The sequence below is a fragment of the Helianthus annuus genome, chromosome 5, assembly GCF_002127325.2.
Source record: "Helianthus annuus cultivar XRQ/B chromosome 5, HanXRQr2.0-SUNRISE, whole genome shotgun sequence".
Taxonomy (NCBI): domain Eukaryota; kingdom Viridiplantae; phylum Streptophyta; class Magnoliopsida; order Asterales; family Asteraceae; genus Helianthus; species Helianthus annuus.
This window is the reverse complement of record NC_035437.2, coordinates 154,540,893-154,601,840: the sequence shown is the minus strand read 5'-3', so window position 1 is coordinate 154,601,840 and position 60,948 is coordinate 154,540,893. Positions and strand designations below refer to the sequence as shown.

At 40.4% G+C, this 60,948-nt stretch overlaps 2 protein-coding genes across 7 annotated transcripts; both read left to right on the top strand.

Moving 5' to 3' along the window:
• The first annotated feature begins 637 nt into the window (after positions 1-637).
• Positions 638-11,752, top strand: LOC110941920 (shikimate O-hydroxycinnamoyltransferase). 6 transcript variants are annotated; one of them, XM_035990292.1, is made up of 4 exons: positions 696-858; positions 952-1,046; positions 10,244-10,704; positions 10,776-11,752. In XM_035990292.1, the coding sequence occupies exons 3-4, from the start codon at positions 10,297-10,299 to the stop codon at positions 11,670-11,672; spliced, it is 1,305 nt and encodes a 434-aa protein (XP_035846185.1). In that variant the 5' UTR covers positions 696-858; positions 952-1,046; positions 10,244-10,296; the 3' UTR covers positions 11,673-11,752. The 6 variants fall into 6 exon arrangements, with proteins under 6 accessions (XP_022039303.1, XP_022039304.1, XP_022039302.1 ...); XM_022183611.2 differs by lacking the exon at positions 952-1,046 and having other exon boundaries at positions 638-858; positions 10,256-10,704; XM_022183612.2 differs by lacking the exon at positions 952-1,046 and having other exon boundaries at positions 639-858; positions 10,303-10,704.
• A 4,060-nt stretch (positions 11,753-15,812) lies between these two features.
• On the top strand, positions 15,813-19,326 carry LOC110943979. Its single transcript, XM_035990024.1, has 3 exons — positions 15,813-16,347; positions 19,092-19,148; positions 19,247-19,326. Exons 1-3 carry the CDS (start codon positions 15,813-15,815, stop codon positions 19,324-19,326), a joined length of 672 nt encoding a protein of 223 aa, XP_035845917.1.
• The last annotated feature ends 41,622 nt before the right edge of the window (positions 19,327-60,948 follow it).

Sequence of the window (60,948 nt, the reverse complement as noted above, 5' to 3'; positions counted from 1 at the left end):
GGGTTGAAGGTTGGGTGGTTGGGTGTTGTAAAAGGAGGGGTGTGAAGGTTGTTGGAAAAAAAAACCGGGGGTTGTGAAGTATATCCGAAAGGGGGTTGTGGTTGTGCACTTGCACCGCTCGAACCACCACGAGACGGTTGCGAGCCCTGTCCCTTAGTTTTTTTCTTGGCTTCGCGGGGTTGGTTCTCCATTGCTCGGTTTGGCTTTTGTTGTATTTGATAGATTTTTAGAGTATAAAAGTTTGAGAGTGGTGGGTGTGGTAAAAAATTAGTGAAGTTGGTTATTTATATTAGTTTAAATTAAATTTTTTTTTTTAAATTTGACCGTTGGAAAATAAGACCGTTCCTCGATCCATGTGCAATTCAACGCGATGAACCAACCCCGATTCCCCTCCCCGATTTGGGTCTCCGCGGTGATGGCGGCGGTGTTCCCGATCAGGGACTGGGTCACCGAACAAGTCCCCGCATGGTGCCTCGGATACCCTAAGGTGTATACCCAATCTAAATATTTCAGGTTTCGGGTAAACTCACCGGACACCTTTTTGTGGTCCCTAGTCCCTAGATGCCACGAGGACGTCCCTTAATGAGATTGGGATACATTCAACAGGCCCATGGCCCATATTCTTTCCGGCCCAATCTAGTAACGAAGTATGGAACCATCGAGATGCAGATAGCGACTACCCAAATTATTCCCTTCAGGCCAAAATCAAGCTGCAATTCAAATTCTAATCAACAATCAAGTTCAGATTCCAATCACTGATTTGTATATTTATGGGTTATTGATAAAATCAAATAAGTATCAGTTATCCCCAAATTGCAGTTCCTCAAATCGCATAATCTGCAGCTCACCAAAATTCAGGTATTCTTTTTTCGTATTTGTTTGTTTTCATTATCCTTTTTGTTCATATTGAATTTAAGTTAAGTCTTTAGTTATGTTTTGGATATAAATTAGGGGTGCAAACGAGCTCGAGCTCAATCATCGGTTTACTTATGAAAGCTCGAGAGCTCGTCCGAGCTCTGTTTCTAAAGCTCGAGCTTGGCTTGTAGGTAATTTTTCATCCTCGAGCTCGACTTGTTTGGTATTTCCTAATTATCTATATCAATTACAATTATTATTTTATACATACATTATTTTTTTCATAAATTTATAGATATTAATTATTAGTATTTAAATATATTGATAAAAATATATATGAATAGTAGGGCGTTAAAGCTCGTGAGCCGGCTCGAGCTTGGTAAGCGAAACTCGGGATTGGGCTCGTTTATTAGACGAGTTTGTTTTTTAGGCTCGAGCTCGTTTAAGCTCGGCTCGTTCGAGTTTTTTTTTTAGCTGATCTCCAGTAGCTTGGCTCGTTTGCACCCTAGATATAAATAGAAGCAATTCTTTTTGTATATTTTCTTACTTAATATTAAGTCAGGTATATATATTAGCATCCCATCCATCAAATTATGTGAGTGGTTTTTTATATTATAAAAAGTTAAGTGGTGCGGGTGGAGGAGAGTGAAAACGTGACTGTTCATTTTTATATTTGAGGGGATAGTGAGTGGAGGAGAGAGAAAAGATGATGCTAAAGGTATAAAATAGTATTATTTAATTAAAATGAGAGATAAAATGTATTGTTTTTTAGTGTGATTATAGGTAGATTTGGTGGAAAGGATGTGAATGCTCTGATAAGTCTAAGTTATGTTTTGGATATAAGTAGCAGCCATTCTTTTTGTATATTATTACTCAATATAAGTAACTCAAATACTACTACACATGTAGCATATTAACATTGGTAATACTGTTGCTACAAATCTATATCAAATAATCAATTTTGTAGAACTAAAATAGTAATATTGCTTTTGCTTCTTGCTCAAGGTGTTTAGTGTCATGTAAAATGTGTTTTTTACAAAGTAGTTTGTATGTCACAAATTTTGGAAGTCCGATTATTTATTTATTTTTTTTGCTATGATTTAATGTAAATTTTTTACTTGCCTATTCTAACACGATCATTGAAAAGTTCTGAATTCGTCACCGGTAAATACTGTTGGAAAATAAGTGAAAATAGCATTTTTCACAAATATAGGAAAATGATTTTTTCCTATTTTGGACTAGAAATAAATATAATAAAATGAGCGGGTTTTATGTATTTATTTGTGGGTTTGTGTTCTATGTTGGAAGAGCTTCGCAACGAACTAAACCGCGTCCAAAACCGAGCTAAGATGAATGAGATATCGATGCTCAAAGTTGGGTGTTTGGAACATTCAATGTTGAAACTAAAGGGAAAGTAGCACCTTGTCCCACATAGGAGGAGAGATGGAACTTAAATGGGTATTTAAGGTGGAACTCTCCATCCTTATTGTTTCATGGAAGCACACACTAGTGTCCTCGCGAAGGGTGCGGAGCACCCTAACTCGCACTCGCTCGCGCGCGTGGCGTGGGCGATGAGGCGCAATGTGGCGCTTTGATGGCGCACTTTGCACTTCGCACGCTCGCATCGCCGCGAGCCGCTTGAGAGCCGCCTTTATATTTTTGACCGCGCGCGTGTGGTGAAGCACAAGGGTTGCAAGGACCAAGTGGTAGGTGATGCGGCGCATGACGTGGCAGTCATGCGCGCGCGGGTACACGAGGCGCCCGGTTGGGCGCATGGTGCATGGGTCCTGCTGTGCCGTGCGCGGCGCACCAGAGTGAGCCAATGCGGCGCGACTGTGTGGCGCGCACCTATAGACTCACAGGTGACGTGGCGCACGCCGCACCGCCGCATGGCAGTGAGCCAATATGCCGCACCGCGCATGGGCAGTGAGCCAATATGCCGCACCGCGCATGGGCGCGCGCAGAAGTGTGGCGCACGCGCGCATGGCAGTGAGCCAAGATGCCGCACCGCGCATGGGCGCGCGGCGCGCGCAGAAGCTTCCAGCATTGAATGACTAGGCAGTTTCAGTCCAGCTTCGTAACTGACGAGTTAATAGGCTTTGACTGAGAATTAAATAACGTATTAAATTGCATTGAAGACGTTTAATTCAATTTAAACCTCTCATTTAATTCATTTTGACTGTTTCAACCTAGGAGCTGTATAAATACAGCTCCATACCCACTTCAGAAGGACACCAGCAACAACAGCTATATGCAAACAATCTTCTACACTCTTCTGTTCATCTTCTTCTTACAAGCTTCAAGGTAACCTTCGGGTTGTAGGCGAATTCCGGCAGTACCACTGCTCCGGCTGTTGTACCCTGGGAAACAAAACGAGTACTCCTGGGAGACTCGGAATTTGTTTTAAGGGAAGCGTGTGTTCACGTGCCTCAGCCACTCTGCTTCTACTCCTTTCTTGTATTTTGGTTTATTTCAGTTGTATTGTTCTAGTATTTTATTTTTAGCTTTCCTTGTATTGTAATCAGTAATAAAATATTGTTTATTTTATTTATTTATACGAACGGATCCTACAATCTTAAAACAAATTTTTAAAACCGTTCGTGTAATCAAAACCATTCTGTTTGTGATTCAAACCAGTTTTGATTTCACTCAGTTTGTGTTTTAAAAACAGATTTTTTTTTGTTTTCTTCTTCAAAGGAGCGACTTTGGTTGAAAACAATTTTGCTTACATCAGAATTGTCCTATAAATTTGCTAAAACTTTCTGACTTGGTCTTCAAAGTTGGACTTAGAAGCCAATCAGTAAGTTCTAATTATTAAAATTTTCTGTTTTGGTCTTCAAAGTTGGACTTAGAAGCCTAAACAGTAAATTTGTGGTAAAAAAAAAAATTAAAATTTAATTATTTACTTCTGGTTTTTGCGTAAATCAGAATATTTTGACTAAACTTTTAAAATTTTAATTTTTTCAGAATGTCGACCTCAAACAACAACAATACGAATGTTGTAGTTGGAACCCCTGCCAACACTGTGGGAGCGTCCACAGTGGCAAATCATGCTGAAAGACCTGAGAAGTTCTCGGGTCTACACTTCAAGCGGTGGCAACAGAAGATGTTCTTCTACTTGACCACCATGAACCTTGCGAGGTTCTTGACGGAAACCGCTCCCCAACCTGCGGAAGGGGAGACCGACGCTCAGGCTCTGAGCGCGGTAGATGCGTGGAAGCATTCGGATTTCATATGTCGAGGCTATGTACTCAACGGTCTCTCGGATGCACTGTATAATGTGTACTACAATATCAAGACTTCCAAAGAGTTGTGGGAGTCTTTGGAGAAAAAGTACAAAACGGAGGATGCGGGAACAAAGAAATTTGTTGTCGCCCGTTTCTTGGACTTCAAAATGGTTGATAACAAGCCGGTTATGAACCAAGTCCAAGAGTTGCAAATTATACTAAATGACATCCATGCCGAGGGAATGGTACTTAGCGAGACATTTCAAGTGGCAGCCATGATTGAGAAATTACCTCCTGCTTGGTTGGATTTTAAGAATTATCTTAAACACAAGCGGAAGGAAATGTCGGTGGAGGACCTTGTTCTTCGTCTTCGTATAGAAGAGGAGAATAGGATCGCCCTAAAAAACAGCCTTGTGCAGCCTAGTGCTAGTGCAAACGTGGTTGAGCATGGGCAATCCTCTAAAGGCACAAAGGGCAAGGGGAAAAAGGACAAAGGGAAAGGGAAAGCAAAGGCTAGCAACCTTGGACCGAAGAAAGGGGTTGTGAAAAAGAAACCTCAAACGTTCCAAGGGACTTGTTACAACTGTGACGAGCCGGGGCATCGGGCTAACCAATGCAAGAAACCAAAGCGTGAGCGTGCGCACATGGTGGATGAAGACGGAATGCCTTTGGTGGCAATGATTTCCGACAAAAGCGCAATGATGGATGAGGTCAATACGGTGACCAATACTCCAAAAGGTTGGTGGGTTGATACGGGTGCGACCCGTCACGTTTGTGCAGACAAAAGTCTCTTTACCACCTTCAAGGCGCTTTCTGGAGAAGAGAAGCTGTATATGGGAAATGCAGCCACCGCTGACATCATGGGTGAAGGAACAGTGATCTTGAAGTGGACTTCAGGGAAGGAGCTCACTCTAAGCAACGTGTTGTATGTCCCAGACTTGCGCAAGAATCTAGTCTCGGGATGGTTGCTTAACAAGTTTGGATTTCGTTTAGTTTTTGAGAGCGATCAATTTGTACTAACTAAACGAGGAACGTATGTAGGCAAGGGTTATGCCCAAAATGGAATGTTCAAATTGAATGTAATGGCTGTCAAGAACATGAATAAAATTGCTACTACTTCTACTTATATGCTTGAGTTTTCTGAATCGAATAAATGGCATGGTAGATTAGGTCACGTAAATTTTAATTCAATACGCCGTTTAATCAATTTAAATTGTATACCAACATTCCATATTGATTCACACTATAAATGTGAAACATGCGTTGAATCCAAACTTACAAGAACATCATCAAAATCGGTTGAACGAATAACCGAACCGCTTGATTTAATTCACACTGATATTTGTGATTTAAAAGCGGTACCCACAACAGGTGGAAATAAGTACTTCATCACGTTTATTGACGATAGTACTAAATATTGCTATGTATATTTACTAAAAAGTAAAGATGAAGCAATAAGTAAATTTATCTTGTATAAAAATGAAGTTGAGAATCAACTTCAAAAGAAGATAAAAGCTTTGCGAAGCGATCGAGGAGGCGAATATGTTGCACCTTTTGCCGAGTTATGCGCAAAAAGTGGCATTGTACATGAGTGTACACCTCCTTACTCTCCACAATCAAATGGCGTGGCGGAACGAAAGAACCGCACTTTGAAAGAAATGATAAACGCCATGTTGATAAGTTCTGGGGTGAGCCACGAACTGTGGGGGGGAAGCCATTCTCTCGGCTAATTATCTCTTGAACAGGATACCACTCAAAAAGAGAGACGAAACTCCATATGAGTTATGGAAAAGGAAGAAACCTTCATACAAATACTTGAAAGTGTGGGGGTGCCTAGCAAAGGTGACTGTACCACCTCCTAAGGCTCTTAGGATAGGACCCAAAACTGTTGATTGCATATTTATTGGGTATGCACATCAAAGTAGTGCACATCGCTTTCTTGTACATGAGTCCAAGAATCCTGATGTACACGTAAACACTATTATGGAGGTGAATTCTAACGTTGTGTCTTACTTTGAAAATGTGTTTCCTTTGAGAAGACAAACACATGCAACGTCATCAACACCCAATTTTGAAGTAGGTGAAAGTTCATCTACACCAGTTGATGAGGTGGTTCATGATAAGACACATGAACAACCTGAGGTTGAAGAAACCGATCGTAGGCGAAGTAAAAGGCCAAGGGTTGAAAAATCCTTCGGTCCAGACTTCGTTAGCTATATGGTTGAGGGCGAGCCCAATACATATCGCGAAGCGGTTTCCTCTTCAGAAGGACCTCAATGGAAAGAAGCAATAAGAAATGAAATAGATTCTATATTGCAAAATCATACTTGGGAGTTAGTAGATCTTCCACCTGGTTGCAAACCACTTGGATATCGCTGGATATTCAAAAGGAAGATGAAAACTGATGGAAGTATTGATAAGTACAAGGCTAGGTTGGTGATTAAAGGATTTAGACAAAAGGAAGGTCTAGATTACTTTGATACCTACTCTCCTGTGACGCGCATAACCTCGATTAGATTGGTTCTTGCTATAGCGGCTTTAAGAAATTTGGAAGTTCACCAAATGGACGTTAAAACCGCATTTCTAAATGGCGATTTAGAAGAAGAAATTTACATGGAGCAACCTGAAGGTTTCTCCGCCCCAGGTCAAGAGGGTAAAGTATGTAAACTCGTCAAGTCTTTGTATGGCTTGAAGCAAGCACCAAAACAATGGCACCAAAAGTTTGATCATGTCATGATTGACAATGGTTTCAAAATAAATGAGTGCGACAAATGTGTTTATTTCAAAGACACAAATGAAGGTTATGTCATCTTATGCCTTTATGTAGACGATATGCTTATCATTGGGAGTAATGATAAAATTATCAAAGCTACTAAAAGCATGTTGAAAGCGAGATTTGACATGAAAGACATGGGTTTAGCGGATGTGATTCTTGGAGTAAAGATCATAAGAACCCAAGAAGGTCTTGTGTTAAGTCAATCTCACTATGTGGATAAAATTCTTGAAAAATTCAACTCGGGAGATACGAGTGTCGCTCGAACTCCAGTTGATACCTCCCAACATCTCAAGAAGAATAAAGGAGTTGGAGTTGCTCAGTTAGAGTATTCAAGAATTATAGGCAGTCTAATGTATCTAATGACATGTACTAGACCCGACTTGGCTTACGCGGTGAGTAGGCTAAGTAGATACACCAGCAATCCGTGCGCGGATCATTGGAAGGCTATCACGAGGGTGCTTAGATACATACGATACACAAGAGACTATGGACTGCATTATACCCGACAACCAGCAGTGATCGAAGGATACACTGATGCAAACTGGATATCGGATAATAAAGATTCCAAATCAACAAGTGGTTACGTGTTTACACTTGGAGGAGCTGCTATTGCTTGGAAGTCTTCTAAGCAAACGGTCATAGCGAGATCCACAATGGAATCTGAATTTATCGCCTTGGATAAGTCAGGCGAGGAGGCGGAATGGCTACGTCAATTCGTGGAAGATATTCCAAGATGGCCAAAGCCTTTGCCAGCCATATGTGTACATTGTGATAGCCAATCAGCGATTGGTAGAGCTCAAAGCTTGATGTACAATGGCAGATCAAGGCATATGCGACGTAGACATAACACGATACGACAACTACTCTCAACGGGTGTTATCACAATTGATTATGTGAGATCAGCGGATAACATTGCGGACCCGTTTACAAAAGGCTTAAGCAGAGAGTTAGTAGAAACGTCGTCAAGAGGAATGGGACTAAAGCCCGTGGTTAATGGGAATATGAGGGAAACCTAACTTAGTTGACTGGAGATCCCAAGATCTAAGTTCAATAGGACAACTTAATCATATTACCCTATGTTGTCAAAGACGCAAGGCGCAGGCGAGGCGCATCGGCCTCGCCCGGAGCCTAGGCGCAAGGCGCAAAAAAAGCGTGGGCTTTTTAAGAAAAGCGCACATAGAGAAAAAAAATATAAAAAATATGTTATGCTTTGAAAATAAATAAGATTCCACATATAAAATTAAAAAAACTATTATATATGCCATTTAAGATCATATATAATAGTTTTTGCACGCACTCGGTTTCATTTTTTTCAGTTTTCCTGCTTATCCACTGCGCCTCAGCACCGTTTTTGCGCCTAGGCGCGCGCCTTTTTGCGCCTCAGCAGCATTTTTTTCAAAAAAACCCATTTTTGCGCCTAGGCTACCACCAGGCGCTATAGGTGCGCCTCGCTGCGCCCGGGCGCCTAGGCGCGCGCTTTTTGCGCTTTTGACAACATAGATATTACCAAAACGGAGTCACTGTGGGGGAGTACCCTAAACTAAATAAAAGGGAGTTACATATACTTCCTAGTCCATTCCAATCAGTGACATGAAGTGAGGTTAAGCATATTAAGGTTAATGATTTCGGGAAATCAAATAACCATGATGCTTTTAATGATTCATGGGAATCACCTATGTTAGAGAGAAGTGGGGTCGCTTCAAATGGATTTGTGGGGTGCGCAAATCCTAGAGCTCTCGCAGAACCAGGCCAGTGTTCCAGGACCATAATAGGACACGACAATGAGGAGTTGGCCAAACCAGGGAGAGTATTGTGTGAAGTGTATTGTCGTTTACACAAATGGGGGTATGTTCAAGGACATCGCGTCTACACACCGCTAGTAAGCTAAGTGCGCTTCACAAAAGAAGGTTCAAAGGCTTCAACCTACCTATCTTGCAATACTCAACTGTCGAAGTTTATCGTTGAAAAGTGTAAGGAAAAGATCCATTTCCATACATGTGGGGGATTGTTGGAAATTTGATGAAAATAGCATTTTTCATGTGGGGGATTGTTGGAAAATAAGTGAAAATAGCATTTTTCACAAATATAGGAAAATGATTTTTTCCTATTTTGGACTAGAAATAAATATAATAAAATGAGCGGGTTTTATGTATTTATTTGTGGGTTTGTGTTCTATGTTGGAAGAGCTTCGCAACGAACTAAACCGCGTCCAAAACCGAGCTAAGATGAATGAGATATCGATGCTCAAAGTTGGGTGTTTGGAACATTCAATGTTGAAACTAAAGGGAAAGTAGCACCTTGTCCCACATAGGAGGAGAGATGGAACTTAAATGGGTATTTAAGGTGGAACTCTCCATCCTTATTGTTTCATGGAAGCACACACTAGTGTCCTCGCGAAGGGTGCGGAGCACCCTAACTCGCACTCGCACACGCGCGCGTGGCGTGGGCGATGAGGCGCAATGTGGCGCACTTTGCACTTTGCACTTTGCACTTCGCACCGAGCCGCTTGAGAGCCGCCTTTGTATTTTTGACCGCGCGCGGGTACACGAGGCGCCCGGTTGGGCGCATGGTGCATGGGTCCTGCTGTGCCGTGCGCGGCGCACCAGAGTGAGCCAATGCGGCGCGACTGTGTGGCGCGCACGTATAGACTCACAGGTGACGTGGCGCACGCCGCACCGCCGCATGGCAGTGAGCCAATATGCCGCACCGCGCATGGGCGCGCGCAGAAGTGTGGCGCACGCGCGCATGGCAGTGAGCCAAGATGCCGCACCGCGCATGGGCGCGCGGCGCGCGCAGAAGCTTCCAGCATTGAATGACTAGGCAGTTTCAGTCCAGCTTCGTAACTGACGAGTTAATAGGCTTTGACTGAGAATTAAATAACGTATTAAATTGCATTGAAGACGTTTAATGCAATTTAAACCTCTCATTTAATTCATTTTGACTGTTTCAACCTAGGAGCTGTATAAATACAGCTCCATACCCACTTCAGAAGGACACCAGCAACAACAGCTATATGCAAACAATCTTCTACACTCTTCTGTTCATCTTCTTCTTACAAGCTTCAAGGTAACCTTCGGGTTGTAGGCGAATTCCGGCAGTACCACTGCTCCGGCTGTTGTACCCTGGGAAACAAAACGAGTACTCCTGGGAGACTCGGAATTTGTTTTAAGGGAAGCGTGTGTTCACGTGCCTCAGCCACTCTGCTTCTACTCCTTTCTTGTATTTTGGTTTATTTCAGTTGTATTGTTCTAGTATTTTATTTTTAGCTTTCCTTGTATTGTAATCAGTAATAAAATATTGTTTATTTTATTTATTTATGCGAACGGATCCTACAAATACTGTGTTATTGTAGATAATGATTCATATGTATAAATTGTTTACGAAGAGTGGGTTTTAGAAGCTAGAACATCATCTGGAATTGAAGAAAAAAAAATACAAATGAAGGTGGTGGTAAGAGAATCGACGATGGTGAGACCAGCGGAGGAGACACCGGCGGTAAACCTATGGAACTCTTGCCTTGATCTCACTGCTTTGAACTTTCATACGCTATCGGTGTATTTTTACCGGCCTAATGGTGCCCCCAACTTCTTTGATACGGAAGTGATGAAGGATGCTTTGAGCAGGGTTTTGGTTGCGTTTTACCCAATGGCAGGCCGATTTAAACACGGCCAAGATGGCCGGATTGAGATCGATTGTCGAGGACAAGGGGCGTTGTTTTTGGAAGCTGAGTCCGATGGCGTTATCGATGATTTCGGTGACTTTTCACCCACATTGGAGTACTCGAAACTTGTTCCGGTGGTCGATAATTTGCTGGGATTTGAATCATATCCGCTGCTCGTCTTGCAGGTATGAAACATAATTACATATGTCAAAATTATTTCTACTTATATCTGACATGTATACCGTCTTTTGAGCAGGTAACTTGCTTCAAATGTGGTGGGGTTTCACTAGGACTTGGTTTCGACCATCGTGTCGCGGATGGATGGTCTGCGATGCACTTCATGAACACATGGTCCGATATGGCTCGTGGCCTTGACATCACTCTCCCACCCTTCATAAACCGGACCCTCCTTCGTGCACGGGACCCACCACGACCCGTTTTTGAGCACATCGAATACCACCCAGGTCCAACACCACTCCAAGCCCCCTTAGATAAAACCAAAACCAGCTTCTCAATGTTCAAGTTAACGCGAAACCAACTCGATCTACTCAAAGCAAAATCAAAGGAAGACGGTAACACGATCCGCTACAGCTCTTTTGAAATTCTCTCGGCCCATATTTGGAAGTGCGTGTGTAAAGCCCGTGGTCTGCCAGACGATGTGGAAACTAGGCTCCACTTTTCTGTCGATGGGCGTGCCCGCTTACAACCGCCACTTCCACCCGGCTATTTCGGGAATGTTATCTTCAGAGGTGCTGTTATACTGACAGCGAGCGACATTCATTCGAAACCTACATGGTACGCTGCAAGTAGAATCCATGATGCATTAGCGAGGATGAATAACGATTATCTAAGGTCAGCAATAGATTATCTGGAACAACGCCATTGTCAAAAGCCGGAGGTTAATTATAGCTACACAAATCTTATAATAACTAGTTGGGTTGGGATCCCGATTCACAATGCGGACTTTGGATGGGGCCGGCCTGTATTCATGGGGCGAATAGGGATCCCATCACCAGGTAGGTGTTATGTGTTACCGAGCCCGATAAATGATGGGAGCTTATCGATCATCATTGGGTTGGAAGCTGAACAAATGAAGCTTTTCAGCAAGTTGTTGTATGCAACAGTAAACGATCGCTTTATCAGTAGTTTATAGTTTTCAGCAAGTTGTATGCAACAATATCCATATTATACGTGGTTTTGGGTTTATTTTCCGGGTCTAAATTACTTTCACTACTACTTGGAATATATATAGTTTTATTATAGAAATTTTTGGGTATATACGTTTTCAACCCCCCCCTCCCCGCGTTTTCGAGGGCAAGCTTCGCCTCTGGGTGTGACATTTTTTTCTTATACATGATATGCTTAACTAAGGAAAAAAAATACGATGGTTCCTACCCGGTTCCGGTTCTAAAAAACTGGCTTTGTGCACGTCTACTACTATTTACCCTAACTGTTCACAAAAGCATCATCGTACGATATGAGACATTTTTTCTTATACATGCTTAATTAAGAAAAAAAAAACTACGTTGGTGTAATTGATAATTCAGATGTATAGATTGTTGGACTAATCTTGAAAACCAGGGGTATAAGAAAGAGTTCGAATTGGGTAATAAGTCTTTGTCTCTTTGAGATTGTTAAGACTTTTATTTGGTTAATAATTGTTTAGTTTGAATTTTAAATAAAGGGTTCAATTATTTGGTTTATTTAATTGGTATTTATATAAGATAGGTTTGGTTTATTATAAAAAAATAGGCTCTTTGTAATCACTTATTTGGGGTTGCTTTAGTTTATAATAAAAAAAAGTTAAATGAGTTCCTTCATGTCAACTTAGATACAAAATAAAAACAAAAACATGATAAAAAGGAGAGTAAATTGTTAAAATCGTTCTTAAGGTTTGGACATATTTGTTAGTTTTATTGAAAACAACTTTTTTGTATCGTAATATCCTTCACTTTTGGGATTTTTTGTCATTTTCAACCAAACATCTAATTTGGGTTATTTTTTTGACAGATATTTGGATGAAAACCGCAAAAAATCCCAAACATCAGAGACGATTTTGGCAACAAAAAAAAAAAAAAAAATAGACGTTTGGATGAAAATGACAAATTAGCCCAAAAGTAAAGGGCAATACGATACAAAAAAAAAATTTGTTTTGGATGAAACAGACTAACATGTCCAAACCTCATGAACGATTTTAAGAATTTACTCTAAAAAGGAACTTGTATGACAAAATTACACCATGATATATATATTCACACCCCCCCCACACACACACATATATATATATATATATATATATATATATATATATATATATAGGGGAATGTTCAAATGAAAACCACTAGTTATTGTGAAAACTAGAAAACTAACTAAAACCCACTAAAAAGGAGGGGGGAAGACTTTTAATAAAGGAGGGGTAAAATTGGAACAAAAAATATATAACTTTTCAAACATTTTCCATTTCTCCATACGTTATCATTTTAAAACAAAAATGGCACCATAAGATCACAAATTTTCTTATCTTTCATTCAAGTATATTCGAGCATATTTTTTATGACATAAAAAAAGATTTATGGTGTCGTCTTGTTTTCAATACTATTATTATAGTAGTGCACATGTGCAATATAACATGTACTACAATGTGCATTACATGCTTAAAATTAACTTTTTGAGTTTAGTTTAACTTTTAGGGTTAGTTTTTTTTGGAGGTTTAGGATTAGGATTAGGTTTTTGGGTGTGGGGGGAGGGGGGTTTAGGTTTTTGGGGGGTGGGGGGGGGGGTTAGGTTTTTTTCGGGTTTATGTTTAGGGTTTAGTTTTAGGTTTTCGGGAGGGTGGGGGTGGGGGGTTTAGGTTTTTTTTTTTTTTTTTTTTTTGGGGGGGGGGTTAGGCTTTTGGTGGGAGGGTGAATTTAGGTTTTTTTTTTTGGGGGGGGGGGGGGGGTGGGGGGTTTAGGTTTTTGGGGGGTGTCGGTGGGGGGTGGGTTAAGTGGTTTAGGCTTTCCGTATTAGTGCACATGTGCAGTACAACCAAATTTTTTTTTTTTTGAAATTTTTTTTCCATATATAAAAAGTAGCGATTTTTCTAAAAAAAATTGTAAAAAAAAAAAAATTTTTTTTGTATGTTTTTTAGGCTTTTTTAGTTAGTTTTCGAGTTTTCACAATAAAAGTGGTTTTCATTTGAACCATCCCCTATATATATATATATATATATATATATATATATATATATATAGGGTTGAGTTCATTTCAGAACTCTAAATAACCACAGAACCTTCAGAACTCCTAATAAACAATCATTTTATATATAAGTTTTTGTATTTAGGATCTTCTTATCATCTATTATATATATTTCTATGATTACATACATGTTAAAAGTAGTTTACATATGTTTAATTGCCAAAATTATATATATGTGTCATAACTAATTACATATATGTAAAAAAACTAGTTTACATATGTGTAATTATAAAATTACATATAAAAAATGATAATGTTGCTCTTAACATGTATGTAATCGTAAAAATACACATAATAAATGATAAAATTATCATAAATATAAAAATATATAAATAAAAAGATTGTTTATTCGGAGTTCTGTAAATATTTATGGTTCTGAAATGATCCTGACCCTATATATATAATCTAATCTAATCTAAATATTAATAAAAGACTTCATAAAATGCCACATGCCAGTTTCTCCTACACCCTCAAACATTCCAATTAAAAAATATTTATTTTATTCTATACATTCTTAAAAGGAAATGTCGGTGCATTTCTTTTACCTCCAACTTTGGTAAATCTCTTATTGTTCCATTAAGTAAAGAAGAGATCAAGAGTGCGGTTTTCGAGTGTGGGGCGGATAAAGCTCCAGGTCCAGGTCCAGACGGTTTTAATTTCAAATTCATCAAAAGGTATTGGTCTTTATTCGAAAATGATTTTTCTAACATGTTAGCTTCTTTCTATAGTAAAGGTAATATCTCGGAGGGGTGTGGTTCGTCCTTTATAACTCTTATACCAAAGAACAAGGATCCGTTGGGATTGAAAGACTACAGACCAATTAACCTTATTGGGGTGATTAGTAAGGTTATTTCTAAGATTCTCGCTAATCGGCTCAAAAAGGTTATCGGAAGTATCATCTCAGAAAATCAGACGACTTTTCTTAAAGGAAGGTACATTCTTGACAGTCCCTTAATGTTAAACGAAATTATTGCTTGGTTGAAAAAAGAGAAAAAGAAGGCTTTCCTGCTTAAAATCGATTTTGAAAAGGCGTATGATAATGTTAGTTGGAGGTTTTTGTTGGATATCATGGAGCAAATGGGTTTTCCTAGTCTATGGTGTAAATGGGTGGAAGGGCTTCTTTCCTCGGCTAGGTCCGCGGTGTTGGTCAATGGATCTCCCACCTTTGAGTTTGGTTACTCCAAAGGTATTAGACAAGGCGACCCATTATCTCCGTTCCTTTTCCTAGTGGTTATGGAAGCTCTTTCTAGCAATCTTTTCAAAGCTGGGAGGGATGGGTGGTTTAAAGGTATTAAAACGCCTAATAATGGACCGATTATCTTGCATCTTTTTTATGCGGACGACGCTCTTTTAATGGGGGAATGGGATAAGGATAACGTTTTGGGTGTGGCGAGATGTTTGAGAATTTTTTATCTGTGTTCGGGCCTAAAAATCAATTTACATAAATCTAATTTATACGGGATGGGGGTGGAAGACCTTGGCGGGATGTAATACGGATAACATCCCTCTTTCTTACTTGGGGATTAAGGTAGGGGCTAATATGAATAGAATAAGTAATTGGACATCGATTGTTGAGGTTTTTGATAAAAGGCTGTCGGTTTGGAAAGCGAAATCAATATCGATGGGAGGGAGACTAACCCTGATTAACTCAGTGTTGGAAAGCCTCCCTATCTACTACTTATCGCTGTACAAAATTCCTGTTGGGGTCATTAAGATAATGGAAGCAAAAATGAGAAAATTTCTCTGGGCAGGGTCAAACGATGTTATTAAAATGAATTGGGTAGCTTGGGACTGGGTGACGTGGCCTAAATCTAAAGGAGGGTTGGGTATAAGTCGCATTAAAGAGGTTAATGAGGCTCTTTTAGTCAAATGGGGGTGGAGATACAGGGTGGAAAATCAAAACTTATGGAGGAAAGTGGTCGATGCTTGTCATGGTAATGTGAATCAGAGAAGTTTTCTTCCTTGTAATGGTAAGCTGGGAGGGTGTTGGAAAAATATCGTTAAATCGTTTAACCTTATTAAAATCAAAGGAGGGAGATAGGCCTTTTATGGATAGATGGGGAACAGGGGAATTGGCGGGTTCAATTGGTACTGGTCTAGATTGCCAGAGTCGGACGTGGAGATTAAGGAGTGGCAGGAATGCAGAGAGACCTTAAATAAGGTGATCCTTAACAATTCTAAGGATAGGTGGGTCTGGAATGAAGATAGTCAAGACGGATTTTCGGTGAAGATGGTTAAAACGGCTTTAATCAACGAAAGGGGTAATAGTCAGCTTCCTAATTCTGAATGGTGTAAATGGGTGCCTATTAAATGCAACATTGTGGCGTGGAGAGGTAATTTGGATAGACTTGCTACGAGATTGAATTTAAGAAGAAGAAATGTTGATATCATATCTGTTTTGTGTCCTTTTTGTAACGAGTTTGAGGAAATGGTGGAGCATCTTTTCACAGCATGTTCTATGACGACGGGGGTCTGGGCGGGAATAAGTGAGTGGTGTAAAATTCCACCGATATTTATTTTCGACTTCAAAGACATATTGGATATTCATAACTATTCTCAAGTTGGAAAAAAAGCCAAGAAAATTATTCAAGGTTTGGTTATTATTTGCTGCTGGGTTATTTGGAAAGGTAGGAACGAACTGGTCTTCAAGAAAATCAGCCGTAGACCGCAGGAGTTTGTTAGGGAGATTAAATCGAGAGGTTTTGATTGGTTTAAAAATAGAACGTCTTGTAATAGTATTAGTTGGGGTGAGTGGTGTAAATATCCGATGTATATGTTGTAATTTCCTGCCCTTTGCCCATTTGGGTCGGGGGTGTTTGTTGTGTATTGTCTTTTGCCCGTTTGGGTCGGAGGTGTGTTTTTATTAAAGTTCTCTTTTAAAAAAAAAAATAAAATAAATAAATAACACTTACCCCCTCCATTTTGCAAATGATCACTTTTGCCCCTACTTCATTTTACAATGCCCCTTCCATTTTGTAAATTAGCACTTTTAGCCCTAGATTTGCTACCCCATCCATTTTGCAAGTTAGCACTTTTGGCCCCTACTCCATTTTACAAATTAACCCTTAAGTTATTAATGTTCCAACGTTACCCATGCATTAAATATAATATACATTTTTAATCTATTAAGTTTTTTACTAACTTATTTTTTCTTCAATAACTTTCGTTCGCTAATTTCTTTTTTCAAAAACTAACTTATCACTATGTTTAAAAACTTTGTCCAATATCATTTGACGTCCTCAAGTTTCTAAAGTTTCGAGTTTACCCATTTCGTTCCTTTACTTTAAAAATACTCTTATTTACGTATGCATTTTTATATACGTGTGGGTATAAATTCAAGTTTTTCCACGTTTCGATGTAGACTATTTTTAGGAAACGAGTTAGGTCAAATATAATATGTTTACGTACTTATTTATGTGTGTTTCTAGTTGGTATACATCCAATTAACTTTTGCTCCAAACTGAGTGGAGCCAAGTATAATACGTTTTCATTCGATGCTATAAATCAAAACTACTCTACATTTCGACCCTACCGCATCATGCGACTGGTAAAATTAATATTATATTATATATTACATCTCCTGAGTTTGGTTCTTTCACTTTGCAAAACACTTATGTTTATCCAATGTGTTTTCGTTTGTCATTTTTTGTTTTTTTTCTTTTTAATAGCTCTAATTAATCTATTTTGATTACACATGTCAGTTTTTCCTTTGTACATGTTTTATGTTTTTTTTGTACTTTTCATATGTATGAGTCGGGTCATATATAATACGTTATGATTGTACGGTATAATTTTGATTTACTTTACATTTTGATCAAACTGCAATGCTTATATATGTTGCATTGGGTTAAATCGAATACGTTGAAGCACGTGTTTTATATGGTTAATACACCATATAACATGTAGACTAATTCATTTGATGTTTGCGACAGGCCCGCGGTACATTGTCTACGGGTCATACTACTAGTTTTAGTTTAAAGATTAAAGATAATACCAAACTCAAACCAAATTTCTTCGATACTAGATATTATATTCTAATTTTAAATTCTTTAAATTTCCTAATATTTTTAAGCTTATGAATATAAGATATATTATAAAACCTATATCATTAATATCTGTTAATATTTGAAGTGAATGAATAGTGTTTTAGGTTTGTCATCTCCTGAATGGTCCACGCGCCTTATTGTTGATACACCACGCGTGGACCATTTTCCAGGTGTTCTCTCTCAACTCCTTCTCATTCTCCACTTGCCAAAACGAGAGAGGAGGGAGGGGCTAAGAAAAACGGGATAAAGTGAGAGAGAGAGAGAGAGGGAGAGGGAGAGAGAAAGAGAGATGCCGAAGAAAAGAGAGATCCGCCAGGGTTTGAAGGTTCTAGAGGCGGTTCGGTGGCTGGATCGGAAAGTCGCCACCGTCGACTCAAATCATCAGCGACTAGGGTTCGATTGGTAAGAAACTTAGCCTAAAATTCCTCCCATTCTTGAGTTTAATGAGTTTGAACAGATTAGGGTTTAAGTATTGGTGTTTTATTGGTTGGTAGTCACTATCGGTTAATAACCTGTGAAGTGTTATTGGCTTGCATATCAGAAAGTTTGAGGCTGTAATTAGAGACTATCATCAACATTAGGCTCCTACAACGGTATAATGGTAAGGAACAACAATCTGAACTTGTATATTTTTATTAGTTTTATGACTTTTAAGGAAAATAAAAGTTTTATGTAGATGTAATGGATGAAATAGGTTACAATTAGAATATTTATAGAAGAATCCCTAAACCCAATTAATATCAATTACTATATGTTAATAAGACAATTGAAATGAATAGTGTATTTAACGGTAGGTTAGAGCGTCATAGGAGAAGGGGTTGGACACGTGTAGATAAATTTTTGTTTTAGGTTATGAAGAGACACGTGTTGTGGTGGTATGCCACATTGTCTCAAGATCTTATACCACGTCTGAGAGAGACAAGTGAAAGCAGAGAGAGAAAGTTCCGGAGGCATGGCGGTGCTCCGGCAAAAACCACTTTCCGGAGAAGAATAGCCTGCGACGGAAGCCGGAGGCATGGCGGTGCTCCGGCGACAACCCCTTTCATGTGCGTGAATGGCTCTCTTCTATAAATCGAGAATCAAGGAACGACGGTAGTGGTGCAAGCACAAGACCAACGATGGCTTAGGGTTAGGGTTTCAATATGCAATGATCAATCCGTCATTGACGATGGTGTGTCTCCAAATTCTGACGATAAACCAACAAAAATGAGGTACATAAAGTTTTACAGGCTTATAATCCATGACTGTGATTTGTTTAAATAGAATTATTATGGTTACTGAATCTGAAGGCAATGTCGGTGGTTCTGGTTATAGTTATGATGCTGGTTCTGGTTATAGCGATGGCGGTGATCTCAGAAACGAACTCCGGTGACCTGATTTGGGTTCTAGAGAGATTCCGGCCACTCCTTTTTACATTGTAAGTTTGCTTTTCTTGGGGGTTCAGGGACCGATAAAGATGGTATCGGGCATGAAAGTGATTCCGGGGGCGGTGAAGCTCTTATCAAAGGGTTTGGATTTAGTTGATTTGGGGAAAGACTAGACTAACTAATGATTTAAAAAATGCAATTAGGTACAAAGAAAGAATGATTGAGATGGGTACACGTTTGGTGGCAAATACTGATTCATTTTTTTAAAACAATATATTTGATTATATGTATGTAAGTATAAATTAATGATTCCTGTCTCGAAATAGAGCTACATTATTCAAATAATAAATAACTATCAATATGGTAAATCTAAATCTTTGTACACGTATATAAGATATGAATCTGAAAACATAAATAAGCAGAATGGTGGACATAAAAATTGAGTTTTTCATTTGAAAAACTTCTACCAATAACAAACCTACTATTATACCTTTGTGTAACACCTCGAAAATTCCTGTCCAATAAAATAAAGACACGTGTCATGTGGGACAAACGTGTCAGTAACCCGGATCAAATATAAAGATGTATGGTAGGATTTTTAAGAGGGCGTCATGTTATTAAAAATACCTCTGAATGACCCAAGGGCGACATGTTATTAAAACACCTCTGAATGACCCAAATTTATAAATCCCAAGATCCTTAAATCATTTGATAAACATCTGATATATTAACTGGTTGTTTCTAAATAAATAAAATTCCATCCTTTATATGGAAATTAGATTATTAAGAATGTTACTGCAAGAAGAATCCTGAATTAAATCCTTGTAAAAGGAGTTGGAAATAATCTAAATAAGCAAGATCATAAATTGTGAGAATCCAAGACTTGTTCTTGGTATTTCCGTCAATTCCATCTTCGTACAAGAATCCAAGTGAAGTGAAAACATGTAAGGGATATACAAGCATGCAATGGCTGAACAAGAAGGTCCCACAACTGAAAAAGATGGCATGGATTCGGACTTGTATGATAGCATGGTCAAGGCTTGAAAGTTTGCAAAATTTTGTCCTTTGACCGTCGGTTACGGACCGTAAGGGTCATGACTTACGGTCCGTAAGGTGCATACCTGGGCGATTTCAGCAAAGGTCGGTTACGGACCGTAACTGTTTCAGCATACGGTCCGCAAGAGGAGCATACGGACCGCAAGAGCTTAGGCTTACGGTCCGTAAGGCTGTCGCTGGCAGCAGGTTTTGGACAGCTGCCTGTTCAGCCTGTTACACTGACTTAAATGGATGGTTTTCGAAACCAGGGTCTTGCTAGGCAGTATTTAGCCACATAGGGGCACCTGGAACCATCTCACATCAATTGTAGAGTTGCATGTCATGATCTTGGACCATATGGTTCACTATAAAAGGACTTGAGTTGTGATCATATGGACTTGCTCACTTGCATTTTTGTTCAAGCACCTTGGAGCTTCTCTGGACAGCAACCAAGACTCCCTTAAGTCTCTAATCCTATTTAGGACCATCGTAAGTGATCCTAATCATCCTTAATCCATTTTAGCTTAGTTAATTAGCTAAAAGTCAAACTATCGTAATTAAGGTTTGACTTCGAGATTAGTCCATAATTACTCAGTCAAATCTCGAATTAAAAATACCTATAAGTAGGTAATTATGTGGGTAACAAACCCTTAAAAGGGTATTTCCAGATTCCCACTCTAACTATGTTAATTGTCGAGTCAAAGCATACTTTAAAAAGTCAACAGAATGCTTAAATCCAAATTAACTTATAATTAGCAATGTAGGATACATGCAACCTGTTTGATCATTAATATAACTTGGTAACTAATGTAAGAACATGTCCCAACATGTTCAACTCGACAATTTTCTGTTTAGACCCGGTTTGGAACCGAAAGTCGCATAGTTTGACTTTCGCTTTGACTTTCAGTTCTGACTCGTTTTATTCAAGGTTAGGATTGCCTTAGAGCTTCTTTTGGACCTAGTAACATGTTAGTATAACCCTCTGTGATTATACGGCTTGGTTCACTAGTTGTCTAATTATTATACAAGTATTCCGTTAAATGCCATATGTTGACCATTATGCTCAAATATCCATAAAATGTGATTTTTGAAAATATGAAAGGGTAAATATCTTAGTTACTAAATTATAAACTTGTAACCGAAATTTGACATCAGTTTGAGGTCTAGATTAAGAGTTATGCTCATTAGCGTAATTAGAAGCTTTCTTAATAATTAATTAGCATAATTTGCATATAGCCTATCTAAACCCAAATTTTTATACAAAACTTTATACCCACTTATATATAATAATATTTTGGGATTTTTAGAGATTTTTATTTATTTTTAGGCTGAGTATAACTTAGAGTTTTAAGCTTATTTCGGTAATTACCGGTTTTGCCCTTTTGGGCCATAAAATGAGTTTTATAGATCCTTTTGACCCCAAACCTTTTTCTACTGATCCATTATGGTAAATATATTATTTTGAGCCTTCTGGAATTATAAAAATATCAGCTTTCCTTTGAAAACCCGGAAATGGCTTCAAATCGCCTTTTTAGGCATTTTTACGACATAGTATGTAATAAAACTAGTTTATATATATATAAGGGTCAATACCTACTGATATATTTAGTAAATTTTTATGTAATAACAGTAAACTAAAGTTTCAAACTCAGGTTTCCAATTTTGACCTTCTAGGCTTATGTGAAATTACCAAAATGCCCTTTCGGTGCATAAGATGGTTTTAATTAATAAAATTCACATATGTTTGATACTATACTGTTATAACATAGTAAACTAAGTATATTTACTGATTTACTCAGATATGTAACTCAGATTACTAGTTTAACTCTATTATACCCTTTAACATGACCAAAACGCCCTTTTGAGGCATAATTTGAGTTTAAACTTATTATGGGCATAATTGGACATATCTTACTGATATCACAACATATTTAGTGCATATAATCTCAGGGAACTTGTATATGATTTATATGGGTACCCGTTACGCACTTTCGCGTTCGGATCGGCTTATGTAACTAGTTTATGCATGTTAGCCGAAACGGGTCAAACCATATCATCTTTGTCTCAAAATCCAGAATGTGTTTAGTTTACCCATATTATACAAGTCTCCAAACTTGTTGGGTCTAAATCACATTCCTTCCCGGTTTTCGCCTTTCATGCGATTAAACCGCATTTATTTATGAAACTAACCGATCTAAGCTTAGGCTAAGTAAAAGACCCGTTAGGATTCTAATAGGTTATTATAAACCTTCGTTCTAGAATAGGAGACCCGGTAAAAGATACTTGCACTTGCTTGTTGTGGTTATTACTTGCTCAGGTAAATACTTTTAACTTATTTTCCCTTATACGGGCTTGGGGTACGGTATATAAAATACCGCTTGGTCGGGCATTTGACCATAATCGATTAGTGGTTAAGTATTATCAAGATGACCCGTTTGAAAATTGGTTTTGTTTGTTTTACGCCTTTGGGAGTTTAATGACCATGTCCCGGATATCCTTGGCATCATTCATGAAATGGCCACGACCTTGACATGCGGGTGTAGGCGTACACCCGACAATGTGTCCATATTTATTAACGTATAACCGTTGGTTTCCCGCCGCGGATTTATACTATGTGGTGTGTCTATTAATCTTAAACCCGGCACGAACCGGGCGACTGAACGCATAACAAACATGTAATTCTTTTACAAGTTTAGATTTGATTAATTATCCCAAGTTATAAAAAGTTTTGTGCCATGTGCATTCAAATCAATTTTTAAAACCTTTTTAAAATGAGTCAGTTAAATTGTATTTACCAGTGTAAACTGACGTATTTTCCCCAAAAAGATTAAGTGCAGGTTCTACACGTAATAAAGCTGGCTACTCCTTAGCATCGTTAGAGTCTCGCAAGCTTGGATGCCATTTATCTGTTGAACAGTTCTCCTTTTTATTTTGATCCGCCTGTGGATCTATTTCAGCTACATTGTGATACTTGGATATTACAGTATGTTTGGTTGAAATAAATCTATCTTTTTGCTTCCGCTGTGCATTATAATTTGTGTTGTTTGACTATGATGATATCAACTACGTCACGATACTCCCCCACCGGGCCCACCGGTGACACGTGGAAATTTGGGGTGTGACAGGTTGGTATCAGAGCCAACACTGAGTGAATTAAACACTAGCCTTTTGTGTTTAATCTCAGTGCACAAATTGCACATTCCTCGAGTTCCGAGTCTAGACAACGAACATAGGACAAACTCTGTTTTGTTTTTGATTTGTTCGGTCTTTTATTTTTATATATATTGGTCGTTATCTTAACCATGTTTGCAGGTTAAATATGCCGCCGAGATTTTTAAGAGGCAGAGGCAAAGGCCCAGTTACGGGTCATGATCACGAGGCCGGACCATCGCACCGGAGAACGCCGTCAATTACCATGAGTACTAGCCCGCATGAGCCATGGAGGCTCTACGTCGAACCCGGGAGGCGGTCGGTCTCCCTCAGTTCCTCACCTTCGTATCTGCATTCTTTTGGGCCCACTCGGAGAATGAGCCCAACAAACAACCACCTTCTTTTATACCTTGACAAAGATCGAACTCACACCATTCCTTTGGTGACCCTTCACCTATCTTCCAGAGCCGGTTCAACCCGGCTAATATCATTCAAGAACCCGTGGGTTTTAACCCACTAGGACCCGAGGATCACTTCTCAGGGGATCACGCGGACGACATGGACGAAGACACGGATCCCGTGGAGCCTGCGACCGGAACACCAAACCACCCCATCGAAATCTCCGATGGGTCATCTTTCCACGGATCGCCTTATCGCGGTCCTGACAGTTACCAGGCGAGGTTTAACTAGTGGGACTGGTATTTCACGCCCTCCGAACACTCGTCCCCATACCAGCAGCAGCAGCAACAGCAGCAGGATCCCTTCGAGGATCACCGATTTATGGCAGTCACTCCGCCACCACCACCACCAGTGGAACAACAGCCGCCTCCGGAGCCACCGAGGCGGAGAAGGTCAAACGCACGGATGTCCGTGCGAGGGGGTGTCCGCATCAGAACACCCCAACCATCGAGTGGCAGTCACTATCCGCCACTCCAGGAAGAAGAAGAACCACAGATAGGGGGTCCATCAAACCCCGTTCAAGAGATCAACTCTGCGCCTATGGCGCCACCAGTGGGTTTTGATAACCCAATCCCTGCCTACGCCGGTTCAGCGGCGTACAACCCTTTTGAGCAGCCGACTCATACCCATTATGACTACGCCAATGTGGACCCATACCAGGAGCATGGGACTACAATGTCCATCATCCAGAGGGACCTTATGGAGGCCTTTGGATGACTGGTTACCCAACTTATGGGTACCAGCGTCCGCCACCTCCTCAACCTCTGTATCAGCCGCCGCAGCCGCAGCTGATCCCGCCGGAGCGCCAGCAAGAGGTCCTCGATAGATTGGACCACTGTGAAGAGGAAATCCGAACGGTACGGGAGAGCAACCGAGGCTTCTTCAAGGGTCCGTCGGACCTACTCAAAGGGAAGTCTAAGAGAAGGGGTCATTGAAGACCTTTGGTTATTTTATTTTTATGTAATCAAGTCCCTGCGTGGACTTTTGCTTCAGTACCCAGCCCCTGCGTGGGCTTGTCATTTTATATTCTGCCCATGTGTGGGCATGTCTTTTAGTTGACCCCTGCGTGGGTTTGTTTTGTTTTTCCGCCCCTGCGTGGGCATTTATTTTCGTAGAAGTCCCGTTTAGGGCAACTGATGTACTGGTTCAAACAATTTATGGGATGTTCTAGTTTAAATTTTCATTTTATTTTAATATTAATTATGTGCTTAAAACATGAAATAAATGAAAATAATGAAAAGATCTGCCATTATATTAAAATGGTAAAATCTAACAAGAACAGAGACCTAGCCATATGTTATCATAAAACAAGGCCAAGATGGTAGTTCCATAATTAGATTAAGATCCATATTAACATCTCAAATTAGGATTGCTCTGCGTTAATTATTAACAGAATCTTGGGGGTAAAACCTAGCCACGTGTCATTATAGACATGGCCAAGACGGTAGAACCTGTCCAACGGATTTCAAATTTTGTTAACATCACTAAGTATGTTAACACTCTTGGCAAACTGTGAATCAGTAAAGTCACACAGGCCATCTTTTAAAAGGGGTTAATTTAAATTCCCTTAATTATATAACCGCCTCTTAAGGGGCGAAGTGCCTGTGGGCAATAATTAAACGTCCTCTGGGACTAAAAACAGTGGTAGCTTATGACTCCCTGTAATAAACGGTGATGAACTATGGCTCAAACCTAAATACCTGGGTACTGTAAATTCCTGGTTTATAATTAAAATAAATTGTCCTTTGTTGGTGCACTTGTGTCTGTACTTTGTCTGTATTTTGTAATGTTATAAAACGATGTCTTTTGTTAGTCTTGTTTACGTCTTGTGTTGTTAATATGTGTTTTGATGTAAGTTTGACCAAGTAAACCATCCTCCTGGTTTGACTTGGCCAAACAGTTAACACATGATTTGTAAGTTGTTGTGTCGAAGGATGAGTCATCGAAGGATTGTTTATATCCTTCGATGAGCTCGAAAGATAACCTTCGATGGATGTAGATGGACCTCGAAGGATATACCATCCTTCGAGGTATATGTGGATCCTTTGATAGGTGTCTGGTCGATAGATGATCTTTCGATCAGACAATTTGATCCTTCGACCAGATGGTCTGTTATAGATATATATAGTCATGTATGGGTTCACTTCCCAGTTAGACAGTTTTAGACAGAAAGATAGAAAGTGTGTGTGAGTGAACTAAGTCTTGTAGAGAGCATTTTTAGTTTGGTCAAGGGCTGTAACCGTGTCCACTGAAATACAAGAGAAAACTTTGATATCTCGTGTGTCTACCTTTCTCTTTGTAGCTTGTGTTCTCATATAAACTACCGGTTTGCATTCTAGCTTGGATTCCGCACTTGCTAGTGTGTTAAACATAACAAGGATAAGGTTTAACCTCAACCTCCGAGGGACCTACAAGTGGTATCAGAGCCGTGGCTCTTTTCCTTGTTAAAAACCGAGTTTATACAAGACTTTGGAGTGTTTGGACAAAACTCACATGGTTTAGCACCCATTTTTAGTGTTTTCCCGCATTTCTAGACGTAAAAACGTGTTCTAAACTAACCGGGTGTGTTAAAGGATGGGTTGGGTAACTTAAAAATTTGTTTTTAAGAAGTTTGGTCATTTCCGGCCAAAATTCCGGCTTACTCCGGTGACCGGTTTTTCTGGATAAGAACCTTCTATTTTAGGCAATATTTTATTGGTCAAATCTGAGTTGGTAGAAAGCATGGTCTGAACATACCTTTCTGCCGAAAGTTGTCTACCAACCAATCACCTTTTCACCAACCTGTCACTATTTGTCTGTTGTGTCAGTTCAGATCGAAGGATATCCTTCGAAGTCGAAAGATCATCTTTCGATCAAAGGAGGTTCGACAGATATTCATCCTTCGAACATCCTTCGAAGTCTGTGACTTATCTTTCGATCCAAGGAATCTTTTCGAAGGATATATCTTTCTAGCTACAGTTTCTTATTCGAAAGATAAGGATCCTTCGTTTGGAGAATCTTTCGAAAACATTGTTCGAAATTCAACAGTGATCTTTCGAACACTGTTGATCCTTCGAACAAGTAGTATCTTTCGATCCCAGTCTGTTTAAGTTTAACAAGTTTGTGTTTTTCAGGTCTTTCGATCAAGGATCTTTCGGCTGTCTGTTCTCATTCAAGATATTAACATAGTTTGTGAAAATTATATTTTTTTTTAAAAAAAAAAAGAGGAAGAACTTGTTTTTCAAATTTTAAATCAACTTTCACTTAATATATTAATTGTTGTAAAATGGGAACAAATGGTCAGTGGGATCCAACTGCGTGGACTCAAACAACTTTGACTCCACAATCATCAGCTATGCAATCATCAGCCACGCAATCTGCGTCAGATTTCAACAAAACTGCATGGATGTAGGCTATTGCCCCACCTCAAGCTGCAATGATAACTGCAAATCAATGGGCATTGGTCACAAATCAAAGCAGCAGCATTCAAGCAATGATGCAGAACGACAGTGAAGCTGGTACAAGCATAAAACCGCCAAAGCTAAATCACATCAATGATTGGGGATGGTGGAAAGAAAGGCTGAGAACTTATGTTCAGGGGCAAGGTCAAGATCTATGGATGTGCTTTTTCACCGCATTTGACAATGAGTTGGAAGTTGCAGGATCTAATCCAGAAACTTACAGCACTATGTCTGATGATGATAAGAAGAAATTTGAGTTAGAAAAGAAAGCATTCATGATTCTCACACAAGCTCTTCACAGAGACATTTACCACCAGTTTGTTTACTGCACGACTACTAAAAGCTTGTGGGATATGCTCACGTTACGATGTGAAGGAAATGCTCAATCTAGAAAGATCAAGCAAGAATTACTGAAGAACGAGTTTGAAGGATTCACGTGTATGGAGAATGAGACTTTGGCAGAGTTATCTACAAGGTTCCATCACTTGTTGAGCGAGATGTTTGCTTTTAGAGTCACTGCCACTCCACAAGAAATGGTGAAGAGATTTGCTGATAGCCTACCAGCAAAGTGGAGCAGTTTTCTTGAAATTCTCAAAGAAAATGGTGTTCTAGACACAATCACCGTTTATGAGTTAATTCAAAAATTGGAGAACAAGGATGTAGAAGAAAAGCTTAAGGCAAAAAGAACACTAACTCCTCAAAATCCAGAGATGTACTATGGGATTACAGGAGGTATCAGTGGAGAAAAACCAGCCTCTCAACATGCGAAACTTCAAACAGCTTTCATCTCAAACACCGGACCTTCCACAACAAATCAGTTTGATCCTTCAGCATACACGATGATGTATTCAAGACCAGATTCTTCTTCTCAACAACAGTATGTGCAACCGACAGCTCAGCAATTCACACCACCGCCTTTCTTAGACCCAAACAGAGCTCAGCAGCAACAACCGCAACAGCAAGGGTTTTATGGAAGCTCTTCAAACTTTCAAGCCACTTCCAATCCGAACACAGTCAGATTAGACACTTCCAACTTTTCCAAAGTCATTGTTGAAATAGCCAAGGAGCATATGGAGATGTTGAATACCTTGGTTAGTGCTTATTGTGGATTAGTCGCAGGTCAGATTGGGAATATCAATCTAACCAATGAAGATTATCAGCAAGTGGATAAAGAAGAGTTTGAAATGATGGATATCAAATGGGCTCTTGCTAGTGCAATTCGAAGAGCAAAGGAGTTTATGGAAAGGACGGGGAGAACCAACTTGGAAAGCAACAACAACACCAAGTATGGTTTTGATAAGAATGCTGTCACCTGCTTTAATTGTGGTGAAAAGGGTCACTTCAAGCGGGAGTGTCAGAAGCCACCTAAGCAAGGAAATCAGAATCCCTTCAGGAATCAAGGACAGCCACAACAGCAACAGAACAACAATTCTGTCAGATCAATAGTTCCTGTTGGAGGAAATGCATCTGGATCCACAAACACTAATCCCCACAGAGGATTGGTTGTTCAAGCTGATGAAATCTGCAACTGGAACCTTCAGCTTGGAGAAGGAGGAAATGGTGGAACAGCATGTTATGCTAAAGTGATTGAGAAGGTAATAGAACCCGTGTCTGCTGGTGAATCTTCAGAAGATGAAGATAGTTCGGGTTATAGTGGGAGCATGGATGGAGAATCACTTGATGCTGGTGATTTATCAAGTGATGCTTTAGATTTGGAAGTTGATGAGCTTTTGGCTGAAGCTGAAGCATTATGCAAGAGGAGATCTATTCTCTGCCAGAAATCTGCTGGAACTTCCGAGAAGCTTGCTCAGTTTTTCTCTGAAGATGGATCTTTTTCTTTTCATACAGCCTTTATGGCTCACGTAGAAGGTCAGACTTCTCAGGTATGTGATACTAATTCTGACTCTATTTCTGTTGCTATTGAATGTGCAAAGTGCTTAAAATATGCAGAAAAGGAAAGTCAATTTGAAATCACACACAAACACAATCAAGAATTGATTGTAGATCTTTCTAAAGCAACCGAAGCTAACTTGTTTTTAACCAGAAATGAAAAGGAATTTAAAGCAACAATTGCGTCATTAAGACATGATGTTTCAGAATTACAAAAGGCTGTTTTGAGAAAACAACATGCTAACAATAATCTTATTGACACAATTGAAAAGCAAATGGTAGAGTTAGCAACAGCTCGATGTGAATGTGAGACAATTAAGCAGAAATTGGAAAGCTATTCCAATTCCCGCTATGTATTGGATCACATCATTGATGTTCAAAAGAAAAAGGGGGATACAAAATGTATTGGATTCAAATCATGCCCTCCCCCAATGAATCACAATTACTCCAAATTGCCTGATGACGAGGATATGCCCCGTTTTGAACCTACTGTGCCACTTGGTCTAGATGACTTTGCAGCAGGCCTCGGGTTCACAACTGGTACATCATCCTCGGGTCAATCAGAATCTGAGAATGTGACAGATTCATCGTGTGTTAAGGAACAGAGTTCTCCCATTATTGAGGATGCTGATTCTTCGGACGATGAATCTGAAGAAATTGTGAAACAACAGTCTAACTCGGTTACAACAGATATTCCTATCGAGAATCACATTCTGTGTGATCCACCAGTGAAACCGAGTAAGACTGAAATGTCAAAAGCAATGGAGTCCCTTATAGTTAGCCCTGAAGGGAATAACTTGTTGTATACGCTCAAAGGAGATAGCAAAATCTACTCTAACAAAGATTTTCCAATTAAAAATGTAAATCAAGATTTAATTGAGCAAATTTTTGAAGGATGTACTGATAAGTTTTTAGGGAACAAAAGTGGCAAAGTTACCGTCACTCAATGTGATCCAATTCCATGTGAACAAATTAGAAAACAATACAGAAACCAAAAACTACCAATTGAGCGAAAACAACAAGTCAACTCCGGAAAGGGTAAGGTACAGGGAAAGAAGGCTCAGAACAAGAATGTTCAAGCACCTAAAGTTCAGCAGCCTAAGACTGAACAACCAAAGGTTCAACAACCTAAAGTTGAACAGTCTAAGGCTACTCAAACTAAGGCTGCACAACCTAAAATTCAACAATCAAAGGTTGAGCAACCTAAGGTTCAACAACAAAAGGTGCAAAACAAAAGAGCTCCTGTTAAGAAACAAAAGAGCTCCACGGGTTCAGACAAACTTGAAACATTTCAGGATAAATCTAACGTTGATTTTGTAAAACAAGTTAGAATTTTAAAAAGAAATGATCAGAATAATTACACCCAACACACCAACGGATGTGATTTAGGTCCAAGCACGTCTAGATCACAAAGTTCATTGTCTGGTTCTCCGTCTGGTCATCAACATGTTTCTCCGAGGTTTGTAGAGCGGAGAACATGCTTTGAATGTGGCACAGTTGGGCATATTGTAAGATATTGCCCATACGTGCAAAAGCTGAAGTCAAAAACGAGTGCTCCCCAAGAAATCAATTACCAAAAACGACCAGTTTCCCCGAAACAGGACCCACGTGTCTTGAAAGAAAGGGAAAAGAAGCTAAAGCAAAAGAATCAAAAGGTGATTGAAAAGGCCTTGAAATCAGAGGTCAAAGAAGAAAAACCTGTACAAGCAAAACCTGAAACTGTAAAACCAGTAAATGCTAAAACAATGAATTCAAATACTGGTAAAAGACAAACAGCTTGGAAGCAAAAGCAGGTAATTCAATCAGGGGGAGCACCACAGGTTCTTTTTCCTAATCATCAAGTGATTGAAATCACCTTCCTTGATGATCAAGGACGACCCAAGTCCACAAAGGCTTGGGTCCCCCTCTCAAACTGATAAGTTAGTTGCATGTGCAGGCGGCTCCAGGAGGAACTATTAATAGTCATTAGATTGTTGATAGTGGGGCTTCCAGGCACATGACGGGCGACTATCGTCTTCTTTTCGATGTGCGAAGTATAAGAGGAGGTTATGTCGCGTTTTCTGGAGGCAAAGGAGGGTATATCACCGGCGAGGGAATGATCTCAAATGGAGTTGTGAGTTTCGACAAAATCAATTATGTGCAACAGTTGGATCATAATCTCCTGAGTGTTTCTCAGATCTGCGACAAGAAGTTCACCGTGCATTTTGATGATGCCGGTTGTTATGTGCTGAAGCCAGGATTCAAGATTCCCGAAGAATGGATTCTCTTATCAGCTCCAAGAATTAATGATTTGTATGTCCTCGATATGAGCCAAGCAATAACTAAGTCCAAACAAGTTACTTGCTTTATTTCAAAAGCCACTGAAAAGGAGACGATCTCTTGGCACAGACGGATGGGTCATATTCACCTCAGAAAAATGAATCATCTAGTCAAAAACAATCTGGTGAGAGGTGTCAATGTGAAGAATTTTCAACTTCAAGATGTCTGTGTGCCGTGTCAGAAAGGGAAGCAGATCAAGAAATCACATCCATTGAAGAAGGTTAACACTGTAAACATGCCACTCGAACATCTGCATATGGACCTTTTCGGCCCAGTCAAACACAAGAGTGTGCACGGGGAGGTTTTCTGCTTGGTAGTCACTGATGACTATTCAAGATTTTCATTGGTTGACTTCATGGTCCACAAGAGCGAGACTCCAGAAATTCTAAAGAATTTGATCACCTTGTTGGAAAATCTTTATAATCTAAAGGTGAGGCGAATTCGAAGCGACAACGGAACCGAGTTCAAAAACAAGGTTATGGATGAATTTTGCACTGCAAAAGGAATCCTTCATGAATACAGCTCTCGGTACACGCCACAACAAAACGGAGTCGCTGAAAGAAAGAACAGAACCTTAATTGAGACTGCAAGAACCATGTTGGTTGAGTCTCAGCTTCCAGTTCGATTCTGGACTGAAGCTGTTGCCTCGGCTTGCTACACGTTAAACAGGGTTCTCACAGTGAAAAGACATGGCAAAACGTGCTTCGAACTCCTACACAAGAAGACTCCTGACTTGGAATATCAAGAACCTTTTGGTGCACCATGTACCATGATTGATCCTGACGGGAAGTTTGGTGCCAAAGCTATCGAAGGTTACTTCCTTGGGTATGCTACTCCTAATCTGCGAGTATGGAACCTGACTACCAAGAAGATTGAAGAATGGGGTGAAGTAAGAGTTCAAAGATATTCTAATCCACCGAAGCCTTCTGGAGATCCATGGATGTTTGATTATGATGGTCTTTTCGACTCATTCAATCTGCCGACATTTGATGATGACAATGCAATTGCTCAAATGTTGTCTGAAAGCGAGAATGCGACTGGCTCTCAGTTAGCTCGCCCAATCATTGTTGACTCACAAGCATCTTCTTCTGTCAACAACCTCGTTTCAAATGAGGTGTTTAATGATGCTGTTGACTACAATTTGTCATCGGAAGATGAGGAGTATGTTGATGCAAATGATGGTGAAGCACCGCGTCCGGTTCAAGGTACTTCAGAAGCAACGGATCCAGTGTCTGCGCCAATTGTCCAAGAAGAAAATGCATCATCTTCTACAACTCAACAGCTTCAGAATGATATCGGGAATTTAAATATCAATAACTTGAGGTCAAATGTTGAAATTCCTCCAGTTTTTGAAACCCGAATTCATAACATTCATCCTCAGCAGAATATTATAGGTGATGTTCTCAGTGGTGTAAGGACAAGGAATCAAATCAGAAATAACGAAAATGCTGGCTTGTATGCTGAGATACGAGAATCGGGACAACAAAATGATTGGTCTTTCGCCTGCTATGTTAGCCAAGAAGAGCCTAGATCTTGGAAGGAGGCATTGAAAGATGATTCCTGGGTGGAAGCCATGCAAGAAGAACTTCAGCAGTTCGAGAAGTTGGGCGTATGGAAATTGGTTGATAGGCCCGACAACTACAAGAAGATCGGGACTCGTTGGGTGTTTAAGTGCAAGAAGGACGACCGTGGGATTGTTGTCCGAAACAAAGCAAGGTTAGTTGTTCAAGGCTTCAGTCAGATAGAAGGTATTGACTACAATGAAGTGTACGCACCTGTTGCCCGTCTGGAGGCTATTAGAATCTTTCTAGCCTACGCATCCTTCAAGAAATTCAAGGTGTATCAGATGGATGTTAAAAGTGCATTTCTTCACGGAGTAGTCGAAGAGGAAGTATATGTCGAGCAACCACCAGGGTTTGAAGATCCATTACATCCTGACAGAGTTTTACTGCTTAACAAGGCGTTATATGGTCTTCATCAAGCACCCCGAGCCTGGTATGAGACACTGTCTACCTACCTGCTGAACAACGGGTTTAGACGGGGTTTGATCGAGTGTACCCTCTTCATCAAAGAAAAAGGTGAAGATCTTCTGTTGGTACAAGTGTATGTCGATGACATTATCTTTGGTTCTACTGATGATAAGTTATGTAAGGAATTTGAGAAGGTGATGCAAGATCGATTCGAGATGAGTGCGATGGGTGAAATGACGTTCTTCTTGGGTTTGCAAGTTAATCAGTCCGAATCTGGAATTTTTATCCATCAAACCAAGTACGTCGGAGACATCTTGAGCCGGTTCCAGATGTCCGATTCGAAGCCAATTTCTACTCCTCTTCCCCAGAATCACGGGATTACTCCGGATGAAAAAGGGGAAGCTGTGGACTCTTCACTTTATCGTGCTATGATTGGATCTTTAATGTATCTCACCGCATCAAGACCCGACATTATGTATCCAACGTGCCTTCTCGCCAGATACCAAGCAAATCCGAAGGTCTCTCACTATGCTGCTGTCAAAAGGATTTTTCGTTATCTGAAGGGTTGCCCTGACACCGGGTTATGGTACCCTAAGGATGATAACTTCGATCTCAAGGCTTACAGTGATTCTGATTTCGGCGGCTGCAAGAAAGATGGCAAATCAACTACAGCAGGATGTCAGTTCTTAGGCAATCGCCTAGTCACTTGGCAGTGTAAGAAGCAAACATGTGTGGCTACGTCTACATGTGAAGCGGAATACATTGCTGCGTCTAGTTGTTGCTCCCAGGTTCTATGGATCCAACAACAGATGCGGGACTACGGTTTTGAATTCCTAACTACTCCTATTTATGTTGATAATGAAGCTGCTTTACAGATCACTAGAAATCCTGTACAACACTAAAAAACGAAGCACATCGATATTAAATATCACTTCATACGTCATTGCTTTGAAAAGAGACTTATCGATGTGGTTCACATTCATACCGATCACCAACGTGCCGACCTTTTTACCAAAGCATTTGATAAATCAAGATTCGATTATTTACTTTTGGTAAACGGCATAAAGGTGAAGCAAGAGTAACCGACATCGGGAAATCGTTTTTGTAAATACTTTTCTAAAACCAAAAATCCAAAAATATGTTTTTACTTTATTTTATTTTTGAATTTTAGGGGGAGAAAGTTTCAAGAAAAATACAAAAACATTGAAAAACCACAAAAATACAAAAATATGTCTTTAATTTATTTACTTTATGCATTTAAGGGGCAGAAAATTCAGAAAAACACAAAAACAATAGAAAAACAAAAATGAGTTTCTTGGTAATATAAGAGAAAATGATATTACATCAGAGGTCGGTCGAAACATGTTTCTAGAAATCAAAAGAAAAGAAAAAGATAAGTAGCTCTACTAATGATGTACCGGTAGACTCACGATCATTTTAAAGTATGCAGGAGATATAAACATAACGAACTGAAAACCGCGTGGGAACCGCTCATAGGCATATGGTCTTGGTACCGAAATTTCGTTTGATAGATTGCCGAGGTTCTGAGATATTCGGGGTTTATGCTGTTTATCATCTGGGTATCATGGTTGTTTCTATAAAAGACAAAGTCTAGTTCTTCCATGATACCATACATACGTGTACATATCTCATACTGCATTCGACCGCAATAAGTGATAAACAATCACATGTCCAATCAAAATAAGTGATAATATATCACATCTTTCCGGGAGTCAAGTTCGTCTCTCTGCTGTACGAAAGTACTGACCTGTTCACGGACTTGCTCCTGTGCCCTCATGCATATGAAAATCAAGTTCCTCATCAATAAGTGATTTCATCACATAGGGCTTGGTTTTCAAACTCAAATAAGTGACTTGTTCACATTTTATATACGTTAAAAACGGATGATAAATGGTATACTCCCCAGTAAGATGAACTCTCGTGCATACCTTGATACGGGAATGTGTCGTGAGTGGATGAACACAGGTCGGTAAGTATAAATCATACCTTAAATGTATCTCAATGTATTATGATTACACTTGATCGCTGAGTTTAAGTGGATAACAATATCGGTAATTGTGGTAGAATACTTATCCGCTTCTGTAAAAGAATCTTAAAAGGAAATGTGTTTTGACAAAAGACCGCGAACTGATATGATTCTCTTCGCCAGAAACTCGCAAAAATATTATTGTGTTTGTACATATTTATTTACTGCTTAACTTTTATTGTCTTATTTTAAACAGTTTTGTCGTTTGGTGCATATCAGCACGACATTAGCGGTGATGTCGTTTGATAACATTCAAAGGATATTAAAATTGTTGTCTTTTATTTTATCAAAATCCAAAAAGATTTTCAATTTAATCTTATTTTTGATTAACTGATGTTGGTGCTCGATCCGATACCTGGCAAGCCGAAATACTTCATAAAACTGACCTTTGCAGAACTTCATAACGGGCAATTTTTCAAAACGGTCGTTTCTGAAAACTGTTAAGAATTTGAAGGGTTTGAGTTGCAAATTCCCAAAATCCAAAGTGTTGGTGAAAATCTGATCCTTTGAGGAAGCAATGGCCCTCGAAAGATCAGATGGTCAATGAAAGTCAATCCTCATGGTTGAAAGATAAATTGGTCAACGAAGGATTTGACCAATTGGATCCTTCGAGCTGATCAGAAGGATGGATCAGGTCGAAAGATATCCTTCGAGGATCCCCACAAATATCTGGTATCCTTCGACCCAGATCCACAAATATCTGGTATCTTTCGATCCAGATCTGGATCCTTCGACCCAAAGTTTCATCTTTCGAAACCCCTTTTCATCTTTCGAAAGGTCATTGATCCTTCGAGACGGTTCAAGTTTCGAGGTCAGAGTATAAAAGTGGTCATCTTCTTCATTTCAACATAACATTTCAAATTTCATCATCAGAAAAACCTCTGATCATACTGAAACTCTGCCAAAATCGAAACAAAATTTAGGCTATCAGGTTTATAACAACAATCACGGTAGGATATCCCTAATACACTTTACAAACAACAATCTGTGTTAGGATAATCCTCATCTGATCATGTGTTTCTAATTTTTCTTGTTCTCATACTTATGAAAATGATGGATGATATGTGATATATGTAATGTGATAATGTTGTAAACATGTTAGTGGTAAGTTTTTGATGATCATAAGGTTCATAACATGGAATGGTAGTTTCTGATGTCAAGGGTTCTGGGTTTGGGTTAACCAGAGCTTTGTTTGGGATTGTGGTCTAAATCGGTACATGTGTATGTGTTAGTATCCGAGTTAGGATTTGTGTCCGGGATTGACATTAGGATGTTGATATTCTTAAACGGTTTGATGTTGAGGTTTTTAAATGGCTTAAATCACACTTTAAACTGTCACCGGAAAACACGTCATCGGAAAACACGCCGATGAACAGTGTCACCGGAAAACATCCTTCGATCACGAAAGATGATGTCGAAAGATGGACTGCAAAATATCCTTCAAACTGAGACTCGAAGGATACTAAGCTTTTCGTAGGATCATCCTTCGATTGATCAGATCTTTCGATTGACCAAGATATCCTTCAAAATTAATGACTTTTCGAAAGTTGATCCTTCGATAAGGCCTTTCATCTTTCGAGAAAATGACATCTTTCGATCAAATTGTCATCCTTCGAGCCAAGTGTCAATCCTTCGATGTCTAAATGGAGTCCTTCGAGGAAACCAACACTTAGAAATTTTTCAAGAAATTGAAATTTTTCTAAGTGTGAAATCCTTGATGACTGTTTGACAATTTTCTCATTACGTGTCTGTGTTTTTCATGAACAGAAATGGCACCGAAAGTGAAGAAGGAACGGGCAAAACCAACTAAGAGAGAAAAGTCCGAAGTTGAATCTATGTCCGAGCCAAGACATAACATGGCCGCGTATCTGCAACCGGAAGGCAAAGTTAGTCCGGAATTCGATGGGATAATGGAGTATCTTCACCGGGCACGAATCAACTACGCCATTACTATTCAACACACCGCTTACCAGTCTCAGATCAAGGAATTCTGGAATTCTGCTGTGGTTGAAACAGTGGATAATCAAGAAGTGATAAGAGGATTCGTTACTGAGAAACCCGTGGTGATCACCGAGAACACCATCAGAGCGCGTTTGCAATTGGGAGATCAACCAGAAGATTCGACTTCTATTGATTTACAGTGTCAGCGTGGTTTATTGATGAGGCTATGTTACTCCGATAATGTGCTAGCAAATCAGATAAACAAAGGGTCCATGCCGTTACGATACAAGTTCTTATTGCATATTCTTATTCACTGCCTGAGCAACAAACGGTCTGGATACGATCTGTCGCCTATTGAATTGACGGGATTGTTTACGACTTTAATTCTGAACAAGCCGTTCAACATATCACGTTACATCTTTGACAATCTGAAAGAGAATGCCCGCAGGCCACTTCCATCAGCAAATCAACGGACGTCAACCAAGTTTTGGTTATATCCAAGATTCTTGCAAATGATGATAGATGATCAGATTCCGGATCTTCCCAAGGTTGAAGCAGATGTTCTTCCAGTTAATCCGATGAACGAGCGTACATTGCTGATCTTCAAGTCTATGTCTAAGTACAAGGAATCCGATCCAGTCAGAAAGCTTATTGGTCACCTCGATGTTCCGACCTCCCCACAGAACAACAAGTGGCGTCGAGATGCAAGTGATTCTGATGACGAAGAGCCCAGGTTAATTGCGTTAGCTAACACACAACTCGGGGCTAAGCACGTAATTAAAGCATCGAGCAGGAAGTCTGCTGGAAGTTCCAGTGCGGCAACACATGTTGAAGTTGATGTGAATGTTGCTGCGGAAGAAGTCCAAGGAGTGTTCATCGAATCTGATGTCCGTAGTGATATTGGTGGTACTGTAGTTGGAGATACAGGTGGTAGTGCAGGTGGAGATGGTGGTACTGCAAGTCGGTCAGGCGATGATACGACCGACAAAGGTAAAGGTAAGGCGGACGAGCCGAGGAGGTTGGTGGTTGAAAGCAGTTCGTCTTCTGATGATGAAGGAGGTTCTGGTGATGATGATTCGTCTTCTGAGGATGATAATCCTCCTCCTCCAGGGATGCGAAAGGCTCATGATCAGCGTGGGAATTTTCTTGGTTTTGAACGTATAGAGAAACCGGTTAGAACCGCAGAATCTGACAAAGATGAGGATTATATTCCTGCTGCTCCTGGTTTGATTAGAAAGAGGAAAGCAAGAAGACAGGGTACTCGTACTTCAAAGAAATCAAAGGACGGATCAGGGTCAATGGGTGAAACTGCTGGTGATGCCCCTATACCTGATTCGATCCAGCATTCAACGCCTCCAGAGCATCAGCTACCTCCTGTCAGTGATCAATTAACTACATCAGAGATGCTAGCGCTGGTCTCTTCTCCTCAGACGTCTTCTGGGACACGCACGGCGACTGTTGATCAACAGCCGCCTGCAACTCCCGTCTCAGGTACACATGTACGTCATCCTCTTGTTATTGCTGGTCCAACAGGTACTTCCGGTCCATCTGTTCAGTCTGGCTCCTCAGGACCTGAGCCTTCACGGCCGACACTAGCAGAAACATTGTCTAGTTTGTCTGAAGCTGAGAAAATTCACTTCCTGATCGAACAAATCAGTGAATTGGGTAACTTAGTCGTTCGGAATACTAGAAAGATTGAAGAGTATCGTGTACAGCGAACACAGGATGTGGTGGCACACAACAAGCTAGTCTCTATCGTTGATGCTCAGAATCTTAAGATAAAAGAACAAGCTCTAGAGATTGAAAGGCTGAAAGAAGCAAACAGGGCTCGTGATAGGGAAGTTGAGATAATGAAAGGGCATAGCACTGTGTTAGAGCATGAGGCGAAAGTGTTAAAGCAGAAGCATGAAGAGCTGTCGGATCGCTATAAAAATCGTGATGATCGATTAATAGAAGCCTTCAAGCCTGTCCACGCAAACTTCAAGAAAATTGATTACAAAGTAGGTACGCTTTGGAATGAAAGATGCAAAACATTAGGCATCATTCCCTCAAAGCATGGCGATGACAAAGACGATGATGCAGCAAATCCTGATCAACCAGCTGCCTCAGGTTCCGGTGCAACTGCATCCGGTGCTGCAGGTGGGTCTAGTACGTCTCAAGATGCTCCTACTGCTCCTCCAACAGCTACTACTGGTCCATCTGAGCAGACTAAAACGTTGGAAGCTTCGGCAGGGTTTGAACATGTTAGTCTTGAACCGGAAGCATTTGCCGATCTCCCTGAATCCTCAACTGTTCAACAGTATCATCCAGTCACGGAAGAACTATTAGAAGAGGGAGAACACGTTACAGAGATGTCTGATGAACGTGTATTAGCTCTGAAGGAATTGGATGAAGTTGATTTGAAGATGATTGATGCTACTCCGTTAGTTCCGGACGAAACCGATTTCTCTACGATTGATGAAATCTTCATCGGTCCAGATCCGGAACGTCCTGTTTATGTTGGTCAAGATAATGCGGAGTTTAATGATCTTAATGATGAGTTTGTGGCGGCGAAGTCAGCAGAATTTGCTAATCTTTCTTCAGATTCTCCTACAGCTCAAGAAAACCGTGAGAAGACCGTGAACGAATGGCGAGCGGATTTCCTAGCTAGGAATCCTCCTCCGCTCCCTCCGTTGGATCAAGTCAATTACATGAATCTGGAAAAGAATCCGGCTTGGGGTCGTATCATCAGCTGGATGTTCATCAAGGAGCTTCACTGCATGGTTGTGAAGCGAGAATGCGGCCTTCAGTACTTCAGGACTCTTCTCAGCATTCTTTCACTTCCTTATTATGATGTTGCTGTTTTAGCTCAGCTGGAGGTTATTAATCGAGTCGAAGACAAGATGGTGGATCTGTTCGCCAAGAAGATCAGGTTGGAACGAAGAAGGGGTTGGAAGGATCCGTTATACAAGCCGCAGTTTCCTCGATATGAGCAGATCAGGTTTACGCTTGATCCAGATACAAATACTGCTCGTTATCGTTTGGTGTATGAACCTTCGAAGTTGATGAAGAAGATACCGTTGTTGAAAATGAAGACATATTTTCTGGGTAACTTTCGTTGCTGGGTTTATGATGCAGATACTGGAGAAGCGGTGATCCTATTCCAAGACAGTCAGGAGAACTTTCGAATAATAGATCCGATGTGGATTACTAACATGTCCAGGTCGGATATTATTGTTCTTAAGGATCACGAGATCAACTACTTGGTTAGGGATCGGGAACAAGCAATGAAGTTTCAGAAGATGGCCTTGTATTGCTTCAACCTACTTGTGAATGCGGGAAGTGCATGGTCAACGCATCACTTGACGGTTGAAAGGACGTCAGAGACGTGAAGACACGAAGATCGAGACAAAGCTACAGCCAAGGGGGAGTTTGTTGGTGCACTTGTGTCTGTACTTTGTCTGTATTTTGTAATGTTATAAAACGATGTCTTTTGTTAGTCTTGTTTACGTCTTGTGTTGTTAATATGTGTTTTGATGTAAGTTTGACCAAGTAAACCATCCTCCTGGTTTGACTTGGCCAAACAGTTAACACATGATTTGTAAGTTGTTGTGTCGAAGGATGAGTCATCGAAGGATTGTTTATATCCTTCGATGAGCTCGAAAGATAACCTTCGATGGATGTAGATGGACCTCGAAGGATATACCATCCTTCGAGGTATATGTGGATCCTTCGATAGGTGTCTGGTCGATAGATGATCTTTCGATCAGACAATTTGATCCTTCGACCAGATGGTCTGTTATGGATATATATAGTCATGTATGGGTTCACTTCCCAGTTATACAGTTTTAGACAGAAAGATAGAAAGTGTGTGTGAGTGAACTAAGTCTTGTAGAGAGCATTTTCAGTTTGGTCAAGGGCTGTAACCGTGTCCACTGAAATACAAGAGAAAACTTTGATATCTCGTGTGTCTACCTTTCTCTTTGTAGCTTGTGTTCTCATATAAACTACCGGTTTGCATTCTAGCTTGGATTCCGCACTTGCTAGTGTGTTAAACATAACAAGGATAAGGTTTAACCTCAACCTCCGAGGGACCTACATCCTTGTGACTAGGCCTTATGTGCTATTATTAATATATTTTAGGGTAATAATAAAGATCCTAAAATTTTAACAAATTAACCTAAAATGGCAATTTAAAACCATGGTTAATAAAATATATGTTACTGTAAAAACCTCTAAATAAAACCTTGCCCATTATTTTATTTGTAGCAATTGAAGCTACATGGCTGGGTCGGATGAAGTGAATAGTCATCCAGGAGGGAACCACGATAATGCTAAAATACAGTTAACTGGTGCGGAGCTGCAAGCACTAGTGGATAATGCTATCACCAAGGCCTTAGAACGGCAATATAATGAGTATAGTGAAACTCACAGTAGAACCCTGTCTACACCACATGCTAAGCCAAAGACGCATTCTGAGGCTCACAGCAAACCACCACCTACCCCACCTAAGTCTAAGAAGGATGAGTCTAAGAAGGATGATGACCGACATTCTTCAAATGAGAACAGTGTTCACCCCAAGAAGATTGTGTTTGATGATGCCCCACGTGCTAAGGGTTGCACGTATAAATATTTTGTGTCTTGTAAACCCCGGGATTTTACTGGGGAGAAAGGGGCAGTAGACTGCATGACTTGGCTGGATGAAATGGACACTGTTATGGACATTAGTGGTTGTGCTGAAAGGGATATGGTAAAGTTTGCATCCCAATCATTTAAGGGTGAAGCCCTAGCATGGTGGAGGTCCTTGATCCAAGCCTCTGGAAAAGTTGCTTTGCACAACATGTCATGGGAGCAATTTGTTGCTCTCATCAAAGAAAACTACTGCCCTCAACATGAGGTTGAGAAGATAGAATCTGATTTCCTATCGCTGGTCATGAAGAACCTGGATTGCCAGGCATATCTCACAAGTTTCAACACCCTGTCCAGATTGGTTCCATACCTGGTGACCCCGGAACCCAAGAGGATCGCGCGTTTCATTGGGGGTTTGGCCCTAGAAATCAAAGCTAGCGTAAAAGCCTCTCGGCCCGCTACTTTCAGATCCGTAGCGGATATATCTCTGTCCCTCACACTGGATGCAGTGAGGCAGAGATCATTGAGAAATGCTGACTCTGAGAAAAGGAAACGTGAAGATGATAATTCACGTCGGTCAAGCAAGAAGCTTAGGGGGAACCGTGACCACAAGAAGGGGTCTGAGACCAAAAAGGGTGATCAGCAGTCGGGCGATAGGCCCAAGTGCAAGATTTGCAAGAAGCACCATTTCGGGAGGTGCAGGTATGAACAGAAATCCCAGCCGAAGGCGTGTGGGATTTGCAAGTCCTCTGAGCATAGGACTCTTGAATGCAAGAAGTTGAAGGATGCAACTTGTTATAGTTGCAATGAAAAAGGGCATATCAAGACCAACTGCCCAAAAATGGCAAAGAAGGTTGAAGATGGGAAGAAGACCAACGCCAGAGTCTTTCAAATTAATGTTCACGAGGCCATCCAGAACGATTACGTCATAACCGGTACATTTCTCATTAATGATGTTTTTGCAAGGGTATTGTTTGATTCTGGAGCAGATAAATCTTTTGTAGATAGTAAATTTTGTGAGTTGTTAAGATTACTTGTTAAAGCCTTAAGTGTGAAATATGAGGTGGAATTAGCTGATGGAACCATGGAAACAGTTTCGACTATGTTAGATGGATGTGTCATATCCATTAGGAACCACTCTTTTCCTCTGTCCTTATTACCCTTTAAGCTAGCCGGATTCGACATAGTAATAGGCATGGATTGGTTATCGCATAACCAAGCTCAGATAGTGTGCAACAAGAAGCAAGTGGTGATCAAGACTCCGTCTGGTGAACCACTTACCATTCAGGGAGATACTCAGCATGGATTGCCTGAGCAGGTGACTATGCTCAAAGCATCCAGATGTTTGAAGAAGGGTTGTGTCATTTATAGGGCACAGGTAACCATTGGTGAGGAAAGACCCAAGATTGAAGACATTCCAGTCATCTCTGACTACCATGAAGTTTTCCCGGAGGAACTACCTGGTTTGCCACCAGATAGACAAGTAGAATTCAGAATCGACATCATTCCAGGAGCTGCACCTATTGCAAGAGCGCCGTATAGACTAGCACCAACAGAAATGAAGGAATTAAGGACGCAGCTAGATGATCTGCTAGCCAAAGGTTTTATTAGACCTACTTCGTCACCATGGGGAGCGCCAATCTTGTTCGTTAAGAAGAAAGACGGATCGATGCGTTTATGCATCGATTACCGTGAGCTTAATAAGGTCACTATAAAGAATAGGTATCCTTTGCCCAGGATCGACGATCTGTTCGATTAGTTGCAAGGAGCGAGCTACTTTTCTAAGATTGATCTAAGGTCAGGCTATCATCAGTTGAAGGTCAAGGATGAAGATGTGCACAAGACTGCATTTAGGACTCGTTATGGTCATTTCGAGTTTCTAGTGATGCCTTTTGGGCTCACTAATGCACCTGCCGCATTCATAGATCTCATGAATCGCGTCTGCAAGCCTTATTTGGATAAATTTGTCATTGTCTTCATCGATGACATCCTCATCTACTCGAAAAGCCAAGCTGACCACGAGAAGCATCTTCGATGTATTCTCAAGTTGCTTCATCACGAAAAGCTCTATGCCTAATTTTTGAAGTGTGAATTTTGGCTTCGAGAAGTCCAATTTCTTGGTCATGTTGTGAGTGAGCGTGGTATCCAAGTAGATCCCGCTAAGGTTGAGGCCGTCATGAATTAGCAGGAGCCAAAGACGCCTATGGAGATTCACAGTTTCTTAGGACTGGCAGGATATTACAGGAGATTTATTGAGAATTTCTCAAGAATTGCAGCACCCCTGACTTTGCTGACTCGCAAGAATAGCAAGTTTAATTGGGGGCCTAAGTAGCAAGAATCCTTCGATATTTTGAAGCAGAAGTTGAGCAACGCGCCAGTGTTGACGTTACCTAAAGGAGTTGATGAGTTCATAGTCTATTGTGATGCATCACACACCGGGATGGGTTGTGTGTTAATGCAGAAAGGCAAGGTCATTGCCTACGCTTCACGATAATTAAAAGTGCATGAAAAGAATTACACCACTCATGACTTGGAATTGGGTGCCGTTGTGTTTGCACTAAAGCTATGGAGGCATTATTTATATGGAACTAAGTGTGTGATCTATTCTGATCACAAAAGCCTTCAACATCTGTTCAATCAGAAGGATTTGAATATGAGGCAGCGACGTTGGATGGAAACTCTGAACGATTATGACTGTGAAATAAGATACCATCCAGGCAAGGCCAACGTAGTCGCAGATGCCTTGAGCAGAAAAGAAAGAATGAAACCAATAAGGATCAATGCCAAGAGCATTGAAATCAAGAACAATCTGAATGAAAGGTTGTTAGCTGCACAGAAGGAAGCTGTGTCAGAAGCTAACTATCCTAATGAAAAGCTAGGAGTGACTGAAGAGCAGTTATCCTATGGCAAGGACGGAATACTGAGATTAAATGGAAGAATATGGGTCCCTGTTTATGGAGGACTTCGTGACGTCATCCTTCAGGAAGCCCACAATTCCAGATATTCCGTTCATCCTGGGGCAGATAAGATGTACCAGGATGTGAAGGCAAATTATTGGTGGATAGGCTTGAAAAAGTCTATAGCTACCCATGTAGGCAAATGTCTGACGTGTGCCCAAGTCAAGGCTGAGCATCAAAAGCCGTCAGGTTTGCTACAACAGCCTGAAATTCCCACCTGGAAATGGGAAATGGTGACAATGGATTTCATAACCAAGTTGCCTAAGACACAAAAGGGAAATGACACTATTTGGGTGATAGTTGACAGACTGACTAAGTCAGCACATTTCCTACCCATTAAGGAGACTTACAGTTCGGACATGTTGGCCCAACTGTATGTTGATAAAATCATATCCCTGCATGGGGTACCAGTATCTATTATCTCTGATAGGGATACTAGATACACTTCGCATTTTTGGAAGAGTTTCCAACAGTCTCTGGGTACGCAATTGAATTTTAGTACAACTTACCATCCTCAGACGGATGGGCAAAGTGAGCGTACCATCCAGACCTTGGAAGACATGATGCGTGCATGTGTGATTGACTTAGGAGGTAGCTGGGATAGGCACCTACCATTGGTCGAGTTCTCCTACAACAATAGCTACCATACTAGCATTCAGGCTGCGCCTTTTGAGGCATTATATGGTAGGAAGTGCAGAACGCCCATCTGTTGGGCAGAAGTAGGAGACACTCAATTATCAGGCCCTGATTTAGTCTTTGAGACAACGGACAAGATTGTCCAGATTCGAGACCGCCTGAAAGCTGCCCGGGATAGGCAGAAAAGGTATGCTGATAAAAGGCGAAAACCCCTCAAGTTCGAGGTTGGTGATAAAGTTCTGCTAAAGGTATCACCATGGAAAGGAGTGATGCGATTTGGTAAGAAAGGTAAGTTAAGCCCAAGGTATATAGGACCATTTGAGATCATCGAATGTATTGGATCAGTGGCTTATAAGCTAAACTTACCTGAAGAGCTCAGTGGTATTCATAATGTATTCCACGTCTGTAATCTGAAGAAATGTCTAGCTGACGAATCACTAGTCATACCACACACAGATGTGCATATAGGCGAGAGCTTGAAATTTGTGGAAAAAACCTGTGACAATTGAGGATCGACAGGTAAAGAAGCTTCGAAGGAAGTATGTGCCTATTGTCAAGGTCAAATGGAACGCCCGTAGAGGTCCTGAATACACGTGGGAGTTAAAGTCCACAATGAAAGAGAAATACCCTAAATTATTTCAGTAAATCTCGAGGTCGAGATTTCTTTTAAGGGGGTGAGGATGTAACACCTCGAAAATTCGTGTCCAATAAAATAAAGACACGTGTCATGTGGGACAAACGTGTCAGGAACCCGGATTAAATATAAAGATGTATGGTAGGATTTTTAAGAGGCGTCATGTTATTAAAAATACCTCTGAATGACCCAAGGGTGACATGTTATTAAAACACCTCTGAACGACCCAAATTTATAAATCTCAAGATCCTTAAATCATTTGATAAGCATCTGATATATTAACCGGTTGTTTCTAAATAAATAAAATTCCATCCTTTATATGGAAATTAGATTATTAAGAATGTTACTGCAAGAAGAATCCTGAATTAAATCCTTGTAAAAGGAGTTGGAAATAATCTAAATAAGCAAGATCATAAATTGTGAGAATCCAAGACTTGTTCTTGGTATTTCCGTCAATTCCATCTTCCTACAAGAATCCAAGTGAAGTGAAAACATGTAAGGAATATACAAGCATGCAATGGCTGAGCAAGAAGGTCCCACAACTGAAAAAGATGGCATGGATTCGGACTTGTATGATAGCATGGTCAAGGCTTGAAAGTTTGCAAAATTTTGTCCTCTGACCGTCAGTTACGGACCGTAAGGGTCATGACTTACGGTCCGTAAGGTGCATATCTGGGCGATTTCAGCAAAGGTCGGTTACGGACCGTAACTGTTTCAGCATACGGTCCGCAAGAGGAGCATACGGACCGCAAGAGCTTAGGCTTACGGTCCGTAAGGCTGTCGCTGGCAGCAGGTTTTGGACAGCTGCCTGTTCAGCCTGTTACACCGACTTAAATGGATGGTTTTCGAAACCAGCGTCTTGCTAGGCAGTATTTAGCCACATAGGGGCACCTGGAACCATCTCACATCAATTGTAGAGTTGCATGTCATGATCTTGGACCATATGGTTCACTATAAAAGGACTTGAGTTGTGATCATTTGGACTTGCTCACTTGCATTTTTGTTCAAGCACCTTGGAGCTTCTCTGGACAGCAACCAAGACTCCCTTAAGTCTCTAATCCTATTTAGGACCATTGTAAGTGATCCTAATCATCCTTAATCCATTTTAGCTTAGTTAATTAGCTAAAAGTCAAACTATCGTAATTAAGGTTTGACTTCGAGATTATTCCATAATTACTCAGTCAAATCTCGAATTAAAAGTACCTATAAGTAGGTAATTATGTGGGTAACAAACCCTTAAAAGGGTATTTCCAGATTCACAATCTAACTATGTTAATTGTCGAGTCAAAGCATACTTTAAAAAGTCAACAGAATGCTTAAATCCAAATTAACTTATAATTAGCAATGTAGGATACATGCAACCTGTTTGATCATTAATATAACTTGGTAACTAATGTAAGAACATGTCCCAACATGTTCAACTCGACAATTTTTTGTTTAGACCCGGTTTGGAACCGAAAGTCGCATAGTTTGACTTTCGCTTTGACTTTCAGTTCTGACCCGTTTTAGTCAAGGTTAGGATTGCCTTAGAGCTTCTTTTGGACCTAGTAACATGTTAGTATAACCCTCTGTGATTATACGGCTTGGTTCACTAGTTGTCTAATTATTATACAAGTATTCCGTTAAATGCCATATGTTGACCATTATGCTCAAATATCCATAAAATGTGATTTTTGAAAATATGAAAGGGTAAACATCTTAGTTACTGAATTATAAACTTGTAACCGAAATTTGACATCAGTTTGAGGTCTAGATTAAGAGTTATGCTCATTAGCGTAATTAGAAGCTTTCTTAATAATTAATTAGCATAATTTGCATATAGCCTATCTAAACCCAAATTTTTATACAAAACTTTATACCCACTGATATATAATAATATTTTGGGATTTTTAGAGATTTTTATTTATTTTTAGGCTGAGCATAACTTAGAGTTTTAAGCTTATTTCAGTAATTACCGGTTTTGCCCTTTTGGGCCATAAAATGAGTTTTATAGATCCTTTTGACCCCAAACCTTTTTCTACTGATCCATTACGGTAAATATATTATTTTGAGCCTTCTGGAATTATAAAAATATCAGCTTTCCTTTGAAAACCCGGAAATGGCTCCAAATCGCCTTTTTAGGCATTTTTACGACATAGTATGTAATAAAACTAGTTTATATATATATAAGGGTCAATACCTACTGATATATTCAGTAAATTTTTATGTAATAACAGTAAACTAAAGTTTCAAACTCAGGTTTTCAATTTTGACCTTTTAGGCTTATGTGAAATTACCAAAATGCCCTTTCGGTGCATAAGATGGTTTTAATTAATAAAATTCACATATGTTTGATACTATACTGTTATAACATAGTAAACTAAGTATATTTACTGATTTTACTCAGATATGTAACTCAGATTACTAGTTTAACTCTATTATACCCTTTAACATGACCAAAACGCCCTTATGAGGCATAATTTGAGTTTAAACTTATTATGGGCATAATTGGACATATCTTACTGATATCACAACATATTTAGTATATATAATCTCAGGGAACTTGTATATGATTTATATGGGTACCCGTTACGCACTTTCGCGTTCGGATCGGCTTATGTAACTAGTTTACGCATGTTAGCCGAAACGGGTCAAACCCCATCTTTGTCTCAAAATCCAGAATGTGTTTAGTTTACCCATATTATACAAGTCTCCAAACTTGTTGGGTCTAAATCACATTCCTTCCCGGTTTTCGCCTTTCATGCGATTAAACCGCATTTATTTATGAAACTAACCGGTCTAAGCTTAGGCTAAGTAAAAGACCCGTTAGGATTCTAATAGGTTATTATAAACCTTCGTTCCAGAATAGGAGACCCGGTAAAATATACTTGCACTTGTTTGTTGTGGTTATTACTTGCTCAGGTAAATACTTTTAACTTATTTTCTCTTATACGGGCTTGGGGTACGGTATATAAAATACCGCTTGGTCGGGCATTTGACCTTAATCGATTAGTGGTTAAGTATTATCAAGATGACCCGTTTGAAAATTGGTTTTGTTTGTTTTACACCTTTGGGAGTTTAATGACCATGTCCCGGATATCCTTGGCATCATTCATGAAATGGCCACGACCTTGACATGCGGGTGTAGGCGTACACCCGGCAATGTGTCCATATTTATTAATGTATAACCGTTGGTTTCCCGCGCGGATTTATACTATGTGGTGTGTCTATTAATCTTAAACCCGGCACGAACCAGGCGACTGAACGCATAACAAACATGTAATTCTTTTACAAGTTTAGATTTGATTAATTATCCCAAGTTATAAAAAGTTTTGTGCCATGTGTATTCAAATCAATTTTTAAAACCTTTTTTAAAATGAGTCAGTTAAATTGTATTTACCAGTGTAAACTGACGTGTTTTTCCCAAAAAGATTAAGTGTAGGTCCTACACGTAATAGGCTGGCTACTCCTTAGCATCGTTAGAGTCTCGCAAGCTTGGATGCCATTTATCTGTTGAACAGTTCTCCTTTTTATTTTGATCCGCCTGTGGATCTATTTCAGCTACATTGTGATACTTGGATATTACAGTTTGTTTGGTTGAAATAAATCTATCTTTTTGCTTTCGCTGTGCATTATAATTTGTGTTGTTTGACTATGATGATATCAACTACGTCACGATACTCCCCCACCGGGCTCACCGGTGACACGTGGAAATTTGGGGTGTGACACTTTGAAAGTTTGATTTGCTTTTCATACACAATGGTCGAGTTATAAAAACGTTACCTTACTTTGTTATTTGCATGTATAGGGCAAAATAACATGTTTTCAATACTTTTGTATCCATCTTTTGTCTCTCTCATTTTTGTTTTCATGTTTGGACACTAATATTCATTATTACTACCCTTTGCAGCAACTACAAAAGGTTCTTAATTTATATTTAGTAGCCTCAGGATTTCAAAACAAATCTGCTCCAGCAATTAAAAAACTAAGTGAAGCTGCCTTCCTGTGACCACGATTGGCAACCAGAGATCTTTGTAGTCTATTTACTGAATTGTTCTTTTAGTGTCAATGGTTGTTGATCCCGGTAAACTCTAAAACTCATAAATTACCATTCGATTATTACATTTTCTACCACAATTTTTTTGTTATACACTTCACATTAATGCTCTGCTAGGATTGTCTTGATAAATAGTAAAGGGGTTCGGAAATTAAATGGGTCAAATGGGTCGAATGATTTGACAGTTACCCTTTATCTGGCCTATTTTTCTCATAATAGATTTGCTTTTGTCTAAAATGAAACGTGACTTAACTGAATCAAAAGTGGTTAAAATGTTTACATTTACGGTGAACCAAAGGCGAACTGAAAAGAATGCAGCCATGTCAGCTTGGTCATCTTTGAAACTTTGCAAGAAATATCATTTTTACAGGAATGATCTTCTTTGATTGGATGGTTAAACGTAACAGGTTAAAATGAACTTTAATTTATATAATTTTTTTCATTTGTTGATGAGAGTTTGTGAAAAATGCATTAACATACTTATTCCACTCAGGATCAACAATGAGTGACACTAAAAGAAAGCACATACTCATATCCAAAGGAATGCACTTGCTTTTGACTAGGTCAAGCAAAACAATTATGTTACTGAATTGGAACCAAGACGTCCAACACTCATCGGTATTCTTGGTTGTTGACCTTCCCTCGAACTTGAGCAGTAAGCAACTTGAACCATCTACATATATACTCAATTTCCTTTTTTTAGTGTAAACACTTATCCAAATTACTATCAAATTTATAAACCATTTGAGATTTATGAAGACGTGGCAAGACACTCAACAGTAATTTGTTTAAATACGGACCTGTAAAGGTGATGTCGTCGCGCTTATAGCACTTTTGGGTGTTACATACGTTACTTATCAAAATCACAATCGAACACACTACTCAATTATTTGAACGCTAACCGTTATGCATGTATTACGTGACTAAATGAATGCTTGTTGATTGTGTTTACACGTGGAATGTTGTCTACCTGCCTTAACGACGTAGTACTATAGTTTGGACTCAGCACCCGTTCACACGGGGGTTGTTAAGGACAATTACTTGCATGGATTAAGGTGGTAATCATGTATTGCGAACTGTCTCGGACAGTCAACCCGCAGTCATTGGTGTCGATAGATCCATGTCGATAATTAACATGCTTCTTTTTCCTCTGTGTACGTGCTGGTTATGCGTAAACTATTTCGAACTCTATATGCTATTATCAAACTTGTATGCTCACCTTTACATTACATGTATTGACTTTATTTTAACGTATGTGACAGGTGTTTAAGATGTTTGCTTGCTAGGAAAGCGAGGCTAGAATAAAGCTCTAGAGGCCCCCAACAAATAGTTGTCTGTCAGGATCAAGTGTCTAGAGCATAGTTGTCTGTAGATCTTGTCCGACCGGGTCTTTAGGAGCATTTGAACAATATTTATTTGTTTCATTTAAATCTGAGTTGTCGGAACAGAAGATTTGACTGGTTGTTATCTGTAATAATTTGTTTTGTTATTTGGGACACGGTATGGGACGTGTTATTTAAACTAAATAGTGATGATAGTTGTTATGGAAACTTCTGGACAATCTGTTTCGCTCAGTGCCATGCCCCGATGATTCCGCCATCGGTTGGGGTGTGACAGATTGGTATCAGAGCCATAACTATAGGGAATTAGGCTAGACACGACCTAGTCCGGGTCATTGTCTTAGAGACCTAGACTATAGTTAGGAACCAACAGACCAAGCGTATGTGCTATATCCTGTTACTCTTCGCTATCACTGCACTCGAATTTTCAAATAGAGTCAAGCGATTTAGTCAAGATTAGGTGGGAAAGCCGCAAACTCTCGACTGAATTGTTTGGTCAATACTGATTTTATCAATTTGTCGATGATTTCCTCATTATTCTCAATAACGAACGAGGAGAAATATACCAAACCAAGAGTGAAATCCATATTTTGATGAATAATCTCCTCAATTTTACTGAAACAAAGAAGAAGTTGCTAAGCTAGGGGTGAAACCCTAACCTTGACAACTTGTTCCGGATTTTATATCACCAAAGCCTCGACGGACTCCAACGACCTGAACTCACGAGTATGACCTAAGGAATGCATGTTGAATGCCCAAGAATCGAGGCAGAAGCACGAACCTGAAAGTCGAAATGTGACGACAAGTCTAATGTGAATAGTCGAATTGCTTTGGGTAGTCGATGTCTAGTAGCCGCAGACAATTCAATTCCCGATTTTAGGTGTTTTTTTTAGTCGGCAGTTGTCACTCTGATGATTCGTCGATTTTATGTGTTTAAGTGTGCTTGCCTGTTTATATGTTTAATTTTGATGTTCGTTCGATTTTTGCTACCGCTTCGATCAACACACACGACTCGCATTGCTATCCTATCTCAAAACGCTAACAAGTCGCTGCAATTCTAGACAATACTATGATACGATATACACTATACCATACTCGACATACTATATGATTATGCGATACTATTCGATATACCATACGCGATCACTATATACGAATGACACGCGAGCTTTGAATAATAGGTTTCTGTATTCTGACTGCTTCTGTGTTTAAATGTGTATGTGCTTCTGTGCTTATGTGTCTTGTGCTCTACATGCTTACGTGCTTATGTGTTTCTGTGATTACGTGAATCTGTGATTATGTGTCTATGTGTCATGTGATGCGTGTTTCGACGTGTTCCTGAGCTTTAGTTAGTAATAGACGTGTGAGGTGAGATTCAATCATGTTATGTTGAGTCCTGTGACGATGTCTATTGCAGACAATGTCGTCTGGATCCCGACACCATCTTTCTCGTCAAGAAAACAGAGACAGACGTCTCACTGCTATCATCGCCAAGAGTGTGGCAAAAGCTGTAAGCGATGTGTATGAGAACGTCAGCAAGTCGTCAGAGGAGTCGCGAATTGAAACTCCTAAGGATGCCAACAAGACTGGTTTCAGCTTCAAACAGTTTAAAGCATGCGGACCCAAAGAATTCACCAGAGAAGATGGCCCTACCGCCATGTTTCAATGGTTTGATTCGGTTGAAGTCACTCTGCGCCAAAGCGGCTGTCCTGAAAATCTCCGCACCCTCAATGCTACAGGCGTCTTCCAGTCCCGAGCTCTAGACTACTGGACGGCCGAACGAAACAAGCGCGGAAATGATGCAGCTTATGAGCTGACTTGGGAGGAGGTGAAAGCCATCATGATGGACGAATTCTGCCCTCCCCATGAACGCCAAAAGCTGGAGGACGAGTTTTGGAACATCAAGCAGAAGGATGGAGACAATGCTGCTTTAACTGCTCGCTTCAAGCAGTTTAGTATCATCTATCCCGATCAAGTCAAGACGCCAGACATGGCCATCAAGAAGTATATTCGAGCTCTACCCGATTGTGTTGCCGATTTTGTTCATGCTGCCAAGACCTCATCGATTGAGGAGACTTACCTACTTGCCGCTGAGATCAATGACAAGCAGGTGAAGTCCGGTTTTTGGGATAAACATGCTAAGTCTCTGCATCAAGCCACCACCGCATCGACCGTCGACACCACCACTGCTCAACCCTCCAAGTCATCAAGAAGAAAGAAGAAGCACAACAACAACAGCTCCATCAACAAGAACTGTGCTGTGACAACAACTGTTGCCCCTCTGCAAGCCGTACAGGCTCAGCAGCAGCCTCACCACCGACAAGCTCCAGTGATCAATGCGCCGCTAGCCAAGCGCGCTTACACAGGTCCCCACCCTCTCTGCCCGACATGCTCATACCATCACCCGGTGGGAATCGCCTGTCGTTTCTACGCCCACTGCAACCTCTACGGGCATTTCACTGCGAATTGTCGCTATGGTCCCCGTTAAGCCCCAGTTCAAGCCGCCGCTCATCAAGCTCTACTTCCATCCCCTCAAGGCCAACCTGCAGCTCAAGCACCCGTGGTCAATGCTCGAGTTTGCTTTGCATGTGGTGATCCTAACCACTTTGCAAACATGTGCCCGAACCGGGTTGTGAAACAAGAACCCCAACAGCAGCAGCCTCAGCAGCAACAGCAAGCAGCCCGTGCCAGAACCTTCAACATCAACGCCCGTCAAGCCCAGGCTGACAACAACGTGGTTAATGGTACGTTCCTTGTGAATGGTATTTATGCATCATGTTTGTTTGATACTGGAGCCGATAACTGCTTTGTGTCGTTTGAATTCGAGAAGCTCCTTAGTCGTAAGCGCTCTTATCTCCCCTCGTCATTCGAAGTCGAAGTTGCTACTGGAAGAACCATCGTCGTTAACTCTTTTCTTCGTGATTGTACCCTCGAGCTCAACAATCACATCTTCCCAGTCGACCTTATTCCGATGCAACTCGGAAGTTTTGACGTCATAGTAGGCATGGACTTTCTTCGCGAAAACCATGCTGAAGTTGTGTGTTTCGAAAAGATGATTCGATTCTCGCTCGCGAACGGTGATCTATTATGTGTGTACGGTGAAACAGCTTCGAAGGGTCTCAAGCTCATGTCATGTGTCCAAGCTAACAAGTATCTCCGCAAGGAATACAACGCTTTATTGGCCAACATTGTTGTAGCGGGGAAGGAAAAGAAAAAGAAGGTTGAAGTCAAAGACGTTCCAGTGGTCCGTGAATTTCCTCAGGTATTCCCTGATGATCTTCCTGGACTACCGCCAAGTCGTGATATCGACTTTCGTATCGATCTTATTCCTGGAGCTAACCCTGTTGCCAAAGCCCCATACCGACTCGCGCCATCCGAAATGAGGGAACTCTCAAACCAACTCCAGGAGTTACTTGAAAAAGGCTTCATTCGCCCGAGCACCTCTCCTTGGGGCGCGCCAGTCCTTTTCGTCAAAAAGAAGGATGGGTCGTTCAGGATGTGCATCGACTATCGGGAATTGAATAAGCTGACCATCAAGAACCGTTACCCTTTGCCTCGAATCGATGACTTATTTGATCAGCTGCAAGGTGCTAAGTGTTTCTTGAAGATCGATCTACGTTCAGGCTTTCATCAGTTGCGCATACATGAGGAAGATATACCCAAAACAGCCTTTCGCACTCGATACGGCCACTACGAGTTCGTTGTTATGCCATTTGGTCTAACCAACGCACCCGCGGTTTTTATGGACTTGATGAATCGCGTGTGTAAACCTTATCTTGACCGTTTCGTCATCGTGTTCATCGACATTGTCTTGATTTATTCCAAGTCGAAAGCCGAACACGCGCAACATCTACGTTTGGTTCTCGAGTTACTCCAGGGGAACCAACTCTACGCCAAGTTCTCCAAGTGCGAATTCTTGTTGGAGGAGGTTCAGTTTCTGGGTCACATCGTGAATAGTCAGGGTATTCATGTCGATCCCGCGAAGATTGAAGCAGTTAAAAGCTGGATTACGCCTAAGAACCCGTCTGAAGTCCGATCATTTCTTGTATTAGCGGGTTATTATCGACGATTTATCGAAGGATTCTCTAAAATCGCTGTGCCGCTTACCGCTCTTACCCATAAAGACAGGTCTTTTGTTTGGGGAACTGAAGAAGAGTCTGCTTTTCAAACCCTTAAGCGCAGGCTCTGCAATGCTCCTGTTCTCACATTGCCGGACGGAAACAACGATTTCATTGTCTACTGTGATGCTTCCAACCTTGGTCTCGGCTGTGTTCTCATGCAACGGGACAAGGTTATAGCTTACGCATCTCGACAGCTCAAAATCCATGAGAAGAACTATACCACCCATGATCTCGAGCTAGGCGCGGTTGTTTTTGCATTGAAGATTTGGCGACACTACCTGTATGGTACCAAGTGTACGATCTTCACCAATCACATGAGTTTACAACACATCTTTAATCAGAAAGAACTTAACATGCGTCAACGCCGATGGGTAGAACTCCTTAACGATTACGCCTGTGAGATTCGTTATCACCCGGGCAAGGCAAATGTTGTAGCCGACGCACTCAGCAGACAGAGTTATTTGCTCAGTATTCGCAATACCCAAGACCAGCACAATCTTGAAGCTCTCATCCGCGAAGCCCAGCATGCTTGTTTTAATGAACGCACTTTGAAGAAGGAGAGAATCTATCACGATGGAGCTCAGCTTGTAAGCAAAGCAGATGGGATTTTCTATTATCTGGACCGAATTTGGATCCCTATGTGGACCGATTTGCGAAAGATTATAATGAATGAAGCCCACAAATCCCGATACTCTATTCATCCAGGTGCCGATAAAATGTACCAGGATCTTCGTTACAAGTACTGGTGGCCGGGTATGAAACGGGATATCGCCCACTATGTTGGAAGTTGCCTGACTTGTGCAAGAGTTAAGGCTGAACATCAACGACATTCCGGCTTACTCGAACAACCTCCAATCCCCATATGGAAGTGGGAGAGTATAGCTATGGATTTCATAGCCAAACTTCCGCCCACGCCATCAGGTCACGACAGCATTTGGGTTATAGTTGATCGTCTGACCAAATCAGCCCACTTTTTGCCAATACGGGAAGACTACAAGGTAGAACGACTAGCCCAAATCTACACCGACGAGATCATTTGTAATCATGGTACGCCTCGTGACATCATTTCAGACCGTGTCGCTCGGCTTACTTCGCGATTGTGGGAAACGTTTCAAGCGGCCCTTGGTACGTCGCTTAACCTGAGTACTGCATTCCATCCTCAAACTGACGGACAGACTGAAAGAACGATCCGTACTCTTGAAGACATGCTCCGCGCGTGTGTCATAGACTTCGGAGGTAGTTAGAACAAATACCTACCGTTAGTCGAATTCTCGTACAACAACAGCTATCATGCCAGCATACAAATGGCACCATTCGAGGCTTTATATGGAAGAAGATCTCGTTCGCCTATTGTGTGGCACGAGATCGGTCACTCGCAATTAACCGTTCCCGAGTTACTACAAGAAACGACTGACAAGATCCTCCAAATTCGAGACAACTTGTCGAAAGCCAGGGATAGACAGAAAAGTTACGCCGATAGAAGATGCAAGCCCCTTGAATTTGATGTTGGCGACTACGTACTCCTAATGGTATCACCTTGGAAGGGTGTGGTCAGATTCGGCAAGAAAGGGAAACTAGCGCCTCGATATGTTGGACCTTTTAAGATTCTGGAAAGGATCAGAAAAGTCGCCTACAAACTCGAACTACCGGGGGAACTCAGTAACGTCCACCCTACTTTCCATGTGTCAAACCTCCGAAAATGCCTAGCTGATCATGATCTGATTGTACCTCTCGACGATCTTTAGGTCAACGAAACGCTACACTTTGTGGAAAAGCCTGTCGAAATCATGGATCGCCAAACCAAGCAACTCAGACGCTCGCGCTTCCTTATCGTGAAAGCCCGATGGGAAGGCAAACGGGGCGTGGAGTTCACTTGGGAACTCGAAAGCGACATGAAGGCTAAGTACCCGCAGTTGTTCAAATGAAGATCTGAAGCGAGAAATTGGTAAAATCATTCACGGTGATGTGCAGCTTCGAGCCTAATTTTGGGACGAAATTCCCTAAACAAGGGGAGGCTGTAACACCCCGTGTTTTCGTATTTTCGTTCTTGCATTAGGGACAATGCAATCTCTAAGTGTGGGGATGGGATACATGTAAATAATCGAGTCTTATTTATGAAAAGCACAAAAAAAAAAATAAAAAAAATTGAAAAATCAGAAAATGTCCTTCGAATAAAAAAAGAAGTTTGCAATTAAAACGGAAAATGATAGAAAAGATGAATTTTTGCTCGGGTTGAAATAATAATAATATGAGATTTAAATAAATCGAGCTTGCGTCTAGTTAGGGATATGTGGATAGGCCCGGGTTTGGTTTTAAGTCCCTTTGAATTAATACACCTTAATTGTCGGTCTGCTAGTGGGTTTTCGCCTGGGAGATATGGGAAACTAAAACTGCCGATAATAGTATAAGGGGCACCGTTATAAGTTAAAATCGTTAGAGTTTGTGATTATGAAAAAAAAAGAATAGAATGAAAAGTGAGATAGAAACTAAATGAAAGTAATGCATTGTAGTCTGAGCTGGGGATAGCGACTCTACAGCAAGATTACCGCTAGGCAATGTTGTAGAAGGCGCTAGGCGCTAGTCGGGCGGTGAGGTACCGCCTAGGGATTAATCGGGATTAATCGGAATGGGATTTTTATATGTATTTTTTCAAAATTATATATATATACCCAGTAATATAAAAATAATACTTCAAAATTCACATAAGTACTTCAAGTTTCAGATAGTATGGTACGATTTTGACCGATTTTGACCACCTAGGACCGATTCTGACTGATTAATATAGTCCGATTAATTCGATTTTTGACCGCCTAGGTACCGCCTAGGACCGACTTTGACCATGGCCGATTAATTAACCGACTAGCTCAAAATTAGGCAGTAAGTGGCCGCCTAGCGCCTAGGCGCCGATTAATCGGCCGCCTAGGCCGATTTCTGCAACCATGCCGCTAGGGTGTGTGAAATCGACATTGCAAAAAGAAAAAAAAGGTACCGAAACCTAAGTAATCTGTGGTTGGGGATAGCGACTCTACAGCCGGATTGCCACTTGGTTAGGGAAAGCATCGTCTAGTCTCACGGAAAAGAAAAAAAAGAAAAAAAAAAGAAAAAAAATTTGATTGTAAACTCTCTTGGTTTTGATATAAGACGGTTGGGAATTGGTCCAGTGATCGTTCCTTTAGTCCTATAAGCTTGAGGCGGGAGTAGGTGGACTGTTGATTCTAGTGTGAGACCCTAGGTGGATTGACCGCACTTAAATTAAATTCACATGATAAGGGCTTAGGATTGGATTCGGGTTTAAGGGGACAAGCATATTCACAATCACGGCTAACGCAAGCCTTGGTTTTAATTAATTATACCTATAATTTTCGACCCGAGTGATTATTTGTTTCTGATTCCATTGCATAATTCTTTTTCGAGGACGAAAAAAGAGTAAGTGTGGGGATGTTTGATGTACTGCAAAGTACATATGTTTATAGTGTATATTTTGGTCAGTTTTCGGTTATTTTGAGTCTAGTTTAGGTTAGAATTTCGATACTGCTAACGTTAAGCTTTGATTTCAGGTCCCGTAGCTTAAAGTGATGAAAAACGAGTCAAAACGAGCGGTTTGGAAGAAAAACGGGATTCGTACGCGAACTGGAGAGCTGGAAATAATATAATAATAATAAAATCAGTTTTGGAGGCGCCGCGTGACGCCACCCCCCCTTCGCGTCACGCCTAGGGTCTTAATTCGAAGAAAATTGTTGGGCAGCTAGGGTTTTGGATTATTATTCCCAAGAAACTTAATAGAAACCCTAATTACGAATTTGGGACTTCTTGGAGCAATCTTGGAGCATTCTTGGCGTATAATCGGAGATCTTAAGGCTTTGGAATCATCGATACGAGTCAAGGGCGAAGAATCGAAGGATCTATCGGGTTTTCTAATCCCTTGTTTTGTCGATTTCTTTCTTTGAAACTTGTTATGATGAATTCGTTGTTAGACATCTTTGTTTTGTTTTCACGTTTTAGTATGCTTGGCTAAACATTTAAGCCATCTAGACTTAATGAATGGATTGATGTAAAGATTTTACCGGTTTTATTAATTGCATGATTCTTATGGACTAATTGTGATTTGTAAAAGGTTTGATTTAATGATTTGATGTATATGCGTGCTTTGATTTGGTTTATTGTTATTATTTGCTTCATATGATTCTTAGTGACGGTCTATATCACAACATAGAGTCATATTAGGGTTTAGGATTTCGATGAGTGTCTATATCACATAAGAAAACCTTAGCTCTTTAGGGAGAATCGGCCGGTAACCTCTAGAAGTAAATGGTAATAATTTGCTAAGTCTTAGTGTTCTACTAGTCCTAATACCTGGGAAGTGAGGGGCTATTGGTAGGTCTTACCCGGCGAATTGCTTTAGATAGTCCTTGGGAAAGGTCATGTCTTGGTTTACCTGTCGGTTTTATTAGTCTATCAAGTCAAATTAATTATTCCAAACTACCTTAGATCTATGATTGGGAAAGAGTAGGTCAATATTAGGGTACTTGCACAATAATTAGACAACTGGGAAGACGTCTAATAACCGATAGGATTAACGGCCTAGGTAGTTCCACAGGTTTCTCCTTGAGAAGGGTCGAGGGGCTTAGTTGGTTCTTAATAGGTTTAGTATCATACGATCCCGGTTCCATAATTCATGCAGTTAATTTAATTGGTAATCTCTTAAAAACGATCCAGGATTCTTGTCTAGGTGGTCTCGTTCTCACATAAGGAAAGTCCTCAGTCTTATTTCGTATTAGTTTAATTCTAGCTTAATTTAGTAGTTTAATTTAGATTTCCTAGATTTTTCGTAACCCCCCCCAGCAATTAAAACAAGTTAAGTCGTGTCTGTCTGTGTCTGTTAGAGTCTAATTTACGTGATACATAGAGTCCTGTGGTTCGATATCCGGACTTCCTAGGTTATACTACATTGATCGGTACACTTGCCGATTGTGTGGTTTTAGGTCGAGTCTAGAATTAAAGCTTTGTAGTGTCTAGTTTAGAGAGTCTAATTTGGTTAATTTTTATAGTCTGTTTAGCACACATCAGGTAACGTAAGGATAGTGTGAAATATAGATGATTGTATGTTAGATATAGTGGTTGGGATTAAAAGTAATTTGAATAGGAAACTCTATCGTATCATCTTCGATAGAAATCGAAATATCAAAAATCGTCGCA

What these genes read in the sequence shown, in the direction of transcription:
- LOC110943979 (XM_035990024.1), top strand. Translation starts at nt 15,813, where the DNA reads ATGGGGAACAGGGGAATTGGCGGGTTCAATTGGTACTGGTCTAGATTG. An exon ending in AGCCAAGAAAATTATTCAAG is followed by an intron (nt 16,348 to 19,091) that starts GTTTGGTTATTA and finishes CTGAATCTGAAG; the next exon opens with GCAATGTCGGTGGTTCTGGT. An exon ending in TTCTGGTTATAGCGATGGCG is followed by an intron (nt 19,149 to 19,246) that starts GTGATCTCAGAA and finishes TTGGGGGTTCAG; the next exon opens with GGACCGATAAAGATGGTATC.
- LOC110941920 (XM_022183611.2), top strand. Translation starts at nt 10,297, where the DNA reads ATGAAGGTGGTGGTAAGAGAATCGACGATGGTGAGACCAGCGGAGGAG. An exon ending in ATCCGCTGCTCGTCTTGCAG is followed by an intron (nt 10,705 to 10,775) that starts GTATGAAACATA and finishes TCTTTTGAGCAG; the next exon opens with GTAACTTGCTTCAAATGTGG.